At 39.9% G+C, this 72,089-nt stretch overlaps 2 protein-coding genes and 1 pseudogene across 2 annotated transcripts; all 3 read right to left on the bottom strand.

Moving 5' to 3' along the window:
* Positions 1 to 37,534: 37,534 nt before the first annotated feature.
* Smpdl3a (sphingomyelin phosphodiesterase acid like 3A) lies at positions 37,535 to 55,416 on the bottom strand. Its single transcript, XM_021174195.3, has 8 exons — positions 55,186 to 55,416; positions 48,960 to 49,173; positions 47,647 to 47,791; positions 44,765 to 44,861; positions 42,923 to 43,092; positions 42,388 to 42,568; positions 40,244 to 40,368; positions 37,535 to 38,145 (listed from the first exon to the last, which is right to left on the bottom strand). Exons 1-8 carry the CDS (start codon positions 55,286 to 55,288, stop codon positions 37,843 to 37,845), a joined length of 1,338 nt encoding a protein of 445 aa, XP_021029854.1. The 5' UTR covers positions 55,289 to 55,416; the 3' UTR covers positions 37,535 to 37,842.
* A 6,137-nt stretch (positions 55,417 to 61,553) lies between these two features.
* Positions 61,554 to 65,118, bottom strand: Fabp7 (fatty acid binding protein 7). The gene is made up of 4 exons (XM_021174828.3): positions 64,943 to 65,118; positions 64,339 to 64,511; positions 63,648 to 63,749; positions 61,554 to 61,880 (listed from the first exon to the last, which is right to left on the bottom strand). The coding sequence occupies exons 1-4, from the start codon at positions 65,013 to 65,015 to the stop codon at positions 61,830 to 61,832; spliced, it is 399 nt and encodes a 132-aa protein (XP_021030487.1). The 5' UTR covers positions 65,016 to 65,118; the 3' UTR covers positions 61,554 to 61,829.
* A 2,062-nt stretch (positions 65,119 to 67,180) lies between these two features.
* LOC110302685 (peptidyl-prolyl cis-trans isomerase A pseudogene) lies at positions 67,181 to 67,496 on the bottom strand (annotated as a pseudogene).
* Positions 67,497 to 72,089: the final 4,593 nt, after the last annotated feature.

The raw sequence follows: 72,089 nt of genomic DNA, 5'->3' as shown, positions 1-72,089 counted from the left end.
GCTTTTTTATAGCACCTAGGACCACCACCAGCCCAGGGGTGACACTACTCACAGTGGGCTAAGTATTCCCCATTGATCACTAATTAAGAAAATGCCTTCTTACAGCTGAATCTCATGGAAGCCATGGAAGTGTTTTCTTTCTGATGACTCTAGCTTGTGTCCAGATGACTCTAGCTTGTGTCCAGTTGACACGGAGTATCCACCAATCAGATAAGACTACCTATCCTTGGACTTCAAGTTTGAGACTAATGACCCAAAATACAAAACAAAACAAAACAAAACAAAGGACCTTATCTTTATGAATTACCCAATCTTGGACAATTTTTTAAAGCAATAGAAAATGAACTTTGAAGGTACTTCCTTCACTCTATTTAGAAAGGAACAACAAAGCCAGTTTCTCAATTCTAAATCTACAATTATTCAAGGAAGAGGTACATGTCCTAGGAATATGTACATTGTTATGTGTTCTGAATTGAATTTAGGAATTATTTAAATAATTCTCTGCTTGGTGCAGAAGATTTAGTAAGGATGGTGGGGGCAGAACTCAACATATGAATATTGTGAAGATGTGCAACTTTTAGCTAAACTATAGGGTTTGTTCTCCTCTTTGTTCTCCATGGTGAATCAGAAAAACCAAAATTCCATTTCCTCAGGTGATCAGAGCTAGTGTTCTTTCCCCTAAAGTAAGCTATGAAATTTAGACTCAGCCCCTCTCCCTGTCTCTTCTACTACATCCATCCCGAGAGGTCCTGTCCACAACCACCAGATAGAGAATACTGTACAGAGTGGTCAAGAATTGTCTAAGCAGACAGTCCTGATTTCCCCTCACTCTTACCCTATGCCATGCCCCTCTCCATTCAATCACATTTCTTCTCTTTTGTCCATGTTTCACTGGACTAAGCGTAAGAACAGGCAGCATTCCCAGGGTTTTTATTTATGAAGGCTTCTGAAAATTTTAATTAGGTAAATGTGTTCTGCTGTTCCCTTGTGAAGAAGTCTTTTCTTATAGGAGCCTAACCATGGCCCTTACTGTTGTGTTCCTATACATTAGGTTGACACAGAAAGTGACTCCCCTAAATTTACCTAACTGCAACACACAAATTCTGGCATACACTCAATATGATAGAATAGAAAAGATTTTCCTGGGTTGTCATAGAGCCTTAGATGAGACTGAACATAAAACTTACAAAAAAATAGTTAAAAAACAAACCTTAAATTTTTACTTTGTCATAAAATAAATGGACGTGCATGTAAGTATTTTCTCTTGATAATCAATATTTTGAAAACTTAACACTTTTGAATGACTGGACTCCACAGGCTGAAATCTGGACAACTGATATTTAAAAAGCCAAATAAACAACAACAACAACAAAAAACAACCTTTCCTCTCTCTTGGCTTTTGTCAAAAGTCCAGTATTCCTTCAGGGCACCTTTTGGAGTCAATGAGTCATTATTGGCCTGTGATATACTGTTCTAGTTTTATCTCTTTTGCTGTAACAAACTGTGATCAAAATCAATTTGTTTTTTAGATTATAGTTTATCACTGAGGGAAGCCAAGGCAGGAACTCAAGGCAATAACAAAACCAAACCAAAAGAGTGATGTTACTTATTAGCTTGCTCCCAGACTCACATTCAGCTATTTTTCTTAAACAGACCAGGCCTACATGCCTAGGGATGGTGATGCCCACAGGGGGCTGGATCCTTCTATCTCAAACAGCTAAAATCAAAACAAAACACAAAAGCAAGCAAACAAACAACAAAAACCCCAAAGACACACCACAGCCCAATCTAATGAAGTCAATTTCTCAGCTGAGGTTCTCTCCACAAAGACACCCAAAAGGGTTCCACCCTGGGTAGCTGAAACTATAGTAAAAGAAAAGATTTCTTTGCTCCCTTACCACTTGGTTTTAATAGAAAATGTAGTAACAAGAGAAAAACATTCACACTTATTTAAAATGTTTTCCATGACAAGGAACATTAAAAACTAACCACTCACACAAATAAAGCTGTGAAATTCTTATAATAGGTTTTAAGAGAATTGCATAAAAATGATTGAAGAAAAGAATATAATATAATGATGGAAAATTGGAAAACACGTTTCAAGGGCTCCTTCAGAGCATCTGTAATCTGTATCGTCCTCCTGAGTGTAGAGAGGGGGTCTGGAGTGAGACTTTATGCGAGGGAAGAAGAGCAAGGAAGTAGATGACCATGACCTCATGCTTCTGTTGGGTTCTCACATATGACAGTATTGGGGGCAGCATGTCCTAAACCATGCCAACTATAAAAGCATCTTATATACCTGACACAGTTGTTATCTCAGAGGCTTACTGGCTCCATCTTCTAATCTAGGCCTAGTTGTGGAAGCTTCTAGCCTCTGTACAATCTTATACAGGCCTAGAATGTTTTCAGCTTATGAGACTTACTGCTGAATAACCTCACTCCTAGCTTTTCCTGAAGTCTGGTTAGCTGGTCAAATCACCTGTTCTGGATCAAACTCCTCTTCAAGCTGACTGATTCAATCTGGATTCTCTCCCTGCCTCTGACTTTTTGTTTGGCTTGGCCCTAAACTAACTTTGGCAATCTGTTCTAACCTTCTGGCTCCTTGTTCTTTAGCATTTTCTACCTGTGCCTAGCTTGTTCCCCCTCTGCAACCTATCTCTGTACAGCTGTCTTAGTAAAACTGCCTTCTCTCCTTTGTACTCCTCTCTCCTCAGTAGCCTCTTTTCTGTTTGTTCTCATGAGAGTTGAGCATATCCTATTCTGTCAAATCTTTCTCTCATTCATCACTTTGTCTGTCTCTCAATTTGACACCACTTTCAAACAGGGGTGCTTCCTTCCACAAACTAATGCTATCTTCATTGTTTGGGCTTAAGGATGTATACTAAGGTTGTGTCTGTATTTCAGCCACAGAGATTAAAGGTGTGTGTGCTCAGGTTGAGACACACCACAACTAGAAGCAAATTGTTCATATAAACAATACAATCTCAATATTTGTGATCAAATATCCTGCAATAATCAACATTTTAAAATCTGGGAGAAAAAAGGAGAGAAAAACCTCTTGTAAATGCATACGAAGTTTAATAGATCTATAATTTGTCAACTTTGCTAGCTTGAACTATTCTAGGAATCCATTTTCTGGACTTCTATGAGAGTGTAATTCTCCTGAGCCTCTTGTGCAAATTGGAGGGCAGCAATGAAATAGCATCTCCCTCTATTTTATGTACTGTGTTGCTTCTCTGCTGGCTTCCCTCATAGGCACAGATACACAGTCCAGTCCACAGTTGATACACTGTCTCTACATCCTGTTGAGCGCCTCCAGTCCCTGGGAGGCATGCATTTTGCTTCATGGTAATGTACATCAGCTTTTCCTGCAGGACTTCCCTACCAATGATCTTGAGGGGAGCAATAACTGACATTGATTCATATGACCTTGCCTAAGCTCATGTTTTAGGGACCCATCATTTTCTAGTATTTCTAATTTTATATTCACTTGTGGATATCAGTGTCAAACACAGAAGCATCCACCTCACATGGGGATTGCTCAACAGAATTCTGAAAATCAAAGCATTATAGTCCCTTTTGCTTTACAAAAATAGGTACAGGTGGGTGTAGATATAGAGATAGAGATAAATTAGAGATAGATATAGATTAGAGATATACACAGATATAATAGAGGTAGAGAGATAGAGATGGGTAAAATGATAGATGCCTTAGTGCTTCTCCATTTTTAATGGAACTATGAAGACCATAATGAATTGATACCATTATTGATTTTTGAAATGCCATTTGTTTAGAATGGTCAAATGATTGCTGAAGGCCCAAGATCTTGGTTTCTAGCTCAGTGCAATTGGTAAGTAGTAAAACATTTGGGGGCCTTGGTGGGAGGCCTATGTGTTGTTGGAAGTATGACCTCAAAAAAGATTATTGGAACTCTCTGTTTTGCTTTCCAGGCACCTTAAAAACAGCTTGCTCTAGTATGCACCCGTACTCAAATATACTTTCTTCTCACTGACCCAAAACCTACAGGGCTAACCCATGAATTGGAATGTCTACAATGTGAACTAAAGTTGACTTCCTCTTTGTATAAGTTGATTGTTTCATTTATTTGTTACAGAAATAAAAAGCCAACCAACACTAACACATGTCGGCTTTTTTGTGAGTAAGCATGTGCAAGTGTTCATGGGCAGGTGTGTGTGTGTGTGTGTAAACATGTTCATGGACAGGTGTGTGTGTGTGTGTGTGTGTGTGTGTGTGTGTGTGTGTGTGTGTTTGCTCATCAGATACCACTTTCCACTTTATTTTTTGAGACAGGGCTTCTTACTGAACCTGGAGCTTATCAACTTGGTGAGACTTCTCAGTTACTAGGAAGGTCCAGGAACCCACCAGTCTCCAGAGCTGGAATTATAAATACACATTGTTTTACCTGCTTTTTACATGGGTGCTAGGAATCCAAATTCAGGTCATCTTGCTTGTGAGAAAAGCACTGCGCTCTCTAAGCCATCAATCCAGCCTTATTGCTCTTTTTTTTTTTTTTTTTTTAGTAAGTCTGGGTGTCTCATCATTTTCATTTCCTAAATGTATGAGTTTATTCCATTTTAACTCAAGCATAGTACAGTAATAGTATATAGTAAATAGTAAATATTATCACCCAAACTTTTCTTCAACAAAAACAGGTACATAATTTTTTCTTATGGTCTGTGAGTGTATTGCTTACTCAATTGCTGTGATAACATACTATGACCCAAAGTAACTTAGGAAACAATGTTTACTTTGCTTTCCAGTTCCAGAGGAAGATAGGAGGGGAGGCATGGCAGCAGGAAGCTGAAAGAACAAATCTTCAACCACAGTCAGAAAAAAAATTGAAGGGTGAGGTTATAACTTCTCAGAGCCCACCCATAGTAATGTACTTCTTCCCACAAAGCCACACCTACTCATTACTTCTCCAAACAGTACTGTCTGCTGAGAAATAGGCATTCATATCTGTGTACTCTGAGAGACATTTCTCATTTAAACCACCACAGTGACATTAATATTCTAAATATTGAAAATCATGACATGGATATTTTCTTAATTACCATTTTTAATTGTAAGCAAGTAATCAAAATTATGGAAATATGGTATTATTTATTAGCTATTATATGGGTCACTAATTTATGTTGATATAACACAATTTATTAGAGTAAGATAAATTCATTATTCTAAGTTATGTGTCAGTGAGTTGAAAGGAACTCAACTTTGCCTAGCCTAATCTTGCCAGTGGTCACTTTGCTATATGTCTCTATCATAGCTCTCTGTTCATTGCAAGTTGGTAGATGTATCAGAGAGCAAGTGAGAAGAAGTAAGACATAAGGAAGAGTATCTCTTTTTTTTTTTTTTATTACATATTTTCCTCAATTACATTTCCAATACTATCCCAAAAGTCCCCCATAGCGCCCCCCACTTCCCTACCCACCCATTCCCATTCTTTTGGCCCTGGCATTCCCCTATATTGGGGCATATAAAGTTTGCAAGTCCAATGGGCCTCTCTTTCCATTGATGGCCGACTAGGCCATCTTTCGATACATATGCAGCTAGAGACAAGAGCTCCAGGGTTCTGGTTAGTACATCATGTTGTTCCAACAATAGGGTTGCAGATCCCTTTAGCTCCTTGGGTACTTTCTCTAGCTTCTCCATTGGGAGCCCTGTGATACATCCAATAGCTGACTGTGAACATCCACTCCTGTGTTTGCTAGGCCCCGGCATCGTCTCACAAGAGACAGCTATATTTGGGTCCTTTCAGCAAAATCTTGCTAGTGTATGCAATGGTGTCAGCGTTTAGAAGCTGATTATGGGACGGATCCCTGGATACAGCAGTCTCTAAATGGTCCATCCTTTCATCACAGCTACGAACTTTGTCTCTGTAACTCCTTCCCTGGGTGTTTTGTTCCCAATTCTAAGAAGGTGCACAGTGTCCACACTTTGGTCTTCATTCTTCTTGAGTTTCATGCGTTTATCAAATTGTATCTTATATCTTGGGTATCCTAAGTTTTGGGCTAATATCCACTTATCAATGAATACATATTGTGTGAGTTCTTTTGTGATTGTGTTACTTCACTCAAGATGATGCCCTCCAGGTCCATCCATTTGGCTAGGAATTTCATAAATTCATTCTTTTTAATAGCTGAGTAGTACTCCATTGTGTAAATGTACCATAATTTCTGTATCCATTCCTCTGTTGAGGGACATCTGGGTTCTTTCCAGCTTCTGGCTATTATAAATAGGGCTGCTATGAACATAGTGGAGCATGTGTCCTTTTTACCGGTTGGGACATCTTCTGGATATATGCCCAGGAGAGGTATTGCTGGATCCTCCGGTACTACTATGTCCAATTTTCTGAGGAACCGCCAGACTGATTTCCAGAGTGGTTGTACAAGCTTGCAATCCCACCAACAATGGAGGAGTGTTCCTCTTTCTCCACATCCTCGCCAGCATCTGCTGTCACCTGAATTTTTGATCTTAGCCATTCTGACTGGTGTGAGGTGGAATCTCAGGGTTGTTTTGATTTGCATTTCCCTGATGATTAAGGATGTTGAACATTTTTTCAGGTGCTTCTCTGCCATTCGGTATTCCTCAGGTGAGAATTCTTTGTTCAGTTCTGAGCCCCATTTTTTAATGGGGTTATTTGACTTTCTGGAGTCCACCTTCTTGAGTTCTTTATATATATTGGATATTAGTCCCTTATCTGATTTAGGATAGGTGAAGATCCTTTCCCAATCTGTTGGTGGTTTTTTTGTCTTATTGATGGTGTCTTTAGCCTTGCAGAAGCTTTGTAGTTTCATGAGGTCCCACTTGTCAATTCTCGATCTTACAGCACAAGCCATTACTGTTCTATTCAGGAATTTTTCCCCTGTGCCCATATCTTCAAGGCTTTTCCCCACTTTCTCCTCTATAAGTTTCAGTGTCTCTGGTTTTATGTGAAGTTCCTTGATCCACTTAGACTTGACCTTAGTACAAGGAGATAGGAATGGATCGATTCGCATTCTTCTACATGTTAACAACCAGTTGTGCCAGCACCATTTGTTGAAAATGCTGTCTTTCTTCCACTGGATGTTTTTAGCTCCCTTGTCGAAGATCAAGTGACCATAGGTGTGTGGGTTCATTTCTGGGTCTTCAATTCTATTCCATTGGTCTATTTGTCTGTCACTATACCAGTACCATGCAGTTTTTATCACAATTGCTCTGTAGTAGAGCTTTAGGTCCGGCATGGTGATTCCACCAGAGGTTCTTTTATCCTTGAGAAGAGTTTTTGCTATCCTAGGTTTTTTGTTATTCCAGATGAATTTGCAGATTGCACTTTCTAATTCGTTGAAGAATTGATTTGGAATTTTGATGGGGATTGCATTGAATCTGTAGATTGCTTTTGGCAAGATAGCCATTTTTACAATGTTGATCCTGCCAATACATGAGCATGGGAGATCTTTCCATCTTCTGAGAACTTCTATAATTTCTTTCTTCAGAGACTTGAAGTTTTTATTATACAGATCTTTCACTTCCTTAGTTAGAGTCACGCCAAGATATTTTATATTATTTGTGACTATTGAGAAGGGTGTTGTTTCCCTGATTTCTTTCTCAGCCTGTTTATTCTTTGTGTAGAGAAAGGCCATTGATTTGTTTGAGTTAATTTTATATCCAGCTACTTCACCGAAGCTGTTTATCAGGCTTAGGAGTTCTCTGGTGGAATTTTTAGGGTCACTTATATATACTATCATATCATCTGCAAAAAGTGATATTTTGACTTCATCTTTTCCAATTTGTATCCCTTTGATCTCCTTTTGTTGTCGAATTGCTCTGGCTAGGACTTCAAGTACAATGTTGAATAGGTATGGAGAAAGTGGACAGCCTTGTCTAGTCCCTGATTTTAGAGGGATTGCTTCAAGCTTCTCACCATTTACTTTGATGTTGGCTACTGGTTTGCTGTAGATTGCTTTTATCATGTTTAGGTATGGGCCTTGAATTCCTGATCTTTCCAAGACTTTTATCATGAATGGGTGTTGGATCTTGTCAAATGCTTTTTCCGCATCTAACGAGATGACCATGTGGTTTTTGTCTTTGAGTTAGTTTATATACTGGATTACGTTGATGGATTTCCGAATATTGAACCATCCCTGCATCCCTGGGATGAAACCTACTTGGTCAGGATGGATGATTGTTTTGATGTGTTCTTGGATTCGGTTAGCAAGAACTTTATTGAGGATTTTTGCATCAATATTCATAAGGGATATTGGTCTGAAGTTTTCTATCTTTGTTGGGTCTTTTTGTGGTTTAGGTATCAGAGTAATTGTGGCTTCATAGAATGAGTTGGGTAGAGTACCTTCTGTTTCTATTTTGTGGAATAGTTTGTGAAGAACTGGGATTAGATCTTCTTTGAAGGTCTGATAGAACTCTGCACTAAACCCATCTGGTCCTGGGCTTTTTTTAGTTGGGAGACTATTAATGACTGCTTCTATTTCTTTGGGGGATATAGGGCTGTTTAGATCATTAACCTGATCTTGATTCAACTTTGGTACCTGGTATCTGTCTAGGAACTTCTCCATTTCATCCAGGTTCTCCAGTTTTGTTGAGTATAGCCTTTGGTAGAAGGATCTGATGGTGTTTTGGATGTCTTCAGGATCTGTTGTTATGTCTCCTTTTTCATTTCTGATTTTGTTAATTAGGATGCTTTCCCTGTGCCCTCTAGTGAGTCTGGCTAAGGGTTTATCTATCTTGTTGATTTTCTCAAAGAACCAGCTCCTTGATTGGTTGATTCTTTGAATAGTTTTTCTTGTTTCCACTTGGTTGATTTCACCCCTGAGTTTGATTATTTCCTGCCGTCTACTCCTCTTGGGTGAATTTGCTTCCTTTTGTTCTAGTGCTTTTAGGTGTGTTGTCAAGCTGCTAATGTGTGCTCTCTCTAGTTTCCTTTTGGAGGCACTCAGAGCTATGAGTTTTCCTCTTAGAAATGCTTTCATTGTGTCCCATAAGTTTGGGTATGTTGTGGCTTCATTTTCATTGAACTCTAAAAAGTCCTTAATTTCTTTCTTTATTCCTTCCTTGACCAAGGTATCATTGAGAAGAGTGTTGTTCAGTTTCCACGTGAAGGTTGGCTTTCTATTATTTATTTTGTTATTGAAGATCAGCTTTAGGCCATGGTGATCTGATAGGATGCATGGGACAATTTCAATATTTTTATATCTGTTGAGGCCTGCTTTGTGACCAATTATGTGGTCAATTTTGGAGAAGGTACCATGAGGTGCTGAGAAGAAGGTATATCCTTTTGTTTTAGGATAGAATGTTCTGTAGATATCTGCCAGATCCATTTGATTCATAATTTCTCTTAGTTTCACTGTGTCCCTGTTTAGTTTCTGTTTCCATGATCTGTCCATTGGTGAAAGTGGTGTGTTGAAGTCTCCCACTATTATTGTATGAGGTGCAATGTGTGCTTTGAGCTTTACTAAAGTTTCTTTAATGAATGTGGCTGCCTTTGTATTTGGAGCATAGATATTCAGGATTGATAGTTCCTCTTGGAGGATTTTACCTTTGATGAGTATGAAGTGTCCCTCCCTGTCTTTTTTAATGACTTTGGGTTGGAAGTCAATCTTATCAGATATTAGAATGGCTACTCCAGCTTGTTTCTTCATGCCATTTGCTTGGAAAATTGTTTTCCAGCCTTTCATTCTGAGGTAGTGTCTATCCTTTTCTCTGAGATGAGTTTCCTGTAAGCAGCAAAATGTTGGGTCTTGTTTGTGTAGCCAGTTTGTTAGTCTATGTCTTTTTATCGGGGAGTTGAGTCCATTGATATTAAGAGATATTAAGGAAAAGTAATTGTTGTTTCCTGTTATTTTTGTTGTTAAAATTGGCATTTTGTTCTTGTGGCTGTCTTCTTTTAGGTTTGTTGAGGGATTACCTTCTTGTTGTTTCTAGGGCGTGGTTCCTGTCCTTGTATTGGTTTTTTTCTGTTATTATCCTTTGAAGGGCTGGATTCGTGGAGAGATAATGTGTGAATTTGGTTTTGTCGTGGAATACTTTGGTTTCTCCATCTATGTTAATTGAGAGTTTGGCTGTGTATAGTAGCCTGGGCTGGAATTTGTGTTCTTTTAGTGTCTGTATAACATCCGTCCAGGATCTTCTGGCTTTCATAGTCTCTGGTGAAAAATCTGGTGTAATTTGATAGGCTTGCCTTTATATGTTACTTGGCCTTTTTCTCTTACTGCTTTTAGTATTCTATCTTTATTTAGAGCATTTGTTGTTCTGATTATAATGTGTCGGGAGGTATTTCTTTTCTGGTCCAGTCTATTTGGAGTTCTGTAGGCTTCTTGTATGTTCATGGGCATCTCTTTCTTTAGATTTGGGAAGTTTTCTTCTATAATTTTGTTGAAGATGTTTGCTGGTCCTTTGAGTTGAAAATCTTCATTCTCATCCACTCCTATTATCCGTAGGTTTGGTCTTCTCATTGCGTCCTGTATTTCTTGGATGTTTTGAGTTAGGATCTTTTTGCATTTTACATTTTCCTTGATTGTTGTGCCGATGTTCTCTATGGAATCTTCTGCACCTGAGATTCTCTCTTCCATCTCTTGTATTCTGTTGCTGATGCTCGTATCTATGGTTCCAGATTTCTTTCCTAGGGTTTCTATCTCCAGTGTTGCCTCATTTTGGGTTTTCTTTATTGTGTCTACTTCCCTTTTTAGGTCTAGTATGGTTTTGTTCATTTCCATCATCTGTTTGGATGTGTTTTCCTGTTTTTCTGTAAGGACTTCTACCTGTTTGATTATGTTATCGTGTTTTTCTTTAAGGATTTGTAACTCTTTAGCAGTGTTCTCCTGCAATTCTTTAAGGGATTTTTGTGCTTTCTCTTTATTGTCTTCTGCCTGTTTAGCAGTGTTCTCCTGCATTTCTTTAAGTGTGTTATTAAAGTCCTTCTTGAAGTTCTCTATCATCATCAGGAGATATGCTTTTAAATCCGTGTCTAGCTTTTCCGGTGTGTTGGGGTGCCCTGGACTGGGCGAAGTGGGGGTGCTGGGTTCTGATGATGGTGAGTGGTCTTGGTTTCTGTTAGTAAGATTATTACGTTTACCTTTCGCCATCTGGTAATCTCTGGGGTTAGTTGTTATCGTTGTCACTGTTTAAAGATTGGAGCAGAAGCTGTGTTCCACTCACCAGCAGTCTCTAAATCCTGTGGCGGGGGTCGTGGGTAGCTGACGGTACCCCGGTGCTGGTCCAGCCGGAAGAGGCCTGTGGTCCTACACAGGCCGTTTTTCTGCTTCCCTAACTAATGCAGTCTCTGGTCCCGCGTGCAATTGGATTGGAGCAGAAGCTGTGTTCCACTCTCCAGAAGTCTTAAGATCCTGTGGTGGGTGTTGTGGGTAGGTGGTGAGTGTCAGCCGACCCTGCGCCCCAGCTGCCCCGGTGCTTTTCTGACCGGAAGAGGGTTGTGGCCCTATGTAGGCCGGATTTCTCTCTCCCCAACCAGAGCAGTCTCAGGTCCCGCGTGATTGGACTGGAACAGAAGCTGTGTTCCACTCACCAGCAGTCCCAAAATCCTGCGGCGGGGGTCGTGGGTAGCTGGCGGGTGTCAGGCAACCCTGAGCTCCAGCTACCCCGGTGCTGATCCGGCCGGATGAGGCCTGTGGCCCTACTCAGGCCGGTTTCTGCTTCCCTAACTAATGCAGTCTCAGGTCCCGCGCAATTGGATTGGAGCAGAAGCTGTGTTCCACTCACCAGCAGTCCCAAAATCCTGCGGCGGGGGTCGTGGGTAGCTGGCGGGTGTCAGGCAACCCTGCGCTCCCGCTACCCCGGTGCTGATCTGGCCGGATGAGACCTGTGGCCCTACTCAGTCCGGTTTCTGCTTACCTAACTAATGCAGTCTCAGGTCCCGCGCAATTGGATTGGAGCAGAAGCTGTGTTCCACTCACCAGCAGTCCCAAAATCCTGCGGCGGGGGTCGTGGGTAGCTGGCGGGTGTCAGGCAACCCTGCGCTCCCGCTACCCCTGCGCTGATCTGGCCGGATGAGGCCTGTGGCCCTACTCAGGCCGGTTTCTGCTTTCCTAACTAATGCAGTCTCAGGTCCCGCGCAATTGGATTGGAGCAGAAGCTGTGTTCCACTCACCAGCAGTCCCAAAATCCTGCGGCAGGGGTCGTGGGTAGCTGGCGGGTGTCAGGCAACCCTGCGCTCCCGCTACCCCAGCGCTGATCCGGCCAGATGTGGCCTGTGGCCCCAAGAGTATCTCTTATATTCAAGTCTCATAGCCAAGTTAACTTGGAAGTACGGGGTGGGAAGTTGTGATTTGTAATTCATAATAAAGACTATATTTGGTCTTTACCCCAGTTCCTGATGTGAAACTAAAGGTCATGAAATTTCCAAAGTAGTATGAGATCATAAAGGTGAAAGGCTCAGTGGTAAAGAGCACTGACTGATCTTCTGAAGGTCCCGAATTCAAATCCCAGCAACCACATGTTGGCTCACAACCATCTGTAATGAGATCTGAGGCCTTCTTCTCAGGTGTCTGAAGACAGCTACAGTGTACTTACATGTAACAAATAAATCTTTTTCAAAAGAAAGTTTTCTTCAGACATAGATGAGGTTATGTCGATGTGGTAACATTTGGCAACTGTCAAGGGAAGGAAGCTGGTTAGAGGATGAGAAACTTCAGGCCTCTCATTCACCCCAAGGCTTTCTTCTTTGCCTGCTTGCCCTTACTTTCCAGCACAACTGTTGCAACCTACTTCTTCAGGATTCAAGCATATGCAAAAGACCAGATGAAACACCCAGTCTTGTAGAACTGAGCAACTACCAGATTCTTGGACTTCCCATTCACAGCTAGCTGCCCATTGTTGGGTTATTTGGGTTAAAAATTTTTTCTTCTTTTTTTCTTTTTTATTAGGTATTTATTTCATTTACATTTCCAATGCTATCCCAAAAGTCCCCCACAAGATCCCCCCACCCACTCCCCCCCCCACCCACTCCCATTTCTTGGCCCTGGCGTTCCCCTGTACTAAGGCATATAAAGTTTGCACGACTAGTGGGCCTCTCTTTCCACTGATGGCCATCTTCTGATACATATGCAGCTAGAGTCAAGAGCTCCGGGGGGAGGGGGGGGAGGGGAGACTGGTTAGTTCATATTGTTGTTCCACCTATAGGGTTGCAGATCCCTTTAGCTCCTTGGGTACTTTCTCTAGCTCCTCCATTGGGGACCCTGTGATCCATCCAGTAGCTGACTGTGAGCATCCACTTCTGTGTTTGCCAGGCCCTGGCATAGCCTCACAAGAGACAGCTATATGGGTCCTTTCAGCAAAAATCTTGCTAGTGTATGCAATGCTGTCAGCGTTTGGAGGCTGATTATGGGAATATATAGAGATGTTCTATAAGTTCTGTGACTCTAGAGAATCCTGACTGATAGTCCTGATATAAAGTCTCCATCATCACAGGAGAAGATGAAGGTCAGAGAACCATGCTGGGAACATGGTGCATTTTAAGGGGCTCTGTTGCTTTGCCCCTGATTTTTTTAATTAGATATTTTCTTTATTTACATTTCAAATTTTATCCCCTGTCCCCATTTCCCCTCTGAAAACTACCCTATTCCATCCCCCCTCTCCTTCCTCACTAACCTACCCACTCCTGCTCCCCTGTCCTGGGATTTCCCTACTTTGGGGCATGGAGCCTTCACAAGACCAAGGGCCTCTCCTCTCACTCATGTCCCATAAGGCCATCCCCTGCTACATATGCAGATGGATAATGTAGCCCTCCACGTTACTCTTTGGTTGGTGGTTTAGTCCCTGGGAGTTCTGGGGGTACTGGTTGGTTGATATTGTTGTTCCTCCTATGGGGCTGCAAACTCCTTCGTCTCCTTGGGTCCTTTCTCTAGGTCCTTCATTGGGGACCCTGTGCTCAGTCCAATGGGTGGCTGTGAGCACCCACATCTGTATTTGTTAGGCACTGGCAGAGCCTCTCAGGAGACAGCTACATCACGATCCTGTCCACAGATCTTACCATATAGCCATTTGGTTGTTTCTGGGTTGCATGTTTTCAGTTCCAGTAAGCCTCTCAGTGAATATACAAAATAGGAAATTCCAAATATTTCAGAAAATCCCCAAAATTAAAAGCCAAGAAATTTAAATTTGATTCCAATCTGAGTAATGATGAACTCCCATGTCACTCTGGTTTGTCAAACAAAAGATATAAATCATAAATTTGTTTAGTTTCCACACTCTGTATATACTTTTCATCCTTTGATCCTGAGTGAATCCGAAGTTGGGAACAGCACAAAACGAAACAATGTTATTTAAGAGAATAGACTAGACATTTCAATTTGGGAGGTAAGGGTTCAACCATCTGTGAATGAGTATTCAGAAGAGGGCAAGAAGGCAGTGAGGATTTTGTGAGATGCTAAGTGTTGAGGACGATCAAAACCAATATGGCTAGTAGAAGATAAAGAATCGATTATGTAACAAGGATGGAAATGTCATAAAACAAGAGTCTGATAACCTTGAGATATCAGTGATAAGTATTTTTAGCCTCTGGGCACAGTGTCAGTGCCTGTGACCCAGGCTTAGAGATGATTAGTGTTCTTTGGCAGCAGCTAAATGCTAAATAAGTCTCCCATGTTTATGTTTCCTGATTCCATTCAAAACCCTCTTTCAAATGGTGCTTTGTTATCATCTCCCTTTTACTCTCACAATAGCTGATAATGTGACCACAGAGACATGAATCATGTCACATTATCCTAGGGGAGGTATGCATAATCAAATAGTATAATTTTGAGTGACAACTGAGACCATGTTCATATAACTTATATTACGGAATAATCCTAGAGTGGTTCCATGGTAATTGGTCTAGTTTATTATTGTCATGACTAATTTTTGTTTTGTCTAATTTATAAATCAAACTTAATTGTGTTCATAGATGGATAGTAATAAACAAAGAACATATTGGACTTTTTGCTATCTGCAGTTTCAGGTATCAGTAGGAAGCCTTGGAATGTGGAATATGATTACAGGGAAACTGTTAGAAACTGCACCATAGACAGTAAACTATTTCCTTGAGTTCTGGGAGTTGATTTAGAAAATTTGAAGGTCACAAGGTGTGCTTGGTGGGATATGGAGCTGCCTCAGTTTTGTCCACAGCCACTAACCATGATTATCTCATGCTTGGGGCGAGGGCATGATTGTTGCCAGCTGCAGATAGTTTAATTCTGGGGACTCTGGAGAGGGTATAAATTCAAGACCTTCAAGAGGGCTTCAGTGGCTGCTGCTTCTCACTGCTGGTGCTTCCATTGCTGTTGTATTTGCTATTGCTGGACTGCTGGACTGCTGGACTGCTGGATTACTGGATTGCTGGATTGCTGGATTGCTGGATTGTTGGATTGCTGTTTTGCTGTTGGCTTCCTGTTGGCTTGCTGCTGGTTTGCTGGACTCCCAGATATTCTGACTAAAAAGACTGGATTTGCCCCCAAAGAACCTAATGGCCCTAATCAGGAGGAAGTAACCTATAGAAGTCTACTTCCCCTTTCCAATCTAACCTTTTTTCTCTCCTACCTAGTGTTGAGGAGCTGGAACAAATTAGGGTGGAATAAGGGTTGGAAGGGAGGTAGTGGTATAAGAACCCCCAAAAGTAAGCAAAACATAGCACCAACACTGGATGAATGGCTCAGTGAGAAAAATGCTCCCTGCATAAGCATGACGACTTGAGTTCAGAATCCCAGACTTATGCATAAACACCAGAATTGGACATATGTGTCTATAACTCCAGAGCAGGTGGCCAGAGACAGGCAGATTCCACAGGGTTTACCACCTGGTCATTCCAGTCAATGCATGCGCTCAGACTCAGTGAGAGACCCTCTCTCAAAAACTAAGGTGGAGTGTGATAGAAGTTAATCAATGTTGATCTTGTATCTCCACATTGACATCCACTGTATCTACATACACACATGTGGGTATTACACTCCCCCCACCCCACCCCCACACACCAGAAACCCTGATTTACAGCTGTTTTGTTAGAACTGATGATGTAAGACTGAGTTTCATATTAAGAATAGCAGCCGTTTCCTAGGTCCTAACCACCTGTGCCCAATATCGTGTTCATGTTGCGCCTTCCTTTGGGTGATCATGGTACATCCAGCTGAAGAATTGATAGGGGCAAAGGAAAGAAAACTCATAGTAGTTGTCAGAATGCAAATTGCTGAGAGGGTTGCTAGCACATAAAGAGTGAGTGTTTCTAGCTTGACAGCAAACTTTGTTTTTTAGGCAGGAAGAACCACGATGTTTCTGAAGAAAGAAGAATCAGGTCTAGTTAAGTGATTATTGTGGCATCTCTTAAGGACATGAGAGTACCCTGGGGTTTCTTTCAATTAATCCCCCATACTATAAATACATCCTATTGAGAAAGTAAGCTGAAATGAGAAGGGATCTTCTCTCCTTTTTTCGATTCTGGGTGGTGATTCTGAAAAACATGAATTATAGAAGGAGTAGATGAGTAAAAACGATTATATTTTAGAAAAGCTAATCTATCCCTTGAATTCCTTCCAAGCTGATTGAAAAGCCCCCCACACAGTGTTACATCACTGAAAGTATTTTTAATAGTCACGATATTGGTTTAAAAAATAAAAGTCGTTGCTGTACAATTTGGTTTCCAGACATGAAGGTATTCAGATCTTTTCTCTCTTTTATTTTTACCTTTTTGATTTTTTTTTTTTTTGAAACATGGTTTCTCTTTGTAGCCCTGGCTGTCCTGGAACTCAATCTATGGACCAAGCTAACCTCAAACTCAAAAATCTTCTTGTTTCTGCCTTCCAAGTGCTGGGGTTAAGAGTATTGCCAAAGCCGGGCGGTGGTGGCGCACGCCTTTAATCCCAGCACTTGGGAGGCAGAGGCAGGTGGATTTTCTGAGTTCGAGGCCAGCCTGGTCTACAAAGTGAGTTCCAGGACAGCCAGGGCTATACAGAGAAACCCTGTCTCGAAAAACCAAAAAAAAAAAAAGAGTATTGCCAAGACCACCTGACTAGTATTAGGTTTTCAAAATTAATTTTTCTATCTTTCTTTTTTTTTTTTTTTTTAGTTTGTATGTGTACTGGCTGCTTTTGTGTGTCAACTTGACACAGGCTGGAGTTATCACAGAGAAAGGAGCTTCAGTTGGGGAAATGCCTCCACGAGAGCCAGCTGTAAGGCATTTTCTCAATTAGTGATCAAGGGGGAAAGGCCCCTTGTGCGTGGGACCATCTCTGGGCTGGTAGTCTTGGGTTCTATAAGAGAGCAGGCTGAGCAAGCCAGGAGAAGCAAGCCAGAAAGAACATCCCTCCATGACCTCTGCATCAGCTCCTGCTTTCTAACCTGCTTGAATTCCAGTCCTGACTCCCTTTGGTGATGAACAGGAACATGTAAGCTGTATAAACCCTTTCTTCCCCAACTTGCTTCTTGGTCATGATGTTTGTGCAGGAATAGAAACTCTGACTAAGACAGTATGTAATACATTTTTTTTACCTAGTGTCTTAGGATTTTATTGCTGTGAAGAGACACCATGACCATGCAACTTTTACAAAGAAAAACATTTAATGGCCATCAGTTTCAAAGTTAGTCCATTATTACCATGGCAGGAAGCATAGCAGCATCCCAGCAGACATGGTGTGGAGGAGCTGAGAGTTCTATATCTTGAACATAAGGCAACAGAGCAACTGTGAGCTATGCTGGGCATAGCTTGAGCATAGAAGACCTCAACACCTGCCCCACAGTGATCAACTTCCTCCAACAAGGCTATACCCCTTAATAGTGCCACTCCCTATGGGCCAAGCTTTCAGCTGTATGAGTATATGGGAGTCGTTCCTATTCAGACAACCACAACCAATAAGGTCAGCAAAATTTGAAATGATACTGAATGGTTGAAAAGATTGTCACATTTTGTAAAAACAGGACAAAGTGCACACCCAGAAAAATATCTTCCTCTTCTTTCTCTGGGCACGAAGCCATACTACCTTCAAGATTTAAATGCTGTCATCATATAATTCTAGACATAGGATAAATATTTGGGTGTTCTATGAGGCCCTTTCACCTACATTTAGACAAACAAACAAAATGAATGTTACATATTCAAAGTTAACATTTCTGAACAATGTTTCTGAGCATACTAGAGGGTGCTGTGGCCTGGGCCTGGTAGATCCAGGCCTCAGATGAGCTAGAATCATTTGCAGAAGAGCTGAAGAGGCAGCCATCACAAACACTTTCTGGTTGCCTTGTCCAAGTCAGTTTTTCTAAAATCTTTCTTCTTTATTGCTCATCCAATAATAACATGTAAAAGCTAATGTGCTCTGGTAGAGAGAGGTCAGAGGTGGAGTTCAGAATTAAGAGCCAGGGGAGGGAAATTAACATCTGAATACCAACACTTACTTTAGTAAGAAATGAAGGGGTAGTGGTTATGGACTTTGTGTGGTTAGAACAGAGAGCAGTGCACAAAAGAACTGGATTCTTGTTCAGCGTTTTTGTCTCTGGAGTCAGAAGCCAGGTCTGCTGTCATATTGTATAGGTGAAGGAACACTGAGGACTGCTCCAGCCCTCATAAACTCTTGCTACAAACTTCATAAGGGAGAATTTCAAGTGATTTTCCCCCACCTCAAAGAACTCCTTCATTTTTAACAAAGCCTAACGTCTGGGCCTTTCTTTCCCTAAATATTGTAGTGGAAATCCAGTATATAGTTATAAATTCAGGATGTTACAAAAAGAAATACAGCCAAAGGGAAACATACATACAGTAGCTGTGATAGAAAGAGAAAACAAAAGGCCTACTAGGCCTGATTAAGTCTGCTTTAAAGTTCTGCAATCAAAAACAGTGCAATCATCATCATCATCATCCCCTGTTGGTAAGGAGAGTGTATCTTTTGATCATAATGACTTCATAGGAGCAAAAATCACTAGGAGAAGTTGAGAATCCTGGGTCATTCTTGTTATATAAACACTGTCTATAACAGTACTGGGTGGATGCTCTATTTTATTACACTCTCCCAGCTTTAAACAGGCTTAGAACTGTGGAGAATGTTGAAAACACTGTCTGGGACTAAGTTTTGCCTAAGATAGCATGCAAAATAACCACCTCATAATCAAAGAAAGCCTTATAGTTCTTTCTCCTCCAGGCTTCAAAAGTAAGATGTGGCTTGGCTGGTAGAGTGCTCAACTAGCATGCATGAATGTGGCAGTTTCTATGACAACCACAGCCCGCAGAGTCATGGTCCAAGAAGATCATTTGGTTCAAGACAATTAAGTAGCCAGAAATGGATCAAACTTCAAGAATCTGATGCCCAACTAATTTATTTCAGGCATACTTAAGCACAGCACAATTTGGTGAACATTTTCCTCGTGGTAATCAACTCAATTCTGTATGTACAATAAAGATTGTGACTATGACAAAAAATCTTTGTAAAGTACATGTGAAAAGGACAAATTCTATGTATTGCTAAGGTCACAATAAGGGTCTGGAGAAGGATGCACTTTGGTTTAGGCCACACAGACAGTGTAAAGGTCACCAGTTTAGAACAGATGTCCACTCCTGGCTTTCTAGGCAGAGAACAGATTAGACACCTCTCCCTTTGAGGGAATAACCCTGTGTGTTTAGCCTTCCTGTTTCACCTCGTGCTTATCTGTAGGCACAGGGATCCTGTACCTCCTACACATGATACCTTAGGTTAGATCCACAATCGTTTGTAAACTGAGTACAATGTAGTTCCTGCCTTCAAGTGGTAGAAACAGGAGGATCAAAAAGGTCATCCTCCATTGGAGGGCAGTGTGGGATACATGAGACCCATGTCAACAAATTGAAAGAAGGAGTAAGAGGAGGGAATGGGAAGCTGCAAGGAAAGTATAGTTCGAAGTCATCCTAATTCTAAGTACTTATCACTGAATTTAAATGTTGGGGTAGGCACCTTTTCTTCTAGATCATTTCAAGTCAGGAACCAAAATGCATTTGAGAGATGTTGAAAGGGGAAAGGGGACTTGCTATGTGTGGTATTCCATTGTAAAGGCTCAGAGAGAAAAGGAAGGGCTGTGGGGAAGTGAGCAGAGTGATTCCGGCAGATCTTGAACTTGGCCTCTGGGAGAACCGATGTTGTCTGCACTGCCTTTACAGAAGCTAATTCTCATCAACTCCAAGATGGCTAGTAAAGAAAGCAGATGACCTCACTACAAGCCCTTAGAAAGAACGATCTGTCTCATTTCCGTTTTTCATTGGGTTACATACAAGAGGTTTCCATGGTTCAGGCAGCCTTGCTGCAAGCAATGCAAAAATCTCACAATAAGAATAGAGACTGCACAAAGGCAGAGGGTTTGACACTGTGTGAAACTCAGGACTTGCTCCAATAGAGAGGGTAGCAAGAGGGGAAAGAACTGTCAAGAGAATCCAGTTGTGTTCTATGTGAAATTTCATCAGTCATATAAAGCATCTATGGAATATCTCCATTCACTGAAAGCAAAAATGAGAGCATTTCAAAGAATGATGGTCATAGGAAAGAAATGTAAAGAAAATAACCAAGCCACAGACAAGAGAATAAAACAACCATTGAAAAATTTAATAACTTTTGTCCTCTTTTATTTTGTATAATTTTTTAGTTTGCATGTACATGTGTGTGTGGCTGCATATATGGGTGCATGTGTTTGTAATATATGGTTGAATTTATATGTATGTGCATCAGAGTCTTAAGGAGACAGGGAAAGTGGAAGCAGAAGGATTCCTACAACTTGCTGGCCAGCCAGTCTATCCTAGGTGATGAACTCCAGTGCCCATGAGAGATTCTGTCTCAGAAAATAAGGTAGAGAATCAATTGAGGATAAGACCTCTGGCTTCCACAGACATGCATACACACTTGCACATGCACACACATAAAACAATAAATAAATAATAATGTAAAAAATATATCAGTCATCTCAAAAATATTCTTTATGGAAATTATTTCCTGCTGGGATTGCATTTGCAAGTAAGTTTTCTTTCTCAATCAACTTGCACTTTCTTGTGTCTTTTTCTATCATGACATTGGCCTCTTTGAAGACTGCAGGCCAATTGTAAAGTGTTCCTCAATGTGAGTGTGAGTTGTGTCCTTGGCTGTGTTTGTGGTGTGTGTTTTAGACAGGCAAAGTACATCCTTTGTCCATCACATAAGGAGTCCTGGGCTGGCACCACTGATAACAGCGTTTACTATGAATCCTCACATAAGGAGGTTTCTCTGCTACAGTGTTAAAAATTTTACTTTTTTCAAGTCATTTGTAATCTGTAGAGATACTTAGAGCTAATGTTATACACTGCCTTTTTAAAAATGACTTCCCAGTCCCTGGCCAGGTGATCCATACCTATAAACTCAGCCCTTAGAAAGCGAAGGCAGGGGAATTGTGACATTAAGACAATCCTAGAATACATTATAAAATTCTATCTCCAAAACCCAAAACAAATATAGATTTTTCTCTCAATAGTTTCAGTTTGATGAAACTTATTTCATGTAATTATTGAATGTTAGCACACAGAATTGCTCCTTTAAGTGAAGAAATGTGTAACCTGTTTGTTTTTTTTTTTTTTTTCGAGAAAGCTGTTGGTAGACATGCATTCTAGTCTAGAGAACTTTGGACTATCTGTATAGTGGAACACTCCACCTCTTGACGCAAAGCATAAGCTTGGTCTTCTCAGTCAATACATAGAACTCACATTTATGGTGGGTGTTACATGTGCTTTACAAAGAGTTCAGATGTAGTCACGTCCAATCTTTATTTAGGCTACTTTGATCCTTGAAAAGATCTATGTATGCTTTACGGTGCACGTTGGATTAAGTTAATTATCACCAGAAAGTTTTTTCCAATACTTAAAAATATCCCTAAAATAAACTACTTGGAGTCTGACTCCAGAATTAGAACCAACACTCACTATTTTTACCCCATCTGCCTTCTTGCCTCCCATGGACTGTCACCCTGCTGCTGTGGAGGCTACAGAGACCCCTATATATAACCTGAGTGTTAGTATTTGTCTACAGGACATATTCCTAGAAAATAACTGAGCAGCATTTCTGGTCGAGAAATACTTATAAGACTCTAAGGTCCTTATAAGAAAAGTTATATATTCAGGCAAGATGAACCCCAAAACAACTGCACATAGTAGAAATTTTTTGGATCTCAGACATTGAAACAAAAGAAAGAGATCAAATCTCAGAGTAGCCTTATTGCAACGGAAATTTCACAAAAGAAATGATGGGGAAAGAATGCTAACCAACCCAAGCAAATGTGGGTTCTACAGGAAACCATTACTCTTGGTTAATTAGCATTCTTGGCTTGATACATGGTGTTCTATTGGTAGAGTATTGGCTCTTAAGTAGCAAGCAGTAGGGAAAGCCTTCAATGATACAATTGAAAAAATATTTCCTGGGAGATAGGGTAATAGCTCATTTGGTAAAATGCTTGGTATACAAACAAAAGGACCTGAACTTGTTTCCCAGAACCCATTCAAACAAAATAAAACTCAGGTGTGGTAGTGTATGCTTGTAATCCCAGAACTAGGGAAGTGGACACAGGATGAATGATTCTTCAGACTCCCTTGCCAAACTTCCCTACTCAATGAGCTCCAGGCGCATGAGTGGCCCTGTTCCAAAACCCAAGGTCAACAGAGAGGAAGTAAGACCCCCCCTGGGTTGTTAAATGACTTTCACCTTCACACATGTACACACAGATGCACACACACACACACACACACACACACACGTGGACTACACACAAAACATATTTGTACATACTAGAATGTTCATGTATTCATTTAGTGTTTTCTGAGATAGTAAATATAAATTCTTCTTAACATTCATGAGCAAAATAGAAGATACTCCCAAAAGCCAAAAGTTTTAGCATTGGGGATTGTATCTTTAAACTGCACCTCTACCTCTTCCACCTCTAGATGTAAACTCTCTAGGTGTTCATGGCTTTATGCATCCTAAAGTGGCCCTCACTTATCACTGGCCTATCTGCTCAGTCCTTCTTAGGTAAGCTGTTGAGGGATATGAGCAGCATTCTTCTGAGTCATCTTATAATCTAATGTCACAAAAATGTATACCTTTTCATACAGTTATTAAAATGGTCTCCTATATTTCAGCCTAAAGGAAAAATTATGACAATCACCATAATAAAAATCATGGCCAAGTATCAGGGCATGCTGCAGAGCCTAAGGAACTCCAGAGCACTGTCAAACTTCGAGACTCATGCTGCAAGTCAGGAACTATGGAATACCCAGAGTTACATCTTGTTGCATGATAGTGTATAGATGTAAAAGAAATAGCCACAACTGACATTTATTTAAAAGTTTTATATTTTCCTTGGCAAGTTTTTGCCTTCTTTCTCTTAAAATACAATTGCAAAATATTTCCTTTAATCACTAAGTTATTGGCCAGACCTTGAATTTCACAACTTTAATGTTCCACTCCAAATTTCTGAGCACTTAAAGGACCTAAAAGGATTAGAAAGATGACTCATAGGCAAAGTGTTTGCCTCTCACATGTGAGAACCTGAGTTTGGATGCCTGGAGATCAAGGAAAGCTATAACTGTAGTCTTCATTTGCAGTCCCAGTACTCCCGTGTAAAGATGGGAGTGGAGACAGGAGAATCCCTGAGCACTTTCAGGCCAGTTAGCCTAATATATACACTAGTAAACAGGCATTATCTCTGACACTTAGAAAGCTATTGATATCCAAGTTTGTCTTCTGACCACCACATGTATGGTGTGGTACGTAGGTACTCATGTTCACACACACACACACACACACACACACACACAACTCAAAGGTGAGGACAGAAAGAGACAAAGGAAGACAGAGAGGGGCAGAGAGAGAGAGAGACAGAGAGACAGAAAGAAGGAGCATTTTTTAAAAGGCGAAAAGGCCTAAACTTTCCTGTTTCTAGATCTTTAGTACTTGTCTCAGGCAGAACTCTTACTCTGGGTGCTGCTAGTTGCACCGCCATGGACATAGTACTTGTGCTTTTTGAGAATATAAGGTCTGCAAAATACTTATTATTTAATTTTTATTGTTTTCTATGGTTGCTTGCTAAAATGTATTCTTAAATATCTCTATGTGGACCAAGCCAGTCAGGATTCCAGCACTGACAGGAGAAAATGAACGCAGGTTCCCACCACTAATAAGAAACTATTTTCAACTAGGAGCTGCTTGCCAAGGAAATCTTACTTTTCTCCAATGGAGCCTCACTAAGCACATTAACACACTTCACGGAGCCCCCATGCCAAGAAGTAGATGGTCAGTGCAAGATGAATTCAATGAAGGACCCTGATATGGCTGTCTCTTGTGAGGCTAAGCCAGTGCCTGGCAAACACAGAAGTGGATGCTCACAGTCAGCTATTGGATGGAACACAGGGCACCCAATGGAGGAGCTAGAGAAAGTACCTAAGGAGGTAAAGGGAACTGCAATCCTATAGGTGGAACAACATTATGAACTAAGCAGTACCCTGGAGCTCTTGACTCTAGCTGCATATGTATCAGAAGATGGCCTAGTCAGCCATCATTGGGAAGAGAGGCCCCTTGGTCTTGCAAACTTTATATGCCCCAGTACAGGGGAACGCCAGGGCCAAAAAGTGGGAGTGAGTGGGTAGGGGAGTCGGGGAGGGGGTATAGGGAACTTTAGGGATAGCATTTGAAATGTAAATGAAGTAAATACCTAATAAAAATTGGAAAAAAAAAAGAAAGAATAAAGAATAGACTTCCCCCCTCCCCCACAAAAAATGAATTCAATGGGATTTTTGTAGATTTCTCGTCTTAAAATGCTTTGTCTGGGCATTTTTTTTTCTCTTATTGATCCTTTGGTTGTATAGTTTGGCTTCTGCTTTTGATGTGTGTGTGTGTGTGTGTGTGTGTGTGTTGAGTGATGGAGATTTGGGGAGGACCTAGAAGGAGTTGAGGAAAGAGAAAAGCATGATTACAATATGTTGTAAGAAAAAAATGTTTTTTTTCAATTAAACTATATATACGTGTGTGTGGTATACTTTGACAGCAACTTTATAGATTGAAATTTAGCATCCAAGTATTTAAGAGTAGGTATTTCTACCACAAAGGAACAAAGGATAAATTCACTCAATAAATCCAAAACAATCAAGCAGATAAAAACGACTAGAGATAAAGAGTAGCATATATATTTTTTTTATTTTAGTTTCTACGTTTCTGTAGTACTTACTCCATGCCAGGCATCGTTTTACATACTTTGTGACATTTACGCCAATCTTCTCATCCTTCTGTCCAGAGTTCTTACAACTAAGGAAATTCTTTCTTACTCTTTGTGCAACCCAGAGCCAGGTAGCCTGGTGTGCTTTACCTGAACCTGACTTACAAAAACTCCACCATAAATATTATATACAACTAACATGTATATATGTATATTTATGTATATTTATGTATATTTATGAATATATGTACATATATATACTATGACTAAAGGAAAGAAAACATTTTTCAGGCTCACATGGATACCATATTTCTAAAATAACTCACCACTAGAATAAAAAAAAAACCTAAAAATGTGTTAAACTCTTCAATTAAAGGGCCAGGAACATGGTTCTGTGTCTCTTGCAGAGGACCAGCATTCAGTTCCCAGCCCACATCTGGAACCTCACAGTTAACTGTAACTCTAGCTCTAGGGTATGCAGCACACTTTTCCACATCTCTGGGCACAAGAACTTGTGAGCACATACACACAGATGTGAATACACATGTATATAAAAATAATAAAAAGTATTCATACAATAAAACAAAATCCTCAGAGATTTAAAAAAGCAAGAACTCAAAAGTTCCAAAAGTGTAAGCAAAATTGACCCTTAAATCAATAAAAACTTTTCTTCTATAATTTTATAATTTCTCTACTTACAGATGCATGTTTCATTTTGTTTTCTGTTTCAATTGCCTTTGAACTCCCACGCATATAGTAGGATTGAAGATATTGCTTTTTCCTTAAAAGACTTGTTAAACATAAGGGAAATTTCAGCACACATTTTTTTAAGTTAATCTCTAATTTACTATTCAGTGGCCTATTACCCTTGAATGAAAAAGACAAATGAGATCTTAAATGTGTTTTCCAACAAAGAATTTTCTTTTGTTCTTAAGTCATCAAAACTTCAACTTAAAGATTTGGGCTTTTTCTAGTACACAACACATATGCATTGCAATATAAATTATCAACAATTTCTGCTTTGGATTTTTAAACTCATTTATTTTATTTTGAAGTGATTTTTAGATACAAATTCTAACATAACTGCTACCAATTCTTCCCACACAAAGCATAGTTAGAATCCACATAGATTTTAGCTAAATGTTCTAGAGAGACTGTCAGGCAATGATTAATGAATTATCAGGAGAAGAGAAGCTGCCTCTGTTTGTTGCCAGGGTGCTTTGACACCCTTGGTTGCCATGGTGCATTGACACCCCTTGGCAGCAATTTGAAGGCTTACCAGGAAAGAAAAGAATGGGCCCTGTAGCAAATGCTCTGCCTAATATTTGTTCAAGGCACAGTTGCACTGTAGCCATAGTGACATGAGAATACATGCTTCCAAGGCGTATCTATAAGGGGAACTTTGTAAGAACCAGACAGGTTCTTCCATGTTGATCAATGAACAATGAAATCTTCCAAAGAAACTGATTGGGAAATGGGGTTTTCTTCTGTGTTGTAATAGCCATCTCCATGTTTGTATAATTAATTGCATGGGCTCAGAAAACAGCAATCATTTCAGTAACTTTTGATCATTCTTCCCATGTATTCAATACCTAAGTGGACTTCTTTGTGAAACAGCTGCCAATATTTGTGGTAATTTGTTTTGGGCATGACAGTCACAACTTTCATTAACTAGTCCACAGGAAATCAAATCTATTGTAATGAATGGAAAATATACATTAACTATTAACATCAGCCTTCATTATACATAACTTAGCAAAAAATGCCAGTGTTTCCTCTAAGCTATACATACACATACATGCATGCACATGTGCATGCATGCATACACACAGAGAGCGAGAGCGAGAGACAGGGGGGAAGGGAGGGAGATGGGGAGAAGGAGGGGGAGGGGAGGGAGAGGGAGAGAAGGAGAGGAGAGAGGGAGAGAGTGGGGGGAGAGACAGAGACAGAGAGAGACAGAGGGAGAGAGAGAAAGAGAGAGAGAGAGAGAGAGAGAGAGAGAGAGAGAGAGAGAGAGAGAGAGAGAGAGAGAGAGATATGTTTGTGAACACCCATGCACAGGCCCATTCAGGTTAGCTCCACCAGAGCAGAAAATTATGTCTGCTTTGCTTATTGCCAGACAGTGAACTTCAAGCACAGGATATAGAACTTGAAAAGATCTAACTGGCTTTTGTGGAGAGACTGTACCAAAAGATGGTGGCTATGAGTTTAATGGGACCTAAGCTAGATGATTTCTAGTGTAACTGTGAGGTATGAGATTTTATGTCTTTTCAGTATCCACGTTTCAGTCGCTTAATGATATTTAAAACAATTTTTGTAACTTGTCTGTTTTGTTCACTGAAAATATTAGTGTATTTTAAAGTTAGAAATGATAGGTTTCATTGTGAAAGTTTCATACATACACATTGCAGTTGTTTTTCTGTTGCTGTGATAAAACAGCATGACAAAGACAACTCATAGAAAAAAAAAAAAGGTTTGTTTGAAATTATGATTCCAGAAGGCTAAGATTCCATTATAACAGTTCCTTTGCTCTCTGCTAGTACCCTAAATCCTGATTAGTAATATTGATCTGATTGACAATGAAAAGACTGTCATGTCGCATCTACTGTAAACTACAAATTCTCATCAACTCAATGTACATAGGTCAAAAAATATTTTATGTTAAATTGGATTTACCTATTTGGATGATTTGGAAGACAGTGGACATTTTTAACTGGTGAACTGAAACTGAGAATTGAATTAGGAACAGACAGCTGCTTTGTTACTGCTGTTATTATTGATGTAGTAAGCTGGAGGCCAAGGGTCCTCCTGGAACCTTGATCAAGAAGCAACATATGAATTTTCCATTCAAACACATTAGTGAATAACACAGTAAGACAAGAAAATAACATTGATTTTAATGATTGAAGAACAGGAGGAAAAGAAGGAGGAGGAATAAGTGGGAAAGAAGAAGAGGAGGAGAGAAGGAAAGTAGGAGGAAGAAGAGGGAGAGGAGGCGGTCTGTCATCAGTGAATCATGGCAGCAGGCCAAAAAGGCATGGTGACAGAAGCATCTAGGAGCTCAAATTTTGAACTGCAAACAGGAAATTGAGAGAACTAATAGAAAATGGTGTGAGTCTCTCTCTCTCTCTCTCTCTCTCTCCTTTTATTGGATATTTTCTTTATTTACATTTCAAATGTTATCCCCTTTCCAGGTCTCCCCTCCCAAAACCCATCCCCCCTCGCCCTGCCTCTATGAGGGTACTCCCCTACCTCCTGCCTTCCAGCCCTGGCATTCCCCTACACTAGGGCATCAAACCCTCTCAGGCCCAAGGGTCCAACAAGGCCATCCTCTGCCACATATGCTGCCAGAGCCATGGGTCCCTCCATATGTACTCTTGGTTGGTGGTCCATTCCCTGGGAGCTCCTGGGGGTCTGGCCAGTTAACACTGTTGCTCCCACCATGGGGTTGCAAACCCCCTCAGCTCTTTCAGTCCCTTCTCCAATTCCTCCATCAGAGACCCCTGAGCTCAGTCCAATGGTTGGCTGCAAGCATCTGCCTCTGTATTTGTTAGGCTCTGGCAGAGCCTCTCAGGAGACAGCCATATCAGGATTTATTTCTCAAAGCCCATGTCTAGTGTCCTCCATTAAGGTCATACCTCCTGAACTCCTTCAGTCCATTTGGTTCACTTAACACATGAGCCTATGGGGAGGAAGTTCTCATTCAGAATCACCACAAAAAATATGTCAGTGTACTTTGTCCTTATTTGTCTCTCTCCCACGGGACATCACCTCAACCTCCTAACCCCTATGGCTGGTCCATTTCCTCCCCCAAAGTACCCCTGGAGCTTTTATGCCACATGTATTCCCACATTCTGTTTTTTCTTCTCATTCTTAATATTTCTTTCTCCTTTCTAATAGTTCTTTCTCTATTTCAACACACAGACACACAGACACACACACACACACACACACACACACACGATAAAAATGTAGTCTTGGCTTTTCTGAGGTTATTTCACTTAAACATAATCTCCAATTGCATCCATTTTCCCACACCAATCATGGTTTCATCTTTTTCTAAGTCTGAATAAAATTCTGTTGTGTTCATGCACTGCATTTTCTTTATTCATCTATTGATGGTTGGACATATAGACTGCTTTTATTTCCTAGCTATTATGAACAATGTAGTAACAAACATAAATTACAAAGTATCTTTGTGATATATTTGTCTTAGAATCCTTTGGCTATATACCTAAGAGTATTAGAACTACTTCTGTTTTTAGTTTTTGAAGAACATCCACACTGGCTTCCATAGTAGCCAGCAACACACCCCTATTATCAGTGAATGAAGGCTTCTTGTCTTTTAAATCCTTACTGGCATTTGTAGTCATATTTGTTGATGATAGTCATTCTAACTGGAGTGAGATGCAGTCTTAGAGAAGTTTTAATTATATTTCCCTGATGGCTAATGATGGCAAACACCTCTTAAAATATAGATTGGCTGCTGTGTTCCTTCTTTTGAGAACTGTATGATCAGCTCATTCACCCACTGATGGAAAGATATCTTAGTTTACTCCTGTTTAAATTCTGCAGTTTGCAATAAGTCCTTGATTGCCTGATATGTGTTAGCCCATGTTACTGTGCTGTAGGCAGCCTTTTCACTCTGGTGCCTTTTCCTTTTGCTGTGCAGAAGTTCATATGTCAGTTCCTGTGATTATTTGCTATGCTACTGACTAAGTCCATGACTTAATGTGTTGCACACCACCCCAACCTAGAGCAGTTTCGCTTTACAGTCAGATCTCTTGATCTATTTTGAATTATGTAGATGTAGAGTTTTGGGTTGTCTCCTAGGTTTCAGAAGAAATGTTCTCAGTGTTTCCCCACTTAGTATGGTGTTGACTAGAATTTGGCCATTATGTTGAGGCTCTGCTCATCCTCAACTGGCTGGTGTGGTTCAGTCTTCTATCATGAACCATCTTGACATTCGTCACAGGCTATTTGGGTGTCTGCTAAGGTGATGATGTCACAGCTTGCTCAAGTTTATGTGTGTGTTAAATCCCATTTATTAATTTGCATGTGTTGAAACAACTTTACCTCCTTGCAATCACGTTGACTTAGTCACTCAAATTTGTATCTTTTCATAATGATTACTGTATCCATAAATGAGAATGTATAGTTAATGATACCATTTAATATCCACATTAGAGATGGGTGACATTACAACCCTTATTTAATAAATGATACAGACTGAATCAGGGATGGATGATTAACTATAGCCAATAAGGTGAAGATGCAGCAGCCCCCAAAAGCCTGAGTGGAAAGGCTATTTATTATCTCTCTCATTGCCTCCTGATGGTGTTGGGGCGGGAGGATGTGTGTGCTTGTGTGTGTACAACTCAGAGCCAAAGGCTTTAATATGCTAGGCAGATAGAAAAACACATTAATACTGAGCTAAATCCTCAGTTTATACCTGTCTTTTTCATTCTTTTGGATCTTTGTTTTCTAAGCTGGCCTGGAAATTATCACAAAGCCCAGAACAGTTTCAAGTTTATTATAATCATCTGTTTTAGCTTCCACTGCACTTGGATTACATACATGAGTCACCATGCTCTGCCAATGAATACCTCTCTTTTTTATTTCTCAGTATCACACCTCTTTTCTCAGGTCCCTTTCCCATACTTAAATTGAAATGAGTGCACACAGCCACTAGGATTGCTTATTTATCAATTCATCATCCTCTAGTGTGAATAAGTTCCAAAGACTTGTTTCAATGGAACGTTTCCATTTTACTATGTTAATTTTACCATTCACTGATAAAGAAATTAAAACATTAGCAAACAGTTGAAATTAACATCTCTAGGAGTTAAGTCTATTCATTTAATACTATTATAATAATGTTTGCATGTCAGAGCTTTAACCCCCATATACTTATATTTGAAGATAGTCTTCAAAATTATTATATTTTTGTGCATTCATAGTTTTATACATGTATATGTACTTCTCTACTGAAATTCTTCTTCTAATAAATTCCATTGTTACTCTCATGTCTTTTTTGCTTGGGTGACAACCACTGAGTTAAAGAAGAGTTGCCTACATGATTGTGGGGAACTCAATAGTCTATGTGGTGTTTTGAATGAAAATGGCTTCAAGATACTTGAATACATGAATACTTGAATACATGGTCCCCAGTTGGTGAGACTATTTGAGAAGGGTTAGGGTTGTCGCTTTATTGGAGAATGTGCGTACTTATCGGTGAATTGTATCATTATGGTACCCTTTGAAGTTTCAGAACTCCAGTTCATTCCCAGTTAGATTTTTCTCTGCCTTGTGCTTGTAGATCAAATGTAATGTTGATGGGCTTAATATTGTACAGGCCTTACGCCCCGCCCTGACCACAATATCAGTGATATTACAAGTGCATCAGATATGTTATGTCCAGAAGACAAAGTTGTTCAGCAGTTCTTCCCATCCTTTGGCTCTTACAGTCTTTTTCTCTGGCTCATGGATGTGACAGAATTTTCCCTGTCCAATCACACTAAAATATTAGTGCATCAGGAGGCCTGTGATTGGACAGGGTAAAGGGAGGAGGAGCTAAGAATTACAGAGATAGTGTTTGAGGAGAGAGAAAAGAGCCAAGATGGAGGCTGATGGACAGGAAGAAGAACCTGAACCAGCATGACTTTAAACAACCACAGATAGTTATGATATCATAAAGGTTAGAATAATTGGGATAATTTGTCTAATCTAGGTGGGCAGCTTTTAGCATTATCAATTAGTTCAGAAATTATTATAATAGCATCTTGTGAATTGAGTTTATTGATATATAAATATAACTTGTTAATTATAAGCTTCTAGAGTTTTGTTTTACTGGGCTACTGATATGTGGGACCACCGACTATAGGGATTTATGGCAGAGAGAGAACTAGAGGCTCCAGAGACAAACGAACCAGAGCTGGAAACACAGCGATAGGTCACTTCAAAGGCTAGCTAGAGACAGAGCTGGCAGACCTGTGCAGGGACAGAGAGTTGTGTCAGCTGACCGAGGGGTGGACGGTTGTTCCATGGGGCTGGTGTGGCAGTGAAGGAAACTGCGAAGCTCTGGCCCCACCAGAGAGTTGGTAGGCAGAGAGTAGCCCAGTGGGACCGCGCCAGGATAGAGAGTGGCCGGCAGTAGCACAGGAAGCCTGCCAGTCGTTTTTAATATTTCCCGCAAGATATGGATATGTGGATAATATATGTGGCTTGCCCAAATAGAGACAGGTTTTTTTGTTTGTTTGTTTTTTTGTTTTGTTTTTCTTTTTTTACAATGACAGTTACACCTACTATGATGGCTCATGCCTTTCATCCAAGTACTTGGGAGACAGAGGTAAACAGATCTTGGTGAGTTCTAGACTACATCACGAGGTTCTACCTAACAAGTTCCATGAGAGCCACCAGGGCTACACAGTAAGATCCTGTCTCAAAAAAAAAAAAAAAAGTAATAAAAGTTAAACAAGGTTAAAGGGTGGGACCTGATTCTGATGCAGGGTATTTTAGTAAAACCAAACATTTGCACCAAGTTTATATGCACCAAGGATCTACGATTCCAGATATTCAGGTTCATCAAAGATCATTCTGAGACAGTAGCTCCTAGCTTGTGTATTTATACCAGTTATAATGAAAGATGCAGAATTCCATTGGCACAATCACAACAGAGTCAGGCTTCACTAATATCAAGTATTATTGCAGCAAAAACTGAGGAAAAAACCCTAGAAATTAAAGAGAAATAAGAGGGAGGTGATTTCAAGGGAGAAAAAAAGAACACAGAATTTCCTTCATTTCGGAATTTTACAGGACAGTGGCAGCAACCAGCCAATGGTGGCGATAACTTCTGTTGACATTATTTCATTCTTTGGGCTATCAAGGACCGAGTCAATGTAAGTCCTACAGCCCCTGCATCTCCCTGGCCCATCCAGGAAGATTATCATGCACTGTTCATGTGCTGCCCACCAGTTAGATGCGGCACGCCTCCCTGAGGACATCTCTGACTCCATCCTTATTAGTTATTGTCTTTGACTGTTAGCTGTTACTCACTTGAATGGTGTTAACTACCCTCTGGCCTTGCAGGTGTCTCAAGAACTGTTAACTGTACTAAGCTCTATTGCATCTCACACTTACAAGATCAGCTATAGCTTTACCAGGCAGACTGTTAACTCTGCCGCAGCCACTGGGATCTAGCAAGTCTTTCTTGGTTCTTTCATGTTAGTTCCTTATCTATTCAGTGGTCTGGAGCATCTTTCCTGAAGCACATGAAGCCTTTACCATAAGCTATTCTTATTTATGACTCAGTCTGTTACAATTAGCTGTATTAGAAGCAGGGAAATATGGAAAAATAACGGGGCCTCAATGATTTGGGAGAGCCAGTGGGTTCACCGTTACTGCCCAGAGTCTTTGTTCCTCTCTTTAAATGCTTGACTCAGCTATCTCAAGCTGAGCTGCATGTGTTTTTATACATCTCTGTCAGTGCTCTGGATTGTGCGGTTTTAAAATCTAATCTCCCTTTCAACTCCAATGTCTATCTATGTACTAAGAATTATTTATTCTAACGAGCCCATATAAAAGACACATAATCCTGGTATTTTTATTTACAAGCTGTAAGTCTAGATTGCGCAGGTTTGGGAGCTCCTCTAACTCACATCCTTTGTTTCTTGCTGTTTTTTCTGACCACATGCTCGTCCTCATGGTTTATCTCCTTTCTTGGAGGCCTCCTCCTCCCTTGGTCTCCTTTCTCCTCCTTTCCCTCTCTACAGCCCAATCACAGGCTTTAGTCCGTTGTTGATCAATTAACTTGGGGAGCCAGGATTATATAGCATTAGTTGGTGTACACGAGGATCTCTGAGTTGGAAGGCAACCAGAACTTGGGGAACCAGTGTTTTGCATTTGGATACATAGCAGCACCAGACCAACCCAACAGTCTGTTCTCATGAAAACAAATGTGAGCCACTTGCAGTTTTTAACCATGGGCCCTTTCTCCCTACCGCCTGCCTCATTTCTATAGGAAGAGTGTCCTTAGAATGAAACAAGACTTAATTTTCTGTTTCTCTTCCTGTTTCTGTTTCTGCCTGCTGCCTTTCCCCTACCACACACACCAATCTTAAGACTGTACTATGTGAGAGATAAAAAGATAGAGTTTTCTTGTCAGACACCCTCAATCTATCTTGCAGGAGCATAGATCTTGGACCATCAACCTCCAGAGTTGTGAGGAAATAAGTTTGTGTTGTACACAACATCAAGTCTGTGTATCTTATTATAGTAACTAGGAAAACTAGAATACTATTTGCTAAATGCTCTGCTTCACAATATGGATACAGATTTGAGGAAAACAGAAGCTTTGCTGTATTGACTAATGGGGGTGATGGAAGGGAAAGAAAGGAGAGATGATCAATGCTACTAACAAAGCTGAGTAAAGAGTGTGCCGTGGACCTTGGGGAGGGGCAATTAACACTGACTGAAAATTTTGGAAATTTTTGACAAAAGAGACAACTTTTAATGTTGTTAGAAACATTTTGGGAGAGGAAGAAAGAAACTGAGTAGTTTTTAATACTTAGAAAAAAAGTAAGAAAAGGCAGGGATGTGGGCAATTGCATTTGTATTCAGGAAGTAAAAAGGCAATCCATTTGAATTAGAATATGGGAGGTAATGACAGATGCTGCAATGCATCAGAGAAAGGCTATTGAATCAACCAGCCCAGTCAGTACAGGGCATGGTCCCCAGAGCTACATGACAAATGTCATGTGCATCCATAAGCATTTTCTTAAATCACCAGTTGTTAAAAATAATGAGATAAAGACTTCAAGGGGAAATGTACTATATATAGATTAAAATACAGGAGACCTGAATTCTTATAATAAAATATAAAGTTTGATATAGATTTAAATTTTTCCAAGAACTAATAGATATCATAAGTATACCCCATTCCACACATAAGTAAAGATGCCAAGACACTATTCATTTAATGGAGATAATTTTAAGGTAGAATCTATAGGTCTGTCTGAGAAAATAAAACTTATAGTATAAACTATAAACTCCATGTTTGTTCATTAGCTTTATCTGTGTTCTGTGACATGTTTTACTGACATGGTTTGTTTGGGTGACACATAATTGCTCCATTGGAAAGATATTTAAGTAGGAGAGCCTATTTTAAGAAATCCAGTTTTAACAAATGAATGGATGGCTCATCAATAATAAAACAATACCATTTATTTTCTCCTTACTTAAATGCCTTACAGTGTTTTATTCTAAGCTGGATTCAGCAGGAACTCTACTGACAGAGAAATGGGTAGACAATACATTTTTTTAAAGTTACTAACAAATTTAAATTCTTGGAGAAATAATCTTATTCTCAAAATCTGGATGAGATATATGGCTTGGCTTCTTTCTTAGGAGTCAAAATTGTTTTACAAAAAGAAGCTTTAATAGCCTACATTTAAAGACAGTTTTGTTGTCTTAGTTTTTATTGCTCTGATAAAATATCATGACCAAAGCAGCTTATAGAAGAAATGGTTCATTTGGGCTTGCAGTTCTCAAGGGGTAAGAGTCCATCCATCCCCGCCACAGAGAACTGTCAGGCATGGCAGCTGGAGCAGAAGCTGAGAGCTCATATCTTGAATCACAAGCATAACAGAGAGAAGGGTCACTAGAAGTGATGTGAGGCTTTGGAATTCTCAAAGCCACCTCCAGTGATGTACTTACTCCAAAAATGCAACACCCCGAAACCTTCCCGAATAGCTATACCATTTGCGAACCAAGTGTTCAAATACATGAGCCTATGGGAAGACATTCTCATTTAAGAATCCATATGCTAAATGAATTAGAAGGATTCTTGGATACTGTAAGCTTGCTGTCACACACAGTAGTGCTCTTAATTGCTGCTCTATCTTATCCTCAATCAGCCTTTCCTTCTTCCTGTTAGTCCAATTCCCTTCTCATTCAACCATCGACCATTCATTGGAGCTCCAGTCAGAAATCTTGTCATTTTCATATGGGCTATCAATGAATGGACTTACAAATTGTACCAGGAATTGGGCGTCTTAGTTGGGGTTTCCATTGCTGTAAAAACATACCATGACCCAAGCAATGGCAAACATTTAATTGGGGCTGGCTTACAGTTTCAGAGGTTCATTATCATCATGGTGGGAAGCATATTTTGCAGGCATACATAGTGCTAGAGGACCCAGGTGTTCTACATCTCGATCCAAAGGCAGCCAGGACAAATCTGTTTTCTGCAAGCAGCTAAGAGGGGATTTTCTTCCACACTGGGTGGAAGTTGAGCACTAGGGGACCTCAAAACCCACCCCTACAGTGACACACAGCCTCTATCAAGGCCACATCTACTCTAACCAAGCCACACCTCCCAATAATAGTACCAATTCCTCTGAGCCAAGCATCCAAACATGTGAAACCAGAGGGGAGGAAGGAGTGTATAAACTCATTCAAACCACAACACTGGGTTACTACTACTTCAGCCCAGGAACAGGCTTCTCTCAGGTAGAGTGCTTTAATCCTCTCAATGTCTCTGTGCCTTTCCCATAAATCATTCTCCACAGGAAAAACAACCCACACATCTTTCACAACTAGATTTCTATCTCTGTAGTAAAAGTGATGGTGTGAGGTATATTTATAGTTTATAGGCTTGGCTTTATCATCCATCTATGGTTTATAGCTTTAGCTTTATCATCATATTTTACATAATAATATTCTGTGAATTTTAAGTATATCTTTTAGTATGTACTTTTGAGAGCTTACCTTTAAGTATATCTCTAGAATCAAATTACCAAGCACTAAAGCATCATGACTTCAACTTGGCATTGAGAACTGAGCCATGCAGTGACTCACCATAACTCAGTTCTTGAAGAACTAGAGACTGTTGCCTCCCCCATCATAATTTTGGCTTTTTGGATTTTTTTGGAGGGGGGATGGAATTAGCAGTTCTCACTATTAGCAAGCCTCAGATTTTATTCAGCAAGCACTTTATTAAGAGGGAATTAAAAGGTTGAAAATCAGCCAGCCAGCCAGTGTTGGCGCATGCCTTTAATCCCAGTACTTGAGAGGCAGAGGCAGGAGGGGTTCAGTGAGTTCGAAGCCAGTCAGCCTAGTCCAGTGTAAGTACCAGGACAGCCAATAGTACACTGAGAAACCCTGTCTCAAAAAAAAAAAAAAAAGCTGAAAATTATCATACGAGTGTAAAGGAAACATTAAAAGTATCGGGAGGCATAGTAGTTCATGACTATAATGGGATCCTGTGCAGCCTGAGGTGCAGTGTGAGATCCTTTCTCAAAAAAACAAAATAAAACAGCAACAACAAAAACAACAAAGGCAAACAGAACTCCATGGCATCCCCAGAAAAATCAACTGCTTTATTGCATAGATGACAAGTTTTACAAGGGTATATATAAGTTAGGTATAATTACATAAAATTGGAAGACAAGATATTTATGTCCAAATATCACCCCGCTAATGAACAGTTTCAATGTATTCAATGTGTGAAGTTAATTTTGAATGTTACTGGTATCAGCATCTGAGCCTCACAAGTCACACAGAAAGTCAATCTTCCGATGCTCCCAGCACTTCAGAAGCTGATCGCAGGAGCACCATGATGTGATTTTTTTTTTCTATAAACACAACTGGAATACTAGTGACTGTGCTTTATAAATGCTGTTTAAGGCAATCATCATAGGAAATGCTATCAAGATTCATAATTGCACAGACCTGTAAGGTCTTACAATGCTGGTCACAAGTTGCACTGCTGTCATAACTCACAAAATAATAATGGTAATATTTCAGGAACTGCTTGCTGTCTTTGGTGGCAAATTGCTGAACTAAGGCATATAAACTCTTTGGCTGCAGATCTGCAACACCGTAGGCCTGAGTCAAGACATACTCCAATGTCCAGTTGGATTCTCCTTTTAGATTGGCTTCTGTCAAGTTCAAGTAATACTGCAGCATGTCCTATATTAAAGACAGTAAGAGACCCAGTTCACTTTACAACACAGAGACTGTGGCGCCTTATAAAAAGGTCTTATTAAGCTTTCTGCAACATTCTAACATAAAGTGCTTTAGACTTTAAAAATAGTCAAAGAATATAATAGTACATCATCCCTATATACAGTGAGATGTACAAAACAAAGCATCTTCAATTCCCACAGGTTAAGACAACCGGTAACAAGCGATAGAAACCAGTGGCATGCTGGAGGCAGCTGAGCCCAGCTCAGGAATGCTCATATATGAATGAAAACTTAAAGACATGTGTATACATATGTAGGATCAACTGAGACTGCTCCATATATGCTGCAAGTCAGTTGATGTCAATTTGGTAGCTTGAGATTGTGATACTAATACGTGCATTTTCTATCTTGAAACAAGGAAGCAGTACAGCTACACAGAAACTGTTTGCTCCAGTGAACCAGTTGTTAAATATTTGTTAGCACTTGTGTGTATATAAATACTATCATATACAGAGCACCCATATATATATATATACACATATATATACATATATATATATATATATATACATACATACATATACATATATGAGAGTATATGTGTAGACTTGTGAAGTTCAAGTCACTAACCAGGCAATGATATCAATTATAAAACAATTCATTTGAACTAGTCTTCGTGGACATTTAATTTCATTTTATGGATAAAGTTCAATTATCTCCTGCCTCCTCTTCTTGGTATGCAGAAGAATAATGAGATGTCTTATGAAAAATAAATTAGAAATACAATTACATCAACAGCTACATTAAGTGAAATAGAATATCTTCAAACTATATCTGTAGACAGGAGCAGCTACCCAATTGAGGTAGCCACAATATGGTCAGCCCTTTGAGATCAAATTGTTCTGAAGTATAGAGCCACATAAGTGCACCAGAGAATTTTTGAGACAAAAGCAAAGTTTAATTTGAGTTTTTCCTTAAACAAACAAACAAACAAACAAACAAACCTTAACTTGTATTGAGCACTTAATATGAGCTAAGCATTATTCTAAATGCTTTATATCAATTTTGTTTTTCATGGAAGCATCTTGGGAATTCATGATTCGGTCATATTTGTGTCCATTTGGCACACATAGGTATGAATAATGTATGTGTGTACAAATTCTGTCTGTTACTGTGTATGTATAGGTTCAAGTGCTGTGGATGCCAGCAGTCAATACTGGATAGCTTCCTCAATTGCTCTCTCCCTTGTTTCTTCTGAGACAGGGTTTCATCAGTGAACTTGGACCCCCCCCCCTCAGCTAGAATGGGTGGTACCAAGCTCTTAGGAGCCCCTCATCTTAATGCCACTGCCTTAGGGAATCAGATGTGCACAGCCATGACTGGCATTTTATGTGACTACTGGGTTTCAGAACTTAGGTCCTTATACAGCAAATGCACTATTCACTGAGATATCCCCTGAGCCCCTTCAGTCATATCCTAATTCCCATGTTAAAGAAGAACAAATTAAACACAGAGCAGTTTGGCAACAGCTGAAGACAGAGCATAGTTCTAGGGCCTATACTTTCCCAAATAATTACTTTTGGGAGAAGAATAGTTAATATGACTTAGGGAGGACAATGGTATTATCAAAGTCCACAGATAAGGCTTCATCCAGTGAAAGCTTTGAAAACATGGCAAGATCAGGGCTTGGGCTGTATGTCCATTGTTAAAGTGCCTGCCTGCCTTGCATACACAAGATCCTGAGCTCAGTCCCTGGCATCCCATAAACCCGGGTATAATGATGTGCACCTATGATGCCAGCACCTGGTGGGGAAAGGCAAGAGGATCAGAAGTCTTAAGAATACAGCACATTTTAGGCCAGTCTGCACTACAGGAGACCCAGTCTTAAAACAAACGAATAAAAAAGGTCAGAAAGCCCTTAAAGAGATAGTAACATGTCACAAACAAACTTTACCTACCATCCCATCAGAATGTCAACAGATACTCACCTTTAGCATCAAGTGCATCTCTCGTGGCTTTCTGAGAAACATTCTACTGCATGAATGAAAACTTAAAGACATGTATATACAGATGTAGGATCAACTGAAACTGCTCCAACTTACCAGCAATGTGTAATCACCAGGCTTGTACTGAAATAGGCGGACACCGGGATTGTTGGTCTCCTTTTGTAAAACTCCTTTCACTGGTGTAACAGCAGGTGCCACAAACACAGAATTTAGTGGATTCCCTAAACAACAACATCAACAATTTAACCTTAAACATATAAACAGCTTAGGTTAAAAGATCAATAGACAAATATTATGGTCACTGATTAATCATGCCTCAAAGCAATTATGTTACTTTTGAGAAAATAAGGGTATTCAATACCAAAATCAAAGAGTTGCTACTGATTTTGTTATACAGATTAATGTTTTGTTTTTTTAATGACTAACCAATATATTTGGTTTAAAGCTTCAAGAAATTTCTTTTTTTTTTAATATTTTTATTAGGTATTTTCCTCATTTACATTTCCAATGCTATCCCAAAAGTCCCCCATACCCTCCCCCCCACTTCCCTACCCACCCACTCCCACTTTTTGGCCCTGGTGTTCCCCTGTACTGGGGCATATAAAGTTTGCAAGTCCAATGGGCCTCTCTTTCCAGTGATGGCTGACTAGGCCATCTTTTGATACATATACAGCTAGAGTCAAGAGCTCAGGGATACTGGTTAGTTCATAATGTTGTTCCACCTATAGGGTTGCAGATCCCTTTAGCTCCTTGGGTCCTTTCTCTAGCTCCTCCATTGGGGGCCCTGTGTTCCATCCAATAGCTGACTGTGAGCATCCACTTCTGTGTTTGCTAGGCCCCGGCATAGTCTCACAAGAGACAGCTATATCTGGGTCCTTTCAGCAAAATCTTGCTAGTGTATGCAATGGTGTCAGGGTTTGGAAGCTGATTTCCTCTCGTCACAGCTCCAAACTTTGTCTCTGTAACTCCTTCCATGGGTGTTTTGTTCCCAATTCTAAGAAGGGGCAAAGTGTCCACACTTTGGTCTTTGTTCTTCTTGAGTTTCATGCGTTTAGCAAATTGTATCTTATATCTTGGGTATCCTAAGTTTCTGGGCTAATATCCACTTATCAGTGAGTACATATTGTGTGAGTTCCTTTGTGATTGTGTTACCTCACTCAGGATGATGCCCTCCAGGTCCATCCATTTTGCTAGGAATTTCATAAATTCATTCTTTTTAATAGCTGAGTAGTACTCCATTGTGTAAATGTACAGATTAATGTTTTTATGGTTATATAAATTTTTTATAAATCCTAACAATGACTAAGAGTTATATAGAAAAATTATTGACTTGGTATTTGAAAGTCACTTTTTAACACATCAGATAAGTAGATAGAGAATAGATGACAGATAGGTTATAGGTAGATTAGATACTTGATGATAGATGGTAGATACATAACCAATAAGTGAAAGAGAAATCATTGAAACATATGACAAAAGACAGACAGATGACTGACTTATAGACAAATAGACAGTAGTGGTGAAAAGGAAATAATAGAAAGGACAGATGATAATAAAGAGAAACAGGAAGATCTTGAAAAAGAATGTTTAGATAGAAGATGAGAACAGTAAGATCGTGATGAATGTTCAATGCAGATGAAGAAAGAACCAAGATTTGTTGACCATACTCTCAACTTTTATATATATTTAAAACTTTTTCACAAAAAGCAAGTCTACTATAACTTACATACACACACACACAAAAGCAAAAAACAAACCTGACTTGTTTTTCAGCCTTATTTAAAGCAATCTTTCAGCCCGGCATGGTGGCCTGTGCCTTTAATCCCAGCACTTGGGAGGCAGAGGCAGGCGGATTTCTGAGTTCGAGGCCAGCCTGGTCTACAGAGTGAGTTCCAGGACAGCCAGGGCTACACAGAGAAACCCTGTCTCAAAAAAACCAAAAAAAAAAAAAAAAAAAAAAGCAATCTTTCACTTATTATATAATAATTTAGCTGGCACAAGCATTTAATTTGAGCATATGGAGGACAGAGGCAAATACGTGTGAATTTGAGGCCAGCCTGGTCTACACAATAGTGTAGTTATTATAGTTATAATTTGTTATAACTATAATGTAGTTATATTTATATATAATATCTATATATTATATCTATAAATATATATTTACATAACACATAAATATACTATATAGCTTATGCTCCAGAGATGGGAACTGAGATCTGCATACAGGCCATATTCCTTACCGTTTTTATCTGAAAGGACCATAAGGCTGTCTCTGTGGGTGTGGCCATAGAACTGTCCCGCAATGACGGAGCTGTATCTTCTGAAAATATCAAGCAGTTTCTCATTATAGTACTGCCTTATCGCTGGGGTGTCAGTTGCATAAGGGAGGTAGCCCACTGGAACATGCGCTATGATGTATACCTGAGAAAGGAGACATAGGACATCTTGTTTGCACATTTATCATTACTAAATTACGGCTGGATACTCATACGTGAATATACATTAACTAAAATTGAGAGAGCAAGCATACCCCCTTTGCTTTTTCTGAGAAAAAAGAAAGAAAGAGCTTTGCCTATGTAAATTACCAAGGTCACTATCTTGACATATGGGTCATTTGTATTGTACTCTTAGATGGCAGAACAATATTGACTTTAGTCAACTTCTAAAAAAGTTTTAATTTTTACAACTTTTGTTAAGTCCTGATTCTGCCCCAAGCTAAGTAAACAAATTTGGCCTTCTGGTAGTCCAGAGCGAATTCTCTTCTATAGGATCTACCTTCTCCTTATTCCATAGAGAGCTGTTGAGTGTGCTTTCCAGCCATTCAAACTGATTTGCTGGGTCTGTCTTGTTCAGGGTCATGATATTTGGGCCATAGTACAAGTTTGTGTTTAGGCTAATGATCCTCAAGCCTGGATTACTTGCAACTTTCTGTGAGTAAAAACCACCTGTAAAAACAAATGTAAAACACACATTAGGAACACGAACATACATATATGCAGACACTTGGGAAAGTGAATTCTTAATGGTAACAGTGTAGCCTGGTGTTCTCATTGCTTGGGTAAGAATTTAAGTTAACATTAACCTGACCCATGTCAGGACCAAAATGTAAGATTATGACGTAACAAGAGTTGCATCCAATACGAATATTTGGGCAGTGGACAATGGAGCTGAATATTTAAAAGTAATAATTTATATTAAATAAAACTACAACTGTGTAGTGGGTTGGTCTGGTGCTGCTATGTATTCAAATACTAAATACTGTATCCCAAGACCTGGTTGCTCCAAGACAAGTAGATCCTCACAGACATAAGCTATTGTTGTGCAAACCTTGCTCCTCATGTTAATTGGCCAATAAAAGGCAAAAGCCTGTGATTGGTCAATAGAGAGAGACAGGCGGGATTTCCTGGGAAGAAGAAAGGAACTCTGGGAAGGAGAGGAAGAATTTTTTTTCTCCAGGAGTCATCACAGGTGACTACATGAGTACAGGCTTGGAAGGTATAGCTAGCCATGTCAGATGGGGATAGGGGGTCAGGTTAACTTAAGCTGAGCTAGTTGAGAGTGCCTAACAATGGCCTAAGCTTTGAAATATTAAAAGGTCTCTGTGATTATTTGGGGAACTAGTTAAAGAATAACTGCCAGCACATTAATTTCCAGCATTAACTATTATAAACATAGTATTAGTAATCATTTTTTGCACTTCTGCTATGATGTCTTGGCTTTAACAAGGGCCAGAAGCATTGTGGGTAGAAGACCATGAATCAATAGACCTTTGAAAGCAGAAACTCTTTGAATGGATCTTCTTCCCTTATGTTGTTTATCTCAGGTATTTTACCACTGTGATGAATGATTACTAAGCATGCATTACTATTACAAAAGAGAAGAATGGGCAAGCAACAAGGAAGGCTCAGACAAAAGCAAGATGGACACCCAGCAGGATAAATACTCAATCCTGACTCTTTGTCTGACACCTACTGTAGTTAGCAGTGGGATATCAGCTCCAATTGAGCAGCCCTATGGCCTTTCTGATTGCATGTCACATGGCCTCCTCCTGGCTTGCTCTGCTTGCATTTGCATCTTCCCTTGGATGATATTCCACATCCCAGCATCTTAAACTTCTCTACTCTCCATGCAGCTTCACTCTGCAGCTTCCCACGTCATCTCCTCAGGGGCTGCCCATGGGAAGGGGAAGGGAGACTCCACCCAGGGAAGGACTTGCTATGTTCTCTTCATGTTACTCTTCAAAACATCTCAAGGCACACATGAAAACCTTAGTTATTCTCACATTACCAGCTGTTCCTTTATAACATTGTGCTTTGGGGGTTAAAGGTATCTATACTTTCTTCTCAATTTAAAATCACACACTTTTATTTATATTCATATTCAAAATTCAGCCTTTTCTTCATGTGGAACATTTTGGTTGAGAATGGAACAGGAAGGCAAAGAATGCCTTTACAGAATAAACAAGTTCATGCGTGTCCTAAGGCCACATTGTGATTTACTTTCATTCATCCAAAGTGGGTGCGTGCAGAAACTATCTAGAACTGGAAGACGCAAACGAATGTAGAAGATTTAAGCCTAAACAAACAACGAAAAGGGAAGCAAAAGTGTCTCACTAACCTTTCTTTAAAGTGCTAAGAGCTTCTTCACCCAGCCAGGGTTTCCAGAGGTCAGCCACAGCACTGTAGACCTTACTGGTGACAATTGGCAGCTGGTCCTGGTCACAAAGAAGATAATCCTCAATTGAAATTCTAAAGACATTTGGATCCATTAAGGCAAATATTGCTTGAGTGCTGTCTATGTTAGTCCTCTTTAGTCATGAGGGTAAGTTTAGAATTTAATGAATTCATAGCCTAGCTGGGGGAAAAAAAGCAGACAAAAGACGACAGGCTAACTTTAGGACATGTTGCCAAATGCTACCATAGAGGCCCTGGGAGGACAAAACAAGAACATACCACGAAAGGAACGAAGGCAGCATTTAAAGTAAGAATTGAGCAATAATTTCAAGTTGACCTTAAAGCAAAATGAATGGTCGAACATAAGCACATCAGTGCAGAGGGGTGTGCTATGTGCAGACGGAAGCTCAGGCTTAGGGCCTGAGCAGTTTTTAGGTGGATGGTGAGATAAAGAATTGTATTCATAAGACAATGAAGGCAAGTTAGAGCCTGAGCAGGCAAGCCTGGGGTAGCATGCAGTAAGACTGGAGAAACTTCAGCAACTTGATATTTAATAAAGTCATTTAGAATACTATTATAAAGCTGCACAAGTCCTTCAAGACTCAGATGTACACGGGCTTGCTTTTGACTTACACCACTTTCTTCGTGGCAGGCTGAGGGGCAACAACATATTGTGAATTTTAAATAATAAAATATATAAAAATATAGGAACTGAAAAAGGCGGCTCAGCAATTAAAAATATGTATTTCAGAGGACTGACATTGATTTCCAGCAGCCATGTTGAGTGGTTTAAAACTGACTGTAACTCCAGTCCCAAAGGATCTGATGTCCTGGACCTATTTGGACATCCATATTAATTTAATGTACGTGTGCACACACTCACTCACTCACACACACACACACACAGAGAGAGAGAGAGAGAGAATCTTTTAAAATATATATATATAAATTATATAAGATTTTTCCTAAAGTAGCTCCTTACCATTTTATCATAAAGTGCCATTTTTATATTAACAAGCATTCTGAATTTTCCAACACTAAATATAGAGACTTTGTGCACCAGATTAGTTAGGAAAGCCATCCAAAAAGTTGTCAATTACGGACTCCCCCTAGCCCCCATATCTACCCACTACCACTTTAGCATCCAGTTGGCTATGCATCAGTCAGTCTTTCAGTCCTTTGACTGAGACCTGACTATCACTGAGATAAGGGACATAACCCATGAGGTTAGCAGCACCTGTCTTATCCATGTAGAAGGAACTAGAAACCCTGGTCCACACTGCTTGAACAGTAATGGGAAAGGATTTCTAGATACGTTCGTTACATGCTCCTACTGACTAGCTGAGGTGGTTGTGCATCTCTGTGCATGTGAACAGAGTAACGGTGCAGATTTAAAGGTTTTAATGGAGAAATTGTACTCTAATTTTACACTAGTGCTCTCTAAAATTGTGGCCTAGATAGCAGTCTTTAGAAGAATCTGCTCTGAAACTTCATGTGATAGTTGATATATCTAAAATTGTGAGGTAAAAGTGTATAAGGGCACACAAGAGTAGTTGGGTCTGGTAGAAAGGATGGAAATGATATAAATACACCATTCATATATGAAACAGTCAAAAACATGCTTGTGCATTAAGAACATATCAGAAGAGCATGGTGATGTAAGTCTTTAATCGTGGTGTTCTGAAGGCAGAGGCAGAAAGCAAAGTAAGTAATAGGAAAACACACAGAGACACAAGGTAGGGACTGGAAATCAAGTTCAACAGGACAGAACATGCTTAATTTATAGGAGACCAGAGTTTAGCATGTGGGAGATTCTGGAATCAATCTCCTTCAGTAAATGTAAACCCATAAGCAAGAAATAGGAAAAAAATTTAATTTGTATTCATGACACCAAATTTACCTACAGATAGGACACTTTATAGAAGTGAGTATTTATATCTTTGACTTGCTTTAAGATTTGACTTGAGAGATGAAGATAAAATAAAATGAAGCCTCAAGGAAATCCAGAAAGAATTCATCTGGGGGATGAGATAATAACCACATCATGAGGGCTTATGAGGTGCTAGGAAATACACTCCACATATTATCACTAATTTGCATAAGAACTTTGCAAGGCAAATACTGTCACTCTTGTTTATAAATGAGCGACCTACACACAAGACATATGTGAATTACCCAAGACCAAGCAAGGTCTCTGGACGGGCAAGGACTGAACTATATATTCTCATGAACAAATTTCTGTAGAAACTGATTTTTACTCGGCTGTAACAGAACCTTGTACGGTGACTGAGAACACACAGGTACCTTCACAAATGGCTTCTGTGAGTGGCTGGAGCCAGGTCACATCAGCATTGAATATTCTGGAACTAATTTTTGCCTTGACTCACATCTGAATCAGATAAGCTGGCTGGCAACACGGAGCTGCCCTTTGGTTGCTTTCACACTCTTTCTAGCTGTGTCCTTAATAACAATCTATCTTCAATCAGAAGGTGATGACTTTCGTGTGTCTAACAGGTTCTGGAAAATGTCAATAATCACCTTGCCTTGCTAAGCCTATCATGGATCTGAAAAATTAAGTAAGAAATTGAAGAAGCTTATAACAGAAAGAAAAAGGAATTAATAATTCACATGCTATGTGATTTGCTTCTAAAATGCTTTACTGGCTTAAAATGTTATGAATTTTGTTTTAAAATCTTCTGAAATCACCTAAAACCTTCTGTGATGGTTATCACAGGAATGCTTCCTTGTACGCCACCACTGTCATAACTCTGACACTGTTAATAGGGAAATCATCTCAGCACTTCTGGAAGCTGAGGTCAGTTTTACCTGTGGCCAGTAGTCATGATTGCCCAGTGCAGGGAAAACCTGGAGGTTTGGAAACAGGTTCTGGACAGTCATTGTCATGTTAGTGATCACCTTTATCACAGTGCCTGTGGAGAGTTCAGGTACTGGCACATGAGGTGGGCTATCCCTGAAAAAGAGACAGAAACGTGAAGAACAAAATCCCTAGATGTATGCATAACTTGCTGTAGCTATTGCTATAGATGTCCACTTAAAGTAACAAGTTAAAATTAGAGTCAAATAGTAGCCGATGGTGATAGCATACTCACAGTCCCAGCTGTTCAGTAGACTGAAGCAAGGGATGGTTTAAGCTTAGTACTTCAAGATCAGTTTGGACTACATAGCAAAACATAACCTCAAAAGATGGTGGGGTGGAATGAGATAAACCTCTTCTCTACATTCTATAAAAAATGGGTTGGCCAGGGAGTAGTACAAGAAATTCCAGCCTATTTCACTGCCTACTCCAAGGATCAGCAATCTAATAGATTCAAATATCAGTTTTACCAACAAGTAACTGTACATGCATGGGCAAATTGTTTAGAATCTTGATAATTCATTTCCTTAAATCTAATATGGAAAAAATGATCTAGAGATCTAAAGATTAGTATAAAGATTAATTAGTACCAATAATATTAGTTAGATATAAATTATATATAATATATAATGTAATATAATTATATATAAATTAATATAGAGATATAGAGATGAATAGATTTCAAAATAGAAATGAATCTATAAAATTAAGCTTTATAAAATGGTTATCATAGGTTAACACCCATGGTTATATTTTGTTCTTACTGATTTAATCAAAAATTGTCATATTAATCAAGATTACAAGATACTGATGCAAGTGTGTTAGTTATGGAATCATCTTTTAGTTATCACAAACATATTTATAAAGTCTATACTACAAGAAAAATCCTCACAGGATTTATAAAATTGTTTTTATCACTAATAGTGCTGACTAATGTGACCTAGCAGTGTTATACAACATTTTATTAATTCTGACAGCTTCACATATGCATATGTTTATACTCATTTCCCATTCTCCCCACTAACTCCTCCTAGATTCATACCCACCTCCCTGTCACCCCAATTTCATGTCCCTTCTTTTTCCTTTTTAACTCACTGAGTCCAATTTGTACTGCCTAGATACTCATGCATAGGGGGGCTTCCAGTGGTGAAGAAGACCAAGCATGTTTTAACATATATAATTCATAATGAAAATTAGTGCACTCATGAAGACTGTCACACTGTAGGTCAATATCACATAGTTAAGAATTTATGTGTGTACTTACCCTGTCCATATCATGAAAGATGCTTCTTGTCCTGAATTCTTAATAAAATCAAAGGCTGACAAAATAAGTTGATATGGAGAGTCACACAGGACATCTCCGAAAGGACCAGGGTTGGAGGCATTTGCACCTTTAGATGAAGCACACACCTTGGTACGGTCATCTGTAATGTGGTAAGTAGGGTCTAGATGTAAGTCAGTCACGTGCCAAAACTGCCCTGTTGGTTAGAAAAGAAATACTAATAAGTTTGTGTTTAGAGTGAGACCAAGTAATCTGTCTCCTGGCACAATTTCAGTGTTCCTTACACCACGAAGTTAAGCACAACTCTCTCCTTTGAGATGAAGTTACTTCAAATAGCAGAAGAGCATACAACTTATATGTGTGAAAACAACAAGCCCAGAGTTGATATGACTACTCCACCAAGACTATAGTAAAGACTAGGCTACACAGCGAGGGGTTTGGGGCCACCTGTCTGAAAGGCAAATGAGGTCCTTCCATATTGTGTCTCAATAGCATGTCTTCTTGCAAAATTTGAGATTTCGCAAATTATTTGCTTTACTCTTGTAGAAAAACAATGACTTAGAAATATTATCTACTTTGCTAAGACTGAACAAATGAGTAGAGCTCAGAATCAGGAAATGTTTATCTCGGTTAATTTGTATTTGCTTTCACTCAGTATTAAAAGAAAAAAAGCATAAATCCTTAATTCCCTGTGACAGACATAGTATCTCTGAGATATTCCTAAAAGCTAATTAATCAGCGCTATGACCATCATACACAAGTACTCATTGTTAATATTGAGGGAAGCAGTTCTTCAAAGAGAGCCTGCCTATTGATCTCAGGAAAAGCCAAATTTATTTGTCAGCAATTCTACTTGCAAATCATATTAAGAAATATTACTGCATTGAAGGAATTATTAGAACAAATTTTATCTTTCACAATGAGTCAGTTTTTGATGATAGGTGTGGTATTAAGAAATTTTTTATTTAAGTGTATTTATATACATTCATATATTATTTTATATATTCATATTGTATTTCACTTATATTCATAGTATGTATCATAATCATTAATTTATTATATTTATATAGTTATATTATATTATACATAATTTAATCATATCAATTATTTATACTCACATCTACATAATTACATTATATAATTAATATATAATTATATATAAATTCATATATGTGATATATAATTTATTTATATTAATTGTTATTATATATAATGAATGAATAAATGATGAAGCTGGACTCATCGTTTTGAATTTATAGTAGAGAAACTAATGCTGGGTATGTTTTGAATGAAAATGTCCCTCATAGGCTCAGGTATTTGAATATTTAGTCTCCAGTTGGTGGAGAAATCAAGGAACCTTCAGGAGGTGGAGCCTTAGTGCAAGAACTGTGTCACAGTGGGGAGGGAGGGTTGTGAAAGTGCTTAGCCTCATCCTGTCTCTGCTTTGCATTTGTGGTTGGAAGTGTGATCACTGAGCTTCCTGACACAGCCCCTGTGCCACACCCTCCTATCCTCTGGGAGTATGAGGCCAAATAAAAATAAACTGACAAACTCTTCCTTCTAGACCGTGTCTTAGTCATGGTATTTCATCACAGCAACAAAAGGTAACTAATACACCAGGTCAAGTAGGAAAGTTGGTGAGTATTTGCAGCTTATATGATATTAAGGAGACCATATGTTGAAGAGCCCTCCAGTTTCCATATATAATTTACATATAAACTCAATATCTGTGTAGCTTTCTCATATATAATTAACTTCTTTAACTCTGAGATTTGATCCCTGCTTCAATAGTCAAGTATTGTTATTTGTTATTGTTGTGTGTCTGTTTTTCTTACTTTTCTGAAAGTTTGGAAACCTTTAGGACTATAAAACTAAATTTTGGAATCACAAACGAGGAAACATATCCTATATCTTGTATTAATTACCGTACTTATTTAGTGAGTATATATTATGCATTTTTTCCAGATTGTTTTCTGTAACTGCTCTTCAAAATAGCCCGCCATATGTGCTGCCAAACCATGCTTGAGAGCTTTGAACTCACTCTGATTCTAATATAAAACATCTGAAAGATCTCAGAAGAAACACCAAGAAAGAAATAGAATGCAAACTTTTGAAATCTATGCAAAGGTGATCATACTTAATAAAATACATTGAATGTATTGATTGTTAATTTGACACAATCTAGAATCCTCTGGGAAAAGCATCTCAAAGAGGGCTTCTCTACATCAGATTGCTTTGGAGCATACCTATAAGAAACTGTAAAGTCTTGATGTGGAAAGACCCAGCCCACAATAGAGGGTTGGTGATTCTGGATTGTGTACATGTAGAGAGGACTGAACACAAGCAAGTATGCATTCTTTATTCTCTCTCTGCTATGGACTGTGAATGCAGACTAGCTGCTTTAAGTGCCTGCTCAGACTTCCCAGCTGTTGTGCCAGGAAACATTCATGAACCCCAAAAGACCACCAAGGAGCTGATTCCGATGCAATCACATTAGGGTCTCTTTATTCAAGCTCGAGCTTGGGCTCCCCACCAACTCTGACACAGCCTAGTTTTAGGCAAGTACTTTTGGGGTCAAGAAAGGGGGATATCTAGCCTGGTACACATCTGATTGGGGGCTAGTATGGCCTTTAACATAATTGGCTGGTGTTGGGAGCCAAACCATAAGCTTAATTTTTGCTTTTTTCCTGATTGGTGGTTGTTAGGAAGTGAAGTGCCAGGGACAGGCTTGTAACCTGGAGGTGTAGATTTCTTGGGGAATAACCTGGAAACTGGTATTAGGTACTGGCCTACTAGTTAAGTTGAGTTTAACCTTAGGTCAGATTCTCTGATGGAGTCTGAACCCAAAAGATTTGGTCTCTCACCAGCAATAATGGGGCAACTATTTAATTACAGCCTCAGAAATGAAATTAAAACTACAGTGAACTTGCTAAGTATCAACAATGAGTTATCGTTTTGGTGTTCATTTTTTGCCAGCACCAGCATAATTTTATAACAAGAGTTGACATGTAAAACATACCCGACATGAAATTTGGATGAAAATTGATGTAAAATTGTATATGTGGTAAACTACTCAGTACTTAAGCACTATTTGAAAATATCAGCGAAGAGTAATTTCTTTCATTTTACAAAGCAGAAAAGGCCCTAAACTTTATCTGGAGTTCAGATCCACTCTATCTAGCACCCAAAGCAGAGAAAGCAGTACGATTGGAATTTTCATGCAGTTTACCCGTCCGCAGGGCATCTCAGTTTTGTGTCAACCAGTGTTTATATTATTTTTAGACTGTCAACATACAGTAACTATACAGAAAACAGATTGGTGTCAGAATCAGACAGCCAGACTTCCAACATAAGAGATTAGCACCCAGTAATTAGTCTGTAAGATCTTGGCCTGTTTCATCTGTCATATGGGAATAGTAATGGCAGCCTTTAAGACGCCATTAAAACATCCTTTAAGCCCTCAAAAAGCATGTGACACTGAACAAGCTATGTGTTAGTTTTACTATCATTTATAAAACCTGCATCCTGATATTGAACTTTCCCTTTTGCATGTAAACCGTTCAATTTCATCCAGTACTTAAGATGTGTTTAGTACTATTTTATAAGCTTTTCATCATTATCACCCAGCAAAACAGACAGGAAAGTAGAGCACACAGAGATTAAACCCAGGTCATCTGTCATAAAGAAAAGGGCTGACACTGGTTCAGGGATCACACTTCAGAACACATGTTGCCTTTAATCACTGTACAATGCCTCTCATATACTTAGTCAAATAAGCTGCCTTGTACCAAAGTAGATAATGACATCTACATATAAGGTACATTGAGGATTAAGGTAATTGAGATCATGAATGGATTAAATTTTTCATAATCCAAATCTTGCAATGGATTTTGACCACGTCCCTATGACATAATTCAGTACTTGGTTCACAGAGCTCCAAGAACAGGAATGAGTCTGATGGAGTGGGCCCTTAACAAAGATTCTTTAATTTTACAATTCATGGCATTGAGGCAAAGGCAAATTTCAGGATAACCTCCAGATCATGTGACCAGGCAATAAAAGCTGAGCTAGAACCTGTTTCTCCAGATGCCAAGGTGCTATTTCTACCACATCACACTGCTGGATAGACAAATGAGGGGGTAATTAGATTCACTAAAGGATGGCTTTAAATGAGTCAGAACATCTGGAAGTTTTACATCCTAACTCCAATGAAATTGTACATAAAATGTGGTTGTGTGTGTCTGTATATGTGTGTCTGTGCCTATGTGTGTGCGAGTTTGTAAGGCCACCAATCCAGCCTGTGACACAGTCCATAGCACACTCAAATCTAAATTTTCTGGTTCAAAACCCAAAGTCCTTTACCAAAATTTCTTTCTTATCCTCCAGATAAACTTTTCAAAGATTTCTCAAGATATGTGTGTTACACAGTCTACATAAGTGCTCAAATTTATTTAAAGAGATACTCAAAATTTTCAGAAAAAAATTTCAGTCAATGAATGTTTAATAATTTGTCCCAGCAAACCCAATGAACCACAATTATATGGACAATTGTATGTAGTTGTTTAAGTGGGTGTTGGTTTATCTGTTTATAAAGTCAGTTGCTGTGCGCTAAGTACACCAGCAGGTGACAGCCTACTAAATCTTTTAAAAATGAAGCCAAACACACCCAGGTAAACCACCAGGGTGGTGGTCCTCTAGTCACATGGACTTGGCAAGGGGGAAAACTAAGACTGGGAACTTAAACACAGTTAGGAAACAAGCAGAGGCCAGGCTGGGTGGAAGTTGTGGAGGGAGAGAGGCCTTCTAGTCAAGCGGAAAGCAGGTAAAATAATCCATGCAATGTGAAACCAGAGTCAACAGGTCTGGTTAATCTCTCTCCCTCCCCCTTACCAAAACAGGAAGGTATCGGAAGGAGATTCACATGATCACAGGCAAAGTTTTATGACTTCTTTCAGCAATTAATTCATTAAAACCAAAGGCGAATTTACCTGTGGTGCAGCCTGAGACATTTCCAGGTCAAAATCCTGAGCAGTCACAAATTTAAAATAGCACAATTCCAGCAATATAAAAACACAAGGCAGCCACATCTGTACACATTCTGGGGGTTATTTCTGTCACAGGTGTTATTTGCCAGAGTTGACAAACCGGACATACAGCTGTGGCTTGCAAAAGCTTGACAGCTAGGTCAGGTGTCAAGGAGAAGAAGGGATTCCCTGGACCCCATTCAGGGAAGTCCTGTGCAGATCAGAGGCAGGCATGGACAGGAGGCAGACAGCAGGAGAGTTTCAGTTCTGAGCACAGGTGAAAGTCTCAAGGACAGCTCTCTCTGCAAAGCAAAACAGAACCCCCCAACTAGAGCAATTATTTTTAAACCGAGCCAGGGAGATGGGGGAGGGGAGTGTCACCTTAAATTTTAAAACCCAGAAAGCAACCTACAGTCTTACTAAACATTCAGTCTGGACAGGGATTTTCTAATTTGAGAGAGATGAAGAGTGTTAAACAGTCCCCAGGAATCCATCCCCACCGGTCTGGATCCAGTAATTTTGGAGTGGGGCTTAACTTACCGATTTTTTTTTTTTTCTCACCAAGTTTGGCAGCTGCTACTGCTGGGTGGAAGGAGACTGAGGGGGGAGAGCAGGGCAGGCCAAGATTACAGAAACAGAGTAACAGGCTCCCGGCTAAGTGGTAAACAGAACAGATCACAAACGCAAGGACCCAAGTGCACCAAGGGTTGCGGAAGGGCTCACGGGTTTTATGTTAAGAATAGAAGAGACCAGACGGAGACCTGAAGAGGCAGAAAAAGGCTCCGACGTCACTGAGCAGAACAGGACGCTCGGAATAGGACTGAAGCTACATCCAGGTGTAGCGACCCTGTAGGTCCTCCTCTGCTCTGGGCAGACTAGGTGACTCAGGGAGTGCCCACAGCCAATTCTGAGCGGCATTTCCCACCAGACAACAGCTTCAGACTTTCCTCCGCTGGGAACTAAACCACCCAGACCCGGGATGTAAACAAACGCCCAGCAGGCGGCTCGGCTCCATTCTGGCGCCCACGGGGCGCCCCCACCATGACTCAGACACAGTGACCTTGCTGTCTGGCCTTTGGCCACAGTGACCAGTGTGGCCGCGTCCTGTGCCCCGCTGCCCACGCACCGTCGCGACTTCGCCGACCCCCTCCACCGTCCCGTGCAGTCCCGATCGGTCCACTCACCCACAGCTGGGGCGCGATCCGCGGGCGCCAGGGGCACTCCGAGCCCCGGGCCGCAGAGCCAGGCAACCAGTAGGCAGCAAAGGAAGTTGCCCAGCAACGCCATGGTGGAGGCCACTGCCCCAGGACGCTAGACTCGAGCTTGGGCGCCGCTGAGACCCGCAGGCCCTAGGGGTGGAGAGGAAGCCAGAGCCTTTCCTTGTGTTGACGCCCAGCAGATCACGTGTAATATTAGATTCCCCTGAGCACGAGTTCTTCTGACCTTCTGGACTCCTTTATTTTAATACGCTTCCTTAATTTCTTAGGTCAATAGGAAACAATGTTCTTGCTCCAACCATATACCTGTTTCCTTCCCTGAACCCCAGGAGCGCCTACCTGACAGGGCCATTTAGCAGAGGTACTTGAAAAGGCAGGAGAACCCTGAATCATGGTTAAGACAAATGAGTACAAGAATGGGTTTGGATTTCCTCAATAGTTTCACTACCTGGGATTTATGACAGAAATGTAAACTCCCAAGCCTCAGGCCACCGCTGATAAATGAACAGATTAGCTGGGCTGGCCATGTGTGGCTTCATAGTACTCCAAGATAGGTAGGTGCAGTTGGCAAACTATGTCCCAGATTCACCAGGCTGAACTTTTTCCTTTCCACAACGGAGTTAAGCGCGTCCTCATGCAACCTACCTGGTAAATACAAATACTGTTGATTTTCTCTTCCAAAAGTTTTATAAGTATTGGCAAAGAAGCCAAAACCCACAGACTGTGTTTAATATGTATTCTTTGTTCTCTCTCTAGGAATTTATGAGAATGCGCTCTCTTTAAAATATAGCCAATAATTTTAATTTATAAAACGTAGGATGTCTTTGGAGAAGAGCAAACCTTTGAGAGATGCTGACCTCATAAAAGATGTGAGCTATGGCGTCTTGAAGAAGCCGTGCTGGGTTAAAAGGTCCTGACAAAATACTATGCTTTAGCTGAGTTCAAGGTACTTATTGTGGGAAGATGGGTGTTTTAGGTGGACACCCACATTATCTTGGGGTACCATGGCCTCTTTAGTACTCAATTGCCTTAATTTGTGTATCTAGCACACCATTTTCATGATTAAAAGAGTACCACTGTCACTAAGCTTAAATGGTTTTTCAATATCCTCCAACCATAGCATTAAGAATACTACATCAAAACTTCATAGTTTACCTACTTAGATTTACATTCCTTGTAATAGGAACATATCTGGTAAGTGTATTGATTTATTACTTTCTTTGTTCTATAACTGTAACTTTCTATAATCTACTCCATGTTGAAACAATCATTTAGAGAAACCAGAATCTGTGTTCTTAGCCTAGGATCACGTATATTTGGTTTAGGATACATTATTTTTTGTATTTTCTTCAGGTACTTTTACCACTATGTTTTACAAATATATTATTTTCCATCAGAGGAAAAGAACTTTGTTTTATATCTGCATGATTTAGACATTATATCTTGTGAAAAAAATATTTTAATGGACACTAAGTTTCCTTTCAGATCCTGGTAGACTCCTCCAAGTTTTGCTACATCATTGGGGGGATTCAGAGCAGTTCAAGAACCATGCATGCTTCCGAGCAACAGACATGGTCACTTCTGCAATTTCTCAGTCTACAGTCTAAAGAGTACAGGGAAAGTAAAGCCAGGAAATAGTGGTGAGCTTGAAATGCAGAAATGGATCAGCAAGATAGCAAGAGCTTGAACATTTTAAAAGAAAGTGAACTAATGGTCAGAGTACCAGTTTTGCTCATTATAACCGTGAGCCAACCAGAGATGATCATTCAGACACAGTTGAAAGCCGATTGTGAGGCAGCTGGCTGGAACTACGTTCAAGTGTTCAGGACTTAAGCTTATGCAGAGCAAGTCTTTTAAAGAGAAAAACCATACCCTGGTATCTCACTTTGCATTGGCAGAGGTAGGTTTGCACAAGCAAGCTGTTTAGCAGAAGCGATAAGTTAGCTGCGGCATCTTGGCCTTTGGTCCTAAAATAGAGTCGGGTAAATTCTCACTGGATTCTTCATTAAAGAGATCAAATTCTAGTTAATCCTGAAATGACCTAAGTAAGAATACAAGATAGAGGAACTTCTGCAGTATCTTGCCTTCTCAAACATTATTTTTCAACTTCTAAGACATGTTATAGGAAGTAAATTGGTTGTGAAATAACTTCAGTTAAGACAAAATATGCAGCACACACATTGTGAAACCTTTAAAATGCTTGAGAACATAAACTGATAATGTTTTAAATGAGCAATGGAAGCTACAGCCTCCTTTCTACTTACTAAGAAGAAACTCAAGGCTTCAGTGTTCCATGCGCTGATATACCTGCAGTGTAAGCCTACACCTGTAGGTCTTCAGCCCCCATGCATGTGTCTTTATCTGCACCAGGGAAAATGTGAGATAGAAGCCCAATAAATAAATAAATAAATAAATAAATAAATAAATAAATAAATAAATAAATTTTGATGACTGTCAGTGGTTATTATAGGTTCATCTCTGTTGTAATGAAACATGAAACTAGTTTTATTGTTGTGAAGAGACATTGAGGCCATGGCAACACATATATAACAGAAAACATTTCATTGGTGCTTGCTTATAGTTTCAGAAAGTTAGTCCATTCTCATCAAGTATGCATGTAGAAATGCTACTAAAGAAGTAGGTGAGAACTCTACATCTGTATCTGCAGGCAACATGAAAAGAGAGAGCAGCTGGATCTGGCTTGGGCTTCTGAAACCTCAAAGCCCACCCACAATGACACACTTCATCCAACAAGGCCACACCTCCTAATCCTTCCAAATAGTGCCACTTCATAAGCATTGTGAATTTATGGGGGCTATTAATATTAAAACCACTACAGAAGGTAGTTTTCTTTTCTAGATTATAGTCTATCATTAAGAGAAGTCAGGTCAAGAACTCAGGATGGAGCTTGATGCAGAAACATAAAGAGTGATTCTGGCTCTTGCATACACTTACTCTTAGCGAGCTTTCTTATAGAGCTCAAGTCCACAGGCCCAGGGAATGGAGTCACCCATAGTGGGCTGCATCTTCCTTTATTAATTAACAACAAAGACCCCCACATACATGTCCATTGGCCAATCTGATTTGGGCAATCTCTCAATTAGGCTCTTCTTCTCAAGGGAACCTAAGCAATGCTAAGTTGGCAGTTAATACTAACCAGTACAGTGGTCTATGAGTGGATTTTATACAAAAACTTTTAGGTTAGTTTACAAATTTGAGAACTTTGAATTTCAAAAGTGTTGTTTCCTCAATCTCTTGGTCAATTTTCCCTTGGTCTTGGGAAATATCCCCTTTAACAACGTGACAAGGGAGTGAGCTGAAAGTTATTATATCTACAGACTATTAAGTGAAATAGAATTTGGTTTTGTCACATGAAACTCAAGATGAACGAAGACCAAAGTGTGGTCACTTTGCCCCTTCTTAGAATTGGGAACAAAACACCCATGGAAGGAGTTACAGAGACGAAGTTTGGAGCTGAGACAAAAGGATGAACCATCCAGAGACTGCCCCACCTGGGGGTCCATCCCATAATCAGCCACCAAACGCAGACACTATTGCATACATTAGCAAGATTTTGCTGAAGGGACCCTGATATAGCTATCTGTTGTGAGGCCAAGCCAGTGCCTGGCAAACACAGAAGTGGATGCTTACAGTCAGCTGCTTACAGTTGGATGGAACACAGGGCCTCCAATGTAGGAGCTAGAGAAAGTACCCAAGGAGCTGAAGGGGTCTGCAACCCTATAGGTGGAACAACAATATGAACTAACCAGTACCCCCCAGAGCTCGTGTCTCTAGCTGCATATGTAGCAGAAGATGGCCTAGTCGGCCATCGTTGGGAAGAGAGGTCCCTTGGTCTTGCAAACTTTATATGCCTCAGTACAGGGTAACACCAGGGCCATGAAGTGGGAGTGGGTGGGTAGGGGAGGCGGGGGGAGGGTATGGGGGACTTTTGGGATAGCATTTGAAATGTAAATGAAGAAAATACCTAATTTAAAAAAATTTTAGTAAATTAAAAAAAAAGAATTTGGTTTTGTGATGGTTTGTATATGCTTGGCTCAGGGAATAGCACTATTAGAAAGTGTGGCCTTGTTGGAGTAGGTGTGTCACTGTGGGTGTGGGCTTAAGACCTTCATCCTAGCTGCCTGGAAGCCAGTCTTCTCCTAGCTGCCTTCAGATGGAGGTGTAGAACTCTCAGCTCCTCTTGAACCATGCCTGTCTGCCTGCTACCATGTTCCCACTTTGATGATAATGGACTGAACCCCTGAACCTGTAAGCCAGCCCTAATTAAATATTGTCCTTCTAAGAGTTTCCTTGGTCATGGTGTCTGTTCACAGCAGTAAAACCCTAACTAAGACAGGTTTGAAGAAAAATGAGATCCAACTACCTTTAAAATTTTAAGAAGTAGAAATATCTATTAATGTTTCTATAAATGCACATGAGACCTGCCAGTGCAGCCCTTGATCTCTTATACCACTGTGGTGTTATTTCCTACTCCCACTCACACACCTTTCCTTTCTTTAATGTTTTAGAAATTAAGCCTGTATTTTCACCTACTCACAATGTACCCTTAAAGCAGCAGGCTAGAGTCAATGCTTTCAAAGCAAGAATCAGGAACTCTTGCCAGCAGGAGAGATGGTGACTGTTAGAGACATGGAAATGAACACATTATCAACTCCCTGCTTTGTATTTTTAAAGAAAGTAGACCCTCTAGACCCAGAAAACTTATCTAGGTAATCTACTTTGATACTAATAATTGTACATCCAAATGTCTAATTTTGTATTTCTTTGTTATATATTAAAGTGCATGGGAGTGGCTAGAGAGGCAGCTCAATGCTGGGGAACACTTATTCTCCCCCAGAGTACCAGAATTTTGTTCTCCACACAACCAACTCTGGTTCTTCAAAATCACCTATAACTCCAGCTGCAGATAACCTGACACCTTCTTTTGACCTCCTCAGAGATTCACATGAAAACATGTACACACACACACACACAATTCTAAAACATTTAAAAGTGCACATGGAATATCTATCTCTAGTATAGAAATCAAAATTCAAAATGCTCCAATATCCTAAACTGTCATGACAGCACCAAGGGGAAATTCCAGCCCTGACCTCAACATGGCAGATTCTAGTGCAAGTGCATTGAGTTATTTTACAAAATTACCCTCAAGTATGGGAGAAAGATACTTGTGAAACATAAAGCAGTTTTAGGTTTGGATCATATTTCTAAGATATCTTGTTATGTACATGTATATCCTAAAATCAATATACTTTTTGTCCCAAGTACTATGGGTAAGGAATATTAAACCTGTCCTATAGCAACCAGGTAATGGTATTGTTGTAGTGAACTATATAAATTGAAGGACATTTCCTTACATTTTATATTTTTACCTTGAATTCCCATATAAAATCTTAACGAAATTACAAGGTTGCAGTTTTCTTTTAGAAGAAGAAAACTGAGCTGAAATGCAGATTTCCAAGAGAATGTTAAGAGAAACCCTGAAGTTTGGCATCCTCAGTATTATTTCCTAGTCACAAGAACATAGCCATACAACTATGATCCTTGGTTTACTCCATCAGTAGATAAATAATAGCATCCCCCACCTTGCTTTAGATCAGAGGCTGAGAAAATGACTCAAGGGCATTTTACAAGTTAGAAATTTCAGTCGTGTGTGTGTGTGTGTGTGTGTGTGTGTGTGTGTGTGTGTGTGTGTGTGTTTGTGTGTACATAGAAGATGCAAACCAGCTACATAAAGATATTTGTTTTAGTTTTGTCAGCTCTGTTCTAATTACCTGTTCTTCCCACCCCCAGAAAAAAAGTGGAATTGGAACACTTTCATGGATTCTCTGTATAGGCTTCATTGTACCATTCTTGACTTAGTAAAGTTCAGTGTAGTGCAGTGTTTGGAGACTCGTGCTAAGAGTGGAGGATTAAATTGACTTCTTTTTTCAAATTGTTTTTGCTATAAAACATTGATAAATGACACTGTGACTCCATGGCACTTGATTATATTTACATTTTGTCACATGTTGAAGCCTGTTTTTTTTCCTTTATACTGTTTTTAATAGAAAAAGATCATTTTTGTAGTCTTACTATAACCAACTTCCTTAGGTCCTCCTGATCAGATGAATTTACAAATTCCAGATTCTTCATCGTAGTCTCAAATATGTGGCATCTCCATATTTTTCTGGGTCATCAAGTTATCTTATGAATGAGTATCTTATACAAGATACAAGACTTTTTTCCAGCCTTACTTTATGCTATAAGAAAGGCTACTGTATGGAAAATTCAAGATAGATTGACGGCATTAAATATGACAACTGCTATTATACGTGTGTATTTTTTTATTTCAATTTGGTTTGCATTCCAAAGGAAATCAAAAGTATATTCCCATTTCTATAAAAAGTATTGTAAAATTATAAAAAAAAAATGGAAAACAGTAAATTTGCATATCAAAATCCCATGAGTTGCTTGGAGTAACACATCTTAGAATTATAATTTTCTACCTCCACACCAAAGACAAACTTATAATTAGTGACCAGTGCTTCAGTAGCTGGCTAACTCTGGAACTCCAGGAAACCAAGTTGTCAAAAGTCCCGTCATCTTTTCTATGCCTTTTCATAACAGCGGACAGCAACGGTATCCCCAAAGGTAAGAGTCTGAAATAGTCCAAAGATAATTGAATCATTTTACCTAAGACCATTCACTGCTGAAATTTTAAACATTGTCATTTATATGACTTAAATATTAGATCAAAGAATGAGGATATAGGCAAGCATTAAATGTTGCATATATTCATTGTTTCCTAGCCAAACAAAAGGATGCTCATATTTAATAAGTGAAAAGCATGCTCATCTTATTCAAATTTATGAAGATGAAAAGGAAGTAGAAACTGAGTTGGAAACTACGGTTTAAAAATTCCTTTCCTGTAAAATTGCTAAGGGAACCGGAACAAATTGGATCCAAGAAAGGCACATCGTGTCACTGTGGCCTCAACTGTCTGCTTTGAAAGGGACTTAGATTTTTCATAGATTTTCATAACAGTTTTCTATCCACAATCCTGATGGGTTTCTTTAGAAAATACAAGTCTTTGAGCTCATGGTATTAGGAGTAACTTATTCTAAGCTCAGCAAGGACATGCCAGTACGGTGTTCTCTCTACTTTGACTGCCATGTTTAGCTCATGTGGACATAACCTAGATGCTTAGGTGGCAGGGGCACTGAATTTTGATGCTCTTACTCTGAAAGGGAAGAATTACTACAAAAAAAATCACCTTAAAGTATTAAGGTGTATACCAAAGACGTTCCAAGCATTGGTATGCCCCTCAGAATTCAGTATGCCTTTCTGTAATCTGAGTTCTTGCAGAACTCAGTTTTGCCTGACCACAGTCAGGATTTCTTAAGATGAGCTTGCTCTAGCTTTGTATAAACAAGAAAGGAATCAAGGCTACTCATAAAAAAATAACTTTAGGATAATTGTTAGAAATGAACTCTTTTCTTTGTTGATTATTCAAGAAAAATCTCTGCTCTCTGCTTTCCAACATTCTACATGTGAGAAGAAGTGGATTTAAGTACAGAATAGTTCTGACTGTGATAGTAAAGAAGTGGGCAATCTATTCTGTACCAGCAGCCAGAAAGGCACTAGAAAGGCAGCTAGAAAATCTTAGCAGGAGTTTGTAAGGCAACCCCAGACATCCTCAAGAGTAATAATCAAACTTAACCATATCACTATCATCTAAATATTTCTATTTTTAAAATTGTCTCTACAGGTCTAGATCAAGGCCTAGCTTCTTCTATCATGAGGGAAATTATTTATAAAATTATTTTTCTCTCTTAGGATATTTATATGCCTAGCTGTCACTGGACATATCTTGAAAAGTTAGCTGATTCATTAAATAAAAACAACTGTAAGGGAGTAACATCAAATAGGCCTAGTAAAAATTAAAGCTTCACCTTTTGTTAAAATTATTTGCACTGAGCTCTTATAAACTAAAATTTAAAATGTTTAAAATGCCTTAATTACAGTCTCTAATAGGTAACTTTTCTGGTATTTCATTACTTTATGTTTTCCTATGAGTTACCTTCAAATATTTTCCTAATGAATAGCTTACATTTAAGTTCCAGTTGAAGGCTGGGCATTCACAGCAATCCCATGACCACAGTTCTTGACACACACTTTTGGGGTAAATTGATGTATAATTTTAAAACTCTGCAGGTGCCAACCTGAGGCAACAACTAGTTCTGAGTTTTTCCTTCCTCTGTTTTACATATTAAGGGACATTGAAAGGCAGGAGAAACTGAGATGGAAATAAGGGGTTGGGGGAGAGCAAAAGTGGGGGGCTAAGGAAGAAGAGTCCAGAGGGGAGTGCAAAAGGATGGTGTTTAGAGGGAAGCAGGGACAGAAAAGGCAGACTCCTTAGGACTTACCACTACCATCTTGCCATCCTTAATTTCTCTGATACAGTTTGTCTCTTTGCCATCCCACTTCTGCACATGAACGAGCTTGTCTCCATCCAACCGAACCACAGACTGAGAGCAACAACCAAGGAAAGGGGGTTAACGGGCAGAAGTCCACTTTTCACAGAAGTCAAGCGACAGCTTTATCGGAGAGGGCCATAACTGAGTACATCACTCATAATTATTCCAGCAGCACTTCATCCTCGGTTACTTTCAAGAATCTCTGTTTTCTAAAATGTGGCCATTTATGATTCAGCTGCCGTGTATACAGTTGCAAAAAACCAGCATAGATCAGAAATGAAAACACAGAACTAGTCACTCTTCTTGCTTAAGCAAAGCTTTGTTGTGCGATGGACTAATTGGTCAAGCTGAGATGATCAGAGAGAAAGAACAAGGTGTGGTCTTTCTTTCAAATAAACATGGTTCAATACTCTCTGGGTAACAGTTGCTATAAAATGTGAAAAAGGATGAATAGCCTGCAAGTTTGGCTCTGGAAATTACTCAGTGTCTGGGATACAACCAGTCAACCCTAGAATGTTAACTCTGGCTCCTTCTTCCTGAAGGGGGATTCTGAAAGCTTGTTCCCCTTCTCCATGTCTGTGGAGAGATTGGGAATCCTCATCCCTCTGGCCCATCCTCAGCGGATAAAGCTGCCTCTTACCTTACAGTTTCTGTCATCTATGCTGGTTTCTTCAAACTCTTCTCCCAGCTGGAAATTGATCTCTGTGTTCTTGAATGTGCATTGTGTCCGGATCACCACTTTGCCGCCTTCCTGACTGATAATCACAGTTGGTTTGGTCACGTTTCCCACTTGCCTAGTGGCAAAGCCCACGCCTGAAACAGCAAAGGGAGCCGGCGCAGTTAACAGCAACTTCCAAAATAGTTCATCAAGCAGAAATCTGCTTGTCACTCTAAGAATCCAGAATTGGATTCTAAAGTGTAGATTTCATCCAAACCTGATTAATGGTTAATCCACTAGCCATGGACAAGGTAAGCACAAATAAGGACCTTCTCACACCCCTCTCCAAAAGTTACAGACGCTTCACATTATCCACAGACTATCACATGGTCCCGTTATTTGATTCTGCGCAAGAAGGCAGGAAAATGCCACAGTAAGAATTATTTAAGTGGGCTATGCATGGTCTTAGTATAATTGACACAATGTGCTCAGCCTGTCTCTCAGAAACCTGGTAAGTAAAAACAGGGGTTTCTAAGGATCGAAACACAGAGTTAAAAAGAAAACAGTACGTCTTATTGTTACCTACCCAGAGCTTTCATGTACTCATCAAAATTCTGACTGTCTGTCAGCTTCCAGGTTGCACAGAAAGCATCTACCATCCTTAAACTCCTAGTCAGCTGAAAATAGGTAGGAGCTGGAGGAACTCGGGTCTTACCCACCACTGTAGTTCACAAAGACCCTTTGCACCTCAGCAGAAGCTGCTGCCTTCTTATTTAGAAAAGAAGCGGGCAAAAAGCCAATCATTTGAATGACTAACTTGTCTCTTTCCAGTAGGCTGCTGCGGGGGAGGGGCTGGGCAGATGGCTCCAATCCTCCTTGTGATTTGCTCAGGCCACTGGGTTAGCGGAGTAGGTCAAGATCCTCCCAGTTCACACATCGCAATCCTGATGCCCCCGACAATGCTCTAAAGGAAGTCAGCGGGGCCTGGGAACAGAAAACTGGAGAAAAGAGAGGGTTTTTCAGGTTCAGCAGCGCATAAGAAAAAAAAAAAAGGCAACTGCAGCCTCAAACTGGGAGGAAAGAAAAGGGAAGGATAATAGGGCATTCAGATTGATTTCCTTAACGAGAGCATGGTGTTGGTTACAAATGAAGGCCTCCTTAAAGAAAAACCCACTGAAATGCCAGATTTTTTCAGACATAGGCGTCTGAAGGGTGTGTTTTAGTTTTATATCTAAACAGGGAGCCAAATGCAGACTACAATATGCCAAGCTGGGAAAAGATACAGAGTGTGAGTGAAAATATATTTCCTAGATGAACCCTGTCCCTATCGATGTGACAGACAGTGTAGCTAGGGAGCCGACTCTCAACACAAACACAGCGTGTTTCTCAGAATGTAAGAACCAGACCAGAATGGGAAAGGAACCTTACAAAGTGTCCTTAAAATTCACTAATGAGTTAGAGAAACAAAGAGGAGAGTCTTTTCCTTCACCTCCTCGAGGGGGCTACAGAATTAATGTGGAAAAGCTGAACAGGCAACCAGTTAGCAAGATCTTAAAGGATATTTTGGTTTCCTAAGGTCACATCTACCTAAATATGAGGCTTGCATAAGCAGGGAGACAGGAACTGGAGGGGTGATGCGAATGGAACTTGCCTATACTGTGTGCCAGCTCAGTGTACAAGTATGAGAGAATAGCTGGAAGGTTCTAATAGAGGCGTTAGAGGGGTCTGCGAACTTCCTCTTCACCTTGAGATTCCCTCTGCTTTATAGACGTCTCGATCCAATAAAAAGGCACTTTCCCAGGCTCAGAGAGAAAGAGAGCCTGGAGTCTGACAAGGCAACCCCTGCTCTTCTGCCAGCCCAGCTTCAGCTCACAATGCATGCATCCCACTCTGCAGGTCCTGTGGAAGACAGGGGCTCAGTACGCTTTAGCCTATTGCTGTGCTAGCTGGATGGCAGCATACCTGTTTATCATAAACACCAGAACTGTCTCCATAGTGTGTGCCTTCAAGTCTGAACTACATAGGTGACTAGTTCCACCACCTTGTGGAACCAACCACAAACCTGCCATCCGGTTCTAATGGTTTACTCTCACAAAGGACACTTGATGCAAAGACTTAGCTCATTTTGCTTCCCCAGTCATCCTCCCAACCCCCAACACACAATCCTCCTAGATGTAAGCAACTGCTGGCTTTGCCTGATTCTTTAGCAGCAGCTACCACACTGTTCTCAAAGGATCTCTGGGAAACAAGCAACCTTTCAAATACAAATTTGCATTCCCCTCACTACTAAGGACACTGAACATTTTTTAATGTGCTTTTCTGGGTTTTGAATACCATTCATGCAGTGACTTTAAATATTTTCCTACTTTAAAGTTGGGGTGGTTTTTTTCCCTTTCTGCTGTACTATATATATTCTTTGTATATTTTAGATAAGCTACTTGGTGGATATGTGTTTTTGCAAAAAATCATTTTTATTTTTCTTTGTTTTCTTGGTTAAAACAAAAATTTCACTAATATGTCAAACTTTATTATGTATACATCTTAAGAACATATAAATTGAATTTAGTTAATGGTACCACAGTATAGTTGTTTTAAGTTCTAAATCTGATCTTGACTTTTTTTCTTATTTAGTTTTTATTCATAATCATAAACTTAACTCTGCAATCCAGACAGACTTGAAGGGGGGAATGAGGAAAATATGGAACCCAAAGGACTTCAGTGAGAGCAGAGATTACAGGACATTGTGAGCAGATGGAGTAGGGGAGCTCTTATGAGCTATAGAAAGAATGGTTTGATGGGTAAAATGCCTGCAAGTCAAAAGAAATTAGACTTGTCCACAGTCGGAAGTGGTGATCTTCTTGCTGGTCTTGCCATTCTTGGACCCAAAATGCTCCATGGCTTCGACAATGTTCATTGCCTTCTTTCACCTTTCCAAAGACCAAATGCTTGCCATCGAGCCATTCAGTCTTGGCAGTGCAGATAAAAAACTGGGACCCATTTGTGTTTGGTCCAGCATTTGCCATGGACAAGATGCCGGGACCTGTGTGCTTCAGGATGAAATTCTCATCCTCTGATTTCTCTCCGTAGATGGACCTGCCACCAGTGCCATTACGGCGTGTGAAGTCACCACCCTGGCACATGAATCCTGAGACAATTCTGTGAAAGGAGGAACCCTTATAGCCAAATCCTTTATCTTCAGTGCTCAGAGCATGAAAGTTTTCTGCTGTCTTTGGAACTTTGTCTGCAAACAGCTCAAAGGAGACGTGGCCCAAGGAAGAACGCGGTGGGGTTGATCATTGCTGCAGCAAGCGGCGAAAAGCAACAGTGGTGTCTGCAAAGCCTGATCTTTGCGGGGCTGTGGATGTAGGGGAAAGAGGGAAGTGGGAGAGAACCCATGTCCCGCCAGAGTTCCAGGGCTCTGGGCCAGTGGTCGCAGGAGGACTGTTCACGCTTTCCACACGGCCCCAGGTGGGTGTCTGGCTGTGGGAAGCCACTGACCCCACAGAGCGGGTGGTAGACAAGGGGCAGCCCCAGGTACCAGGTTCTCGGCCTCCGACCTCCCAGGCTGGATACAGCAAAGGAGCAGAGAACAGAATAGGGGCCCCGGGGTGGCACTTGGCCCCAGGGATGAAAGGAGGAGAGGGCAGGGGGAGAGGGCACTGGATGGTTCCCACTAGGGCGAGAGTCCTTGGTCAGGTCTGTGGCTGGAGCACAGGATGGCCTTCTGGTGGGAGGTTAGACTCCGCTCCTTAGTAGAAAGCCTAAGCATGGCAGTTCAAGCATGGCAGGCCTTCATGATCAGAGACAGTCTATGGTTTTAGAGCTTTATTGTAGAAAGGCAGGGAGAAAGGAGAGAAGGTAGAAAGAGAGAGAGACCAGCCATGGCCATGTGGAGAGATGAGGGAAGAGAGAGAGAGAGAGAGAGAGAGAGAGAGAGAGAGAGAGAGAGAGAGAGAGAGAGAGAGAGAGAGAGAGAAGGAGGCTAGAGAGTAAGAAACCTGAGGGCTAAAGAGAGTGAGGAGGGGCCAAGCAGCCCCTCTTATAGTGGGCTATAGTCAGGTGGCTGTGGGGGTGGAGTCTAGCCAGAATGCCAGAAGCTTGGGACATTGTGTGCACGACTGATAGTAACAGAATTATGGGCAGGCTCCTGATTCTGGGAATATGGCTCACCTTTTCGTCCCTTGTAGATTTCTCTATTGGGTCACCAGAGCAAGCCCCATTCAACTAAAATAGGCTGCCTCTCACATTCCCACAGATCTTGACTTCTTATTTAAACCCTTATGCAAACCCTTCTTGTTCTCCAGTTAAAGACAGAAACTGAAAGCATCGTCTAAGCCAGCCCTGCCCTTGACATTTGAAGGAAGCAGGGCAAGTGTTAAACTCAGTTTAGCGTGCTGAAATATTTGTCTTTTTACATTTATCTTCTCTGTTCTGCAGACGAAGACTACAACAGGAAGGGTTTATTCTAAGTAAAAGTACATATGCATATAATTCTTTAATATAGACTTATAATTCTATACATTTTATAGTTCCTTTCATAGGAAGCATTTCATAAATTTCATATTCATTTACAGAGGAAAATATTGTTATGTAGATAAGTACAGTAGAATTTTTGGAAGACCCAATCGATTTTGTGACTACATAAACCAACATATCTGAGCAAATTCAAATTACTCATTATATAATATAAACTGAATAAAATATACACAGAATACTTACTGCTTTAAACAAGGGCATATTTGAATCTCTATTGAGACAATTCTAGAGCAGAAACTGTATTTTGCTGTGCTAAGGCAAATTCAACCAATATTTTCCCCCAAATTCCCTAAACCTTGGAGTAATGTATGACTCTGTTGAGGATGTAATAGTGTGCATGCATCATAAAATCAAGAAGAAAAGGTGATAAACTGACTGATTGACCTTTTAGAGCTAATTTCTGTACATGTTAACTAGGGATAACTAGAGACCTCTAATCATTTCCATGATCGGTAGGTAATGCTGGTGATATGGCTCAGTGGTAGAGTGTGTGCAAGGCTCCATTGTCAGCAAGCCAATGGGAAATAATGAAATCCATTAGAAAGATTAAGTAGTCAAAGAAAAAGTGAGAGAAGGGCTTTGAGAGATCTTGGCAAATCTCCACACAAGGCTGAATCTCCGGGAGCTTGCTTTCTAACTGCATTCCCTTTTAAGAAAATAGAGAATGGTCATACATTTTCACCACTTTAAAAAACAAAACAAAACAAAACAAACAAACAAACAAACAAACAAAAAACAAAAAGAAGAAGAAGAAGGTCAACCAAGTTCCTGACTGGTATGTCCTGCAGAATTCCCAGGAGTAGATGCTGAGAGAGACAATCAACATTCAAGATCTTTTCGGGAATTTCTTTTCATCACCAAATTATACAAAATCCTAAGGGAACATCTTCATAGTTGAAATGAAATATGACTTGTGGTGATTGTACTGTTGACACAGCCCTCCTGTAATCAGCAAGAGAAAAAGAACTAGACCCCCTATTCCCTGCCCCCTTTTCTGAAATTAGGTCACCTACAGTTTCTTGCACCATCTCCACAACTAAGAAGCTAAAACTGCTCGGTGCCTGAGTTGCTTAGAGTAAGAAAGATCAGAATCTGCAAGCCCAGGGTTAATAGGATTCTGATAACTGAATTTGATTGAGAAGGTACCGAGGCAGTGAAGGGGGGAAACAATGGCCCATCTTTTCCTTAGTGATGAGAAGTTTGTGGTTTGGTACACGTAGAAAATACCTAGCTTGGACCAGAAAGCAACTGTAAATCCAGCTGGCATAGTTTAAAGAGGCCAGGGCAACATTTCTTCTCTTTTCTAATTCCTCCTGTTGTGTGCTTTCTACCTCGCCTTATCTAAGTGGCCTCTTCCCCATATTTTCTTAAACATTGACTATAATGTAAGTCTTTAGATTCCTTCCAGAGAGACAAAATTACTCAAAAGATATCTTCTCTTATACCAGGACTGTTATAAAACTTTCAGGTTCAGGACTTTCTCTCTTTGATTATCTATGTGCGACAGCTCTCCCAGGAAATAAAGCAGCTCTCTTCTCAATTCCTTATCAATTTTTGCTGTCAGTTAGCATTTAGCTTAAATATCATTTCCTTACAGGAGACCAATCCAGAACTTTGCGGTTATGCCATCTTGTCATTTTATGTCTTTTCCTTATATCATACTTCAGCTAAATATGTTTATAATTCATTATTTAGTATCTCTCTTTCTCATAGGAACACAAGTTCTTGATGAACCTGTTTTACTCCGGGACATAGTTCATGCTCATTGTCTGTGCCATTATGAAATCCACAGTGTGTGCTCAAGCAACAAAAGAATGAACACAGAGAAACAAAGAACTCCAAAAAGATGATACATTGCTGCTTATATGGTCTTTATCAGGTCTTTATCTGAACCTTTTTCTCTTCACAGACTGTATGGTCTCCAACGCAAAATACCCAAGCCTCCTCTTTATACCTATCACATTAACATTTAGGTGTGTTACCACTCTACAGTGAACCTGGGTGAGTATGGCCTAAAAATGCAGCAGACTAAGGTCTTGTGCGATAGCCAGTTTTATTCAGAGCATAGGACAAATGTGTGCCTGTGTGTGTGTGTGTGTGTGTGTGTGTGTGTATTCATTCGGAGGACATTCTGAAGCTTTTGGCAAGGCCAAATGAACAAAGGTCATATGAGTTTAGACTGTATTCCTAGCAGGCTGTCCTTCCAAGCAAGAATAACCTGTGCTTGGAAACATCGTCTGAATAAGAATAATAGACGATGGGTGATCGGAAGTAAACCCACTCCTGTTTACTACACATTTCAAGAACAAACCATGCTATGGAGAAGTGCTCACAAAGCTTCACGCATAGGCCATGTTCTAACAAAGTAAACATTAAGACTAATGTTTTAGGTTCCTATTTAACATTTGAAGAGAACCCATATCCAGTGCTCTAGGAGAACATCCCAATGCACGATGCACATTTTAATGCAAGTGTGGAACAATCTTGTTTCTTATTTAATCGGAAAGACTGACGCTAACAGACGCACATAGAGAATGTTCTTTCAGTGTATCCTTCGGTCTACTTATTATGGGTTATTTTCATTTGTATATCAATAGGGTTTTTTGTCTGTTATTGTTGTTCTTAAAGGCTTTGAAGATTTTTGTTTTCTTTCTACATGAAATATCAAAATAAGCATTAAGTAATGACTAGAAGACAGCTAGCTTGCTAAAGGAAAGAAAGTATTAATTGAGGATACTATGAAGACTAAAGAAAACACTGGATCTGCTCTTAATAGTTCAAGATAAATATAGGGAATTAGATGCTAACAGAACTCTCTAAAGAGATGAGGGAAGAGATTTCAGGCTGAGCTAAGCTGTGGGACACTCTCAGTTCACTACCAAGGAAATCAACTTCTTTCGGGAAAAGTGTTCTATAGTATTATCAGGAGTGTGCAGATTCAGGAAGCTCCTTCTACAAGTGCTCACTTCAGTCATTATTCTGCTTTAACTGCTACAAAGGAACAAGAATGCTTCACTCAGAAATATCAATTTCAAAACCGCATCATGTGGACCCAATCTCAGAGCCAAATTTCTTCCATACGTTCTCCTTGACCTGTTAAAAAATTTGACTCCAATCATATCCTAATTCATAGGACATGCAGAACCTACTTCAAGTGAAGATGGAGGTGTCATTAGATCCTCTAGTTTCTCTAGAGG

The sequence above is a fragment of the Mus caroli genome, unplaced genomic scaffold, assembly GCF_978045245.1.
Source record: "Mus caroli unplaced genomic scaffold, Mus_caroli_1 scaffold_9, whole genome shotgun sequence".
NCBI classification, from domain to species: domain Eukaryota; kingdom Metazoa; phylum Chordata; class Mammalia; order Rodentia; family Muridae; genus Mus; species Mus caroli.
Note: the sequence above shows the minus strand (reverse complement) of the source record. Positions and strands in the feature narration are given on the sequence as shown.

Bases quoted from the DNA above. Each gene is read 5' to 3' on its own strand.
- Smpdl3a (XM_021174195.3), bottom strand. From the start codon at position 55,288: ATGGCGTTGCTGGGCAACTTCCTTTGCTGCCTACTGGTTGCCTGGCTC. The intron at 40,369-42,387 runs GTAAGGAATATG...GTTGTTGTTTAG, and splicing joins GGTCCTTTCAGATAAAAACG to GGAATCCACTAAATTCTGTG. The intron at 38,146-40,243 runs GTAAGTTGGAGC...TCTTTAATATAG, and splicing joins CTGGTGATTACACATTGCTG to GACATGCTGCAGTATTACTT.
- Fabp7 (XM_021174828.3), bottom strand. From the start codon at position 65,015: ATGGTAGATGCTTTCTGTGCAACCTGGAAGCTGACAGACAGTCAGAAT. The intron at 64,512-64,942 runs GTAGGTAACAAT...TTGCTGTTTCAG, and splicing joins TGAGTACATGAAAGCTCTGG to GCGTGGGCTTTGCCACTAGG. The intron at 61,881-63,647 runs GTAAGTCCTAAG...GGACTATTTCAG, and splicing joins AGGATGGCAAGATGGTAGTG to ACTCTTACCTTTGGGGATAC.